The sequence below is a fragment of the Schistocerca serialis genome, chromosome 5, assembly GCF_023864345.2.
Source record: "Schistocerca serialis cubense isolate TAMUIC-IGC-003099 chromosome 5, iqSchSeri2.2, whole genome shotgun sequence".
In the NCBI taxonomy this organism is placed as follows: domain Eukaryota; kingdom Metazoa; phylum Arthropoda; class Insecta; order Orthoptera; family Acrididae; genus Schistocerca; species Schistocerca serialis.
The window spans coordinates 658,342,701-658,414,789 of record NC_064642.1 but is presented as its reverse complement, the minus strand read 5'-3'; positions in this window follow the sequence as shown (position 1 = coordinate 658,414,789).

The following is a 72,089-nucleotide window of genomic DNA, read 5'->3' as shown; positions in this document are numbered from 1 at the left end:
TTATTACATAATGAGATGTTAATGGTTGTGATGTCACTCCTCTACAGATGGAAAACAAGGAACACATATAGATCACTGTGCTGAACGAGTAGAGGTTCTCTAAAACCGTTATATAGCACTCAATGCTCGTAATCAAAATATTGCCACAGAAGGGTATGGTGTCTAAGCGATTAAATATTCACTATTTTCAGCTCAGCGACTAAATATTCACCATTTCCAGTCTGATTAATACTGTAGCATGCATGCAAGCTAACGCCAGCAGAAATTTGATACTTAGTTGTCAGAACACCAAATGAATTGTTTGGAAAGATTCGTGCGACGAGTGTAAATACTAGAACAAATATATAGAATCGTCCAAACGTAGTTCGGCATCCTCCTCTCTGACAGTTAATACAATGGACAATGCTGATCTTATAGCGGCAGCTATCCATCATCCAGGAAGTGACAGCCTGAATGGACATAGCAGGCGCGTTCGATCCTAATCTTGCTGATGGCTGTGGACGTTGCCCGGTGATAACCTGCTACCAGGCAAGCAGCATGGACACTGTACATACCTGACGGTGCTCCGTCTCCTATTAGACTTATTACTCTACAGGTAACATAGTCTCGAAAGACACTATTATCAGGAGTTAATATGGAATTAGGAAGATAGTTTATCAACGCACATATGCGGGAAGATTGTGATTCGCGTCTGTGGACATAAAGGATTTCGTTTTTGTAACTATTCAAAACCTATGCTACCTGTAAACGTTTTTGCCACTGTTATCAGATTATTGTTCAATGCACTGCCCGAAAAAATTTATTCATTCTATCCTTGGACCACAGACCTCAAACCCATCAACAAGAGCATTTAAGAATATTTTCAATGTGGCAAATACAGAAATGGTAGAGCAATTATTGTGACCATACCAGCTTCGTTTGGTAACCGCGTTGGTGTGGGATAATTATTTACATGTATTTTCTGCTACCAGTAACTTTTTTTTTTGTGTTTAATTTAAAATATTGGTTCGAGTTTCGAGCATGTTCTGCCACCTTCAGGTGTTACGCATGCAGAAAATTGTAACTCACAAATAAATTGTCTTAAACAAATTAACGGAGAACTTTTTGTTTACTCTAGACTGCGGGTGTGACTGTTGGGCTATTTGTAGGGAGGGAGGGAGGCAGCGGGCGGCCAGACACTGATGTCAGGTTTTGTCTTCTACACCTTTGAGGCTGTTTCTCGTTGTTTATTATGACCGACATAGCAGCCTTTGTGGGATGTAGATAGTTTTGCATCAATTACAATGTTGAGTAGGTCGTGTGATACAATTTTTTATATGACAGTTGTTCACTTACGATTTCGTCCTTGATACACTTGTGGAGCTGTTTTGCAACATTAAAGTACTGATTTACTTATTTGGTCAGTGTTCTTTTGATTATAATTCACTGCTAAAATTGTTTCTACATACCTGTGAACACTGTACATTTAATAAAACATATCGCCCGTCAGCATTCCTGGACGTTTGGCTCGATGGTGCCCTTCAATTTTTGCAAAAAGTCCACGTGAATGTCGAAGAATTTGAGGGACGGCATCATTCTGTTGCAGGATGACGTCTGCCGACATGTTGCCTACAGTCATTCAACTTCGATAGATTTCGGTCAAGTCGTTTCGCTGGAAAGCACTTACACATTCCCCATACAGTCCCGATCTCTCTCCTTGCGAATTCTACATTTTTTGGAGCCCGAAGAAAGACATTCATGGCTTCGGAGTTAGAGGTACACGCCTGGATACAAATACGGTTCTGATCGCAACCGCAAACATTTCTCCATGAAGGCACTGGCCGTCTTATCTTGCAGTGGGACAAATGTCTTAGCTGTTATGACCTTTAATTTTGAAATAATAAACAGTTTACTTACTTCTCCTCCCACCTGATGTGGTTTCATTTGACTACCCCTTACAAAATTCTTCTGTAAGTACCCGCTCATCTCATCTGAAAATGTCTGAAGTAGTGTTGGAGGTAACTGAGACCATGAATCCTGCACCGCTGTCCATAAATCCGTAAGAGAGGGTAGACATCCCCCATATGCTCTATAACGTTCATGTCTGGGAACTGTGGTGGCCAGCGGAAGTGTTTAAAAAAATGGTTTAAATGGCTCTGAGCACTATGGGACTTAACATCTGAGGTCATCAGTCCCATAGAACTTAGAACTACTTAAACCTAACTAACCTAAGGACATCACACGCGTCCATGCCCGAGGCAGGATTCGAACCTGCGAACGTAGCGGTCGCGCGGTTCCAGACTAAAGCGCCTAGAACCGCTTGGCCACACCGGCCGGCGGAAGTGTTTAAACTTAGAAGGCCACTCTGTAGCAATTCTGTACGTGTGGCTTGTCGCATTGTCCCACTCGAATTTCCCAAGTTTGAGAGAATGCACAATGAACGTGAATGGGAGCAGGTGATCAGACAGAATGCTTACGTACATATCAGCTGTCAGTGGTTACATATCACTCCAACTGCACACACCTCACCACATCACAACATTACAGAGCCTTGCTGTGGGGTCGAGGGTGCGAACCCGGGACTCCAGACGGCGGAGCTGAAGCCAGGACCCACCACGCCGCATTTTGTCAGGAGGCCGAGAAAGTTCAAGTGCGTCAAGGGGCAGTGCAGAGAGATACAGCGATATTCGGTAACTTTTGTTTATTACGATAATTTACAGTACTCGATGGGTGAAGCGTAGTGTCGGCATGCCATCTGCGTTCTGTGAGTCCAGCCAGCTCAGCAAACTCCTCGTATGCCGACTCCGCGGCTGCCATCATCAAGGTCACCCACCGATGGAAGTCGGCCGCGCTCTCCCGTTCACTGGCGCCGCTCCACTGCCCGCAATTCTGGAGACTGCTACAGTCTCTGGACCTCGCCGCCCTCTGCCCCGTTTGGCCTGCTGTGTCCGACCATGAGACAAAGGTGGGTGTACTGGTCACTCGTGGCTCTCAGGTCTCCGCTGCTGCCACGACAAGACCGGACTTGAACCCGCGCCCTCCTGGACACTATGCCACAACTAGCCGCAAGTGGTGCGTGCCGGATGGCAACACCCGCTGCCGTCTCTGGCGCTGTCGCAGCGCTGCTGCGCCTCCTGCAGCGTCTGCTTCGCCCGGACCTCGATAAGCCAGGTGGGAAGCGAACGTGCCCTGTAGACTCGAGTGGAACCGAGCCCCTCCTGGACACACAGCGGGCCGCTGTCACTGCCCTCCTTCAGGCAGACCGTGCGATCTCCAAGTTCCCGGGTGTGGTTCTGTCCTGCCTCGCTGCTATGTCGCCTGAGGTGGAATACAGCCCGAACAATTACACAGAAACAAAGTACAAGTTTATGCAGAATACTTATAACATTGCTGCCAGACTGGCCCCTATAAGCGTAGACCAGCACCCGACGCTCGACTGACTTGGCACACTCTTTCCCAAGCTAAAATTTCCCCTCTATTGGTTTCTCCCTCAATTCTAACGTAGTGTCAGAGAGTGACAAAAACTATGGCAGGGATAAATTCCCACACGTCAGCCACTTACAAATCGCCACTCTTGGCTCTTGCCTAGTGCCCCACCTCGTACATCGCAATAACTTAAAGCAAACGCTGCAGTTTTCTGCCTCGTTGTTGCTCCACTCAAAACAAATCGTGCATCCAATACCGCCATAACAGCTCCGTGCCCGCAAGTGCCATGTTTACCTTGCCTGTCCCGCTGGTTGTCGACTGTTACCACACTCTGCCAGCCCAAGCACGCCTTCATTGAATCCCTTTCCCTCGACTAGGACTGACACTACTGCAGCAGCCTCCACCAGCTTGAACAGTCGCTGCTGACATGCAGGATCCATGTATTCATGATGTTGTCTCCATACCCTTACACGCCCTTCCCCTCGATACAATCTGAAACGAGACTCATCCGAGCAGGCAACATGTTTCCAGTTATCGACAGTCCAATGTCGGTGCTGACGGGCTCAGACGAGGCATAAAGCTTTATGGCGTGCAATCACCAAGGGTACACGAGTGGGCCTTCGGCTCGGAAAGCTCATATCGATGGCGTTAACTGGAGTGGTTCGCACGCTGACACTTGTTGATGGTCCAGCATTGAAATCTGCAGTAGCAGTTCTGTCACGTTGAACGATTCTCTTCAGTCGTTGTTGGTCCCGTTCTTGCACAATCTTTTCCCAGCAGCAGCAATGTTGGAGATTTTATGTTTTACTGGATTTCTGAAATTCACGGTACACTCATTTAATGATCGTAAGGGAAAATCCCAACTTCATCGCTACCTCGGAGTTGCTGTGCCACATCACTCGTGTGCTGACTATAGCACCATCCTCAAACTCACTTAAAGCTTGATAAACTGCCATTGCAGTAGCAGCAACCGATCTAACAAATGCGCCAGACACTTGTTGCCTTATATAGGCATTTCTGACTCCAGTGCCATATTCTGCCTGTTTACATATTTCTGTATTTGAATACACATGCCTGTACTAGTTTCTTTGGCGCTTCAGTGTATGTTCCTTTGACTAAATAGTAGTGTGGAGGGAAAGCTATTATTTGGGACTGTCAAAGAAGAACAACTGTAATACAAGGAAATCTGTCACAGATATATACTGAATGTATCGACAAGAAACAATTAGAACTTTTCACCGTCATTTTATTTATTTATTCATTTATTTCAATCCAATCTATGAACATGGAAACATTTCCATGACGATTATTTAAAAGTGTATGCTTGACATGTAGGCCTATGTAGTGGCTGAATCGAGATACAAATCGTAATACGTTGTACAACAAATACAGCTCGACATAATTCAGATTAACCTGTGTAAATACATAGCCGAAAGACGTTATATTGGAATTTCTTAATGATTGACATATGTATGCAATTTTTCTCTTTGTTACGTGTGAAAACTGTAAGGTCGTGGCCAAATACTCATGAAACACACACAGCCAACTTTTGATCCTAGGGGAATTAGACAAGCTATCGTCAGTAAAGAGATTTATAATCAAGCGTGAAAAACGAGTGCAAAGCTCGTTACCTTCACTGATTCATAAGAGAATGAGCGTTCTCTTTGGCCATTGTGCATAATGATAAAAGCACTACAGTGTGAACAACCATCTCAGTTGGTTAACCTAACCACGGAAAAATTGTGACACTATTTAAAGAATCTTGAAGCCTAAGTCATCACAGAGGTTACCAGATAATTATTTGCTTTAGTTGACATAAAGCACAATAAAATGACTATATAACGGCGTTCTCTGAAACTCAAATCAAAGTACGAATTCATGCTAACGGCATCAGTCCTCATTGGTTTGATGCGACCCGCCAAAAATTCTTCTCCTTTGCTAACCTCTTCATCTCAGAACGGTTCTAGGAGCTTCAGTCTGGAACCACGCGACCGCTACGGTCGCAGGTTCGAATCCTGCCTCGTGCATGGATGTGCGTGATGTCCTTAGGTTAGTTAGGTTTAAGTAGTTCGAAGATCTAGGGGACTGATGACCTCAGATGTTAAGTCCCATAGTGCTCAAAGCCATTCAAAGCAACTGGATGTACTCAAGTTTCCGTCTTAATGTACAGCTGTACAACTCCATCTAGTGCCATAGAGACTACCCCCTCATGTGTTAAAAGCTCTCCTATCATCCTGTCCCTTTTTCTTGTCAGCACCTCCCATATATTCCTCTCCTCGACGAATCTGCGGAAAACCTTCTCATTCCTTACCTTATCAGTCCACCTAATTTTCAACATTCGCTGTAGCCCAGATTTCAAATGTTTCCTTTCTCTTCTGTTCACATTTTCCCACAGCTCATGTTTCACTACCATACAATGCTGCACTCCAAAACAAGACTTAAGATTGAATAAGGAAGAAGAGATTGACAATATTTCATCATTTCTAAAATCATTGAAGAAAATGACAACACAATTTTCTCTGGTGCGTAGAATGTACGAGTCTGGTGATATACCATATGACTTTAGCAAAACCGTTATACACAGGATTCCAAAGACTGCAAGAGCCGACAAATGAGAGAATTATCGCACAATCAGCTTAACAGCTCACGCATCCAGTTGATGACAGGAATAAGGTACAGACGAAAAAAATGGGGGATCTGTTAGGCGACGATCAGTTTGGATCTAGGAAAGGTAAAAGCACCAGAGAGGCAATAAATAGTGCAAGATGTTCGAAATTCTGAAAAAAAATGCGGGTAAAAATTTGGGAAAGACAGGTATTATACAATATGTTCAAGAGCTAAGAGGATGCAATAAGACAGGAAGATCAAGTATGAAGTGCTCGGATCGAAGGAATGTAAGACAGGGACGTAGTATTTCACCGCTGCTGTTCAATCTACACATCGAAGAAGCAATGATGGAAGTAAAAGAAAAATTCGAAAGTGGAATTAATATTCAAGTTGAAACGGCATCTACAATAAGATTCGCTGAAGGAATTGCTATCCTCAGTGAACCTGAAGAAGAATTACAGGATCTGCTGAATGGAATGAACAGTCTAATGAGTACGGAATATGGATTTAGAGTAAATCGAAGGAAGAAGAAAGCAATGAGAAGTAACAGAAATGAAAACAGAGTGAAACTTAAGTTCAGAGTTGATGATCAAGAAGCATATGAAATGAAGGAATTCTGCTATCTAGGCAACAAAATAACGCATGGTGGACGAAGCGATGTCGACGTAAAAAGCAAACTAGCACTGGCAAAAAGGGCATTCCTAGTCAAAAGAAGTCTGCTAGTATCAAAAACAGGCCTTAATTTTAGGAATAAATTTATGAGAATGTACGTTTGGAGCACAGCATTATATGGTAATGAAACATGGACTGTGGGAAAACCGAAAGAGAAGAGAAATGGAGTATTAGAGACGTGGTGTTACAGAAGATTGTTGAAAATTATACAGACTGATAATGTAAGGAATGAGGAGGATCTGTGCAGAATCGTAGAGGAAAGGAATATGCGAGAAATACTAACAAGGAGAAGTGACAGGATGGCAGGATGTTAAGACATTAGGGAGTGACTCCCATTATACAAGAGGAAGCTGTAGAGGGTAAAAACTGTAGAGGTAGACACAGATTGGAATGCATCCAGCAAATAATTGAGAAAGTAGGTTGCTGGTGCTACTCTGAGATGAAGAGGGTGGCACGAGAGGTATTCGTGACGGGCCGCATCAAACCAGTCAAAGACTGATGACTCAAACAGAAATCACGTCTATCACAGTAAAACAAGCTTGTCACCATTGGTAACGCCCATGTTAGCTTGAACTGTTTAGAGATCCATATCCTTGAACAGTATTCAGGTATGGGCTGTGTATATGTTCTATACGCATTCTGCAGTTTTCCAGTACGCTCCCAATGAATGGAAGCTTGTCATTTGCTTTACATGCACCTTTGTAGATGCGGTTGTTTCGAGTTACTTCGACACAGTATTCCCGCCAGACTTTGATACGAGATTATGGAATGTAGTTGTGACTCATTACTCCTGTAGCCACACGGTAACACGCTTTAATATTTAGTGAAAGCCACAACTTTTCGTTTCCTTGCTGTACGAGCTAGTTGACAGTTTTAGTACCAGATAGCCTGAACATTATCTGAGATCCAAATGGATAATAATACATTTTTACTCTTAGAAAAAGAAACTGTATCATCCGGGAAAAGGTTGGGCTTGCGACTAAGTCATTAATTTATAACACGAACTGTAACAATCATATTACTCTTCCCTTGGGCACACCCAGTATCACTTCAGTGTCTGTAGATGACTATCCATCCAAGAAAACAAGCTACGTACTGCGCAGTTCGATATTCTGTAAAGCATTTAATACAAAGCAGGTATCGATGTACCAATTAATCAGTATCAATTCCGTGGTGTACAATCATGGACTCGATTTTCGCTTCTCCATGGCATTCACTATGTCACGTGTGAAGGCAGTGAGCTGGATTTCACAGAATCGATGTTTTACTTGGTTGTGAAGGAGAAGGTTTCCTTGAAACAGATATGTCGGAATATGTTAAAAATTTCGCTGAAGAAACTTTCTCGCATTATAGATCGTACCATCAAATCTCGGTAGAAATTCAGGATATCGGTAACAGGCTGCCTCGAGATTTTGCGTAATGTCTTGGTAACCTGATGATGACATGCAGTCTCGGCGCCGAAATACCAGTATCTTGTTAGGCTGTTACCCACATTCAGAAGTTCGCGTGAAATTTCCGGGAATTTGGGGCGTATATCTAATAACAAATGTCGCACGGCGTTCAGGTCATTAGGACATGCTCTGTAGTAAGTTTAAAAATGTGGTAGAATATCGTCGTAAAGTAGTGTTTCAATTACAGAGATCACAAACTGGAATTAAGCTTTCTTTTGTAATTCGCTTTAAAACAAGTGCCCAGCCACCGTAAGTGATTTTAGAAATAATCAAAACTCAGCGAAATTCCCAAAATTTCAGTTGACGTGGCAGCAGAATTTTGACGTCAAAAGAGTCTAATTTCTCTCTGTACACTTAAAGGAACATCGAGTCATGTTCCATTATCCACGAATTGCATGGACTCGTCGATAAAGATACACGTGTCTCCCTTACAGGGCAAAATACGAGATTAATTGCTCCTTTTTATGTTCTGAGGAGCAGAGATGCATCTGACCTTCTCTAACGAAGGCCATTTGTCCGTTATTATCTGCGTGGATGCAGCCATTATTTGAGGCGCCCGGAGTTCTTGCAATGGAAAGCCGGTAAGCTGCGACAATGCTATCTGGGAGCTACGATCAGAACTAATAGCGAGAGAAACGAAGTAATTAGAAGAGAAAGCCTCGACCCGACAGGGTCGTCCTTCACCCTGCCTTCGACTAACGATGTGTTCGGTGTGAGAGACTTCGGCAAGCGGGCGAGCCACGTTGTAGGAAACCCCCTGAGGCAGCAGAAATGAAGACGTGCCGAGACGCAACGTGTATGCGAGACAAACAATACTCCACAGAGAGCATCTAATGACCCACGTAGGCACGTGTGTGTTAATTATTGAGAGCAACCCGAAGAAAGATGGAAGTGCCAAGGAGCAGCCGAAATAAGGCTAGCGACGAACTTATCGAAACTGGGGGACCATGTAGTTCACGAAGGGAAACATCTCTGTCACTTTGGATGAAAAACAAAACATTCGTACCGTTACACTTGCCGTATCATTATTGAGACCGTAAACATGAACCACATATTACCAGGTGGTTCTAACTAAACTGACGTTATTACTCTTAGGATTCTGAAACTTCTTAGGTTCAGTAATCGGTGCTTTCACAGAATATGCTGAAAAACTAGTAGTTCCACTCTCTGCCACAAGGTGGAAATAATGCGCTATAAACAGTCAGGATGCGAAGTGGTTTGTTTCGTCGTCAGTATGCTCTTCGTCGCATGACGATTACTGTTGATTTCTTTTGTGACGTTAAGAAGTTTTCCATACGAAACGGAATGGCTGTTGAGAAGAAACACAGTGTTCTTCTGGTAAAGTCGTTTTATCAGAAAGGCGTCAATTAAAGCGCTATACTGCAGGAATATCGTCTTCAGAAGCACCTGCCAAAGGCTCCGTGTCAATAAATGGGCTAACAGATACGATCAAGAAATTTGAAGAAACAGATGAATTAGGTGGTGCAGCAGGGAGCGGGAGGCGGCTCATTCCCATGGCAGTAGTTGAAGTTTCCTGTATCTATAGCCGGTCATGGAGTACCTGTCTCACATTCTACAGCCAACATTCGAGCTGTGTTGTGGGAATTGTGTATCTCCTGGTCAACAGCTGAAAAGGTTTCCGGCGCATTTTACACTTGTATCGCTACAAGATTGGGAATGTGCACCAGATGAAGGTTCAAGATAGGCTACATCACCGTGACTTTGTTCTTTGTATTTTGGCATGCTTCGAGATGCATTACATGTGCCTAGGGAAACTCTGGAGAGACGAGGCACATTTTACTCTGCACGGTTCAGTGAATGCACAGAACTGTTGCATGTAGGGTTCTACGACATGTTGCGCAGGAATACGCACTGCACTCTGCTTATGCAACCGTATAGTGTGCCTTCACAAGCTCCTTCATTGTTTGCCCGATTTTCTTTAAGGACATCAGCTTTGCAAGAACACAGATGTGTCCACACCACTCTTTCCATGCAATATGGGGCAACAAGACACACCGTTTGCCAGGTGAAAGATCTGCTTTGAGAAACCTTCATTGACGACCGCAGATCTCTAGGAAATTTCAAGACGTGTGGCCTTACAGATCCCCTGACCTAAATCCATGCGACTTCCGATTGGGATATATGAAAGACCAGTTCTATGACAGATGTATCCAGACACTTCGTGATCTGAGAGATGGCATACGCTGGCATATCGCTCCGATTAAAATCGAATATACTGCGAGCAACTGTCGACAATGTCGTGTTTCGAACGCAGCATGTTGCTGAGTCACGACATCATACTGAACATGTGACTTGTGAACACATTCTAACAAACGTGCCAGAACCACCGTTATCATGTATTTCATGGTTCCTCCACTTTTCCTGCACCAGCACCACATCACGACTGTTTACAGAGCCATATTTTCACTTGGTGGTAGGAAATACAACTATTAGTTAGTTGAGCAAATTCCATCAGCGACCTACTAGTGAACATACCTACGATGTTTCGTGGTCCTATGATGTATGCAGCCCGCACTACAGCACTCAGAAAACTGACTGTTTGTAACCAGCTGGTATATTTTAACTCCCGTCCCCCCACATGTCAGTGGCAATGTTCATAGAACTGTACGTTTCCTGGTTCGACAAACATTTAAGCACCCAGTCGCAACTCGAGTGGTCTCTTAATTCCACCGATGTCAGTCTCACAGATAAACGTCTATGACAGCTGCATTTGGAACAGCTGGTGAAACACTGAAATCAGCATTTGCGGAATATGGTTGCTCTGTAGGATCCAATCATCTAGGAGCGGCTTATGAGGGTTGTGGTTAATCTCTGTCTGCAAGTTGAGGGCATTATCCAAGGAGTAGGCAGTGTTACACCTTTTCTGTGTGATGTCTCCTTAGGGTCACTAGGCTTTTGCTAGTATGCTTATTTGTTGTAGCACTGATGGAAATATTTAGACCAATAGTAGCAACTGCAGTACAAGACAGAATGAAACTTCATAGCAATATGAAGTAATTGAATATGCATCAACTGGAGAAAATAGGAGGTATGTTTTAAGCAAAGGGAGGTATAAAGCCTAGACTAGGTTAGATACTGACCGTTCAAAGTACTTTAGGGAATAAAACTTGGAACAGGTTGCTTACTGACCATTCTTCCAGATCTGACAATGAAAAGGAATCACACCATATAACAGTGTCTAAGACGGCACCATATATGCCTTTCGAGCACAATCACAAGGTTTGCAGAAAGTGTTGTCAGCGCAACAACATACGACTTAGGGGTTAAATAGGTAGTATCTCTGCTACCAGTTTACATTTCCTTGTGTGTGTTGGTCTGCATTATCATCAGCACTTCACAATTCACATGAGATTGCTCTCTTAATGACAATATTTATGGCACCTGCAAGCACAGCGTCTTTGACACTTATACTCTTTGGCTTAGCATGGGTTATCCGGGTGCCCGGTGAGCCTTGAGTTCCAGCATTTTTTTTTTGTCAGGCTTTTTTTTTTATTTTATTTTTTATCTGCGGTATGATCGCGGCTCGGTTACAATGCTTGTAGCACCTACCATTTTGGAGTTACAACTTGATGTCGACAGAGCTAACATCTGGGAAAGGAGTAGAGGAAAATGGACAAGTGAAAGTGAACGTGAGTATTTGATCATCTACATTATTTAATATATAATGGTTTATTACAAGAGTGAATGGGAAAAACCTTTCACGATGTACTGAAATGTGTTTACATGACCACACCTCAACATATGAGTTTCGTGTGAGTACTCAAGGTCAGCGAAGACACTGGCATGCAGGCGGCCGCGGTAGCCAAGCGGTTCTAGGCGCTTCAGTCCGGAACCGCGCTGCTGCTACGGTCGCAGGTTCGAATCCTGCCTCGGGCATGGATGTGTGTGATGTCCTTACGTTAGTTAGGTTGAAGTAGTTCTAAGTTCTAGGGGACTGATGATCTCAGATGTTAAATCCCACAGTGTTCAGAGCCAACACTGGCATGCAGCATAATTTATAGACGACTTTGCATTATTTATAACTAAATTCGAACTGAGCCGACATGAACAAACAGTAGGATAGCTGGATTACATGAGGTTTTATTTTCGAATTGTCACTGAGAATGAGTACGTAATTAGACCTGTTCTATTATTTGAAGATGTAAAAACTCAGTCAATGTACATTGTTTTTTTTTTTATGACTGACTACCCTTGTCATCACTAGATACACACTTGAGTCATATTGATATGACGATGTCTAAAAATCCTGAATTATTATATTTTGCAGCACAGATGTGCAGGAGGAGAATCAGTGACGTTCTGGAAGGTTCCGCAAGGTATGTGGACCCATGCCGACCCAAGTGCCGTGACCAGCTGCGCTAGGTTTCTCGAGTGAGGATCCATGGTGGTCGATTCAGGTGGCCCCACAGATTTTCGACTGGTTTAAATCAGGTGTTTGGTACGCTTCGAACCACGCGCGTATACTGAGAGCTGTGTTTCACGTTGCGTCGTCTTGATGTTAGATGGCATCGTTGCTAGGAGAAAACGAACTGGTTAGGTTCTATTCCGTCTCCCTTACTCCTCCTCTCACTTTTTTACTACTGGAGTTAATTTTATTCGGCTTGTGGTTTTATTTATTTAGATATGATTATATATGTGTAGCAGCAAGTAAGTTAATACATGGTAACTAGTAACTTTGCTTTACGATATTAAAGTTTGGATTTGCAATCTTCAGACTGATATAAAACTGAAACTAAGAGCTGATGGCAGCACACAAAATTATTTGTAACAAGATGCTATGGTTTTGATTCAATGTTATTACACTGTCTTTACTTGGTAATTCTTTCTTCATAAAAGCAAGAAACTTTGAGCAATGTTGAGTAAATATTTCACTTTGGCTGTATGAGTCACACTAGCACACATATGTTAAGTTCAGACATGGAATGGGAGAGAGAGTAATCACTTTTATCTTAAATGTGGCACACTGTGGATCAAATTGTTGCTTTTCCACATCTGCTCTGGATAATCATGTAGGAAACATTCACTGGCTACTGTAACGTAATCAAGAAAGAAAGAAAACTGTATCTAAACTCACTACCTTGCATCGTATTCAGAAAAGTCAGTAATGAAACTTAAATGACCGTCACAGCACTGAATGTTGATTGCGTTGTGCAGTGGATTTTTGAATACTGTTAATTAGAACAGGCGGGCGGCTAGCCCGCGTTCTCTTAATCTGAGGGAAAAAATGTAAAATATTGCTTTAGTTTCACAGAGCAGACCTTGCCACAAAATGTCAAAATGATAAAGTCATAACACAGGTATTCGTTATATTTTTGTGATCGCATAGAACATGTCGCACAGTACCTTCCAAATCAAACTGAGAAATGCAGTGAATAATATGATATAGTCTGCCGGGACTGCTGGACGCTGTACGAAAATGTTAAATGTTATTATGTTACCTCGCTTTACCGGCGAGACAACTGCGATGCCTGAAATAAATATTTTTTAAATGTGCCGCGTTTGCGGCCGTTGCCCTCGCAGATTGGTACAGCGGCTTCCGCTAAATTAAATGCTGAAAATGTCTAAATTATTTACGGGACGAATCGCTGGCAACTTTACAAATTATTTTAAAAACTTATTTGCTCAAAGTCTATATATTCAAACAAAAATGCATTAATTTTACACACCTTTTTATAACAGCTCGCCTAATGGCGGATCTCAAGCTTCATGAACCAAAGACCCACGGCCAGCATATACATTTGCTTAACACGCAAGTGTTACTCGTAACGAAACCCAAAAAGAACAGAGAAATTATTACAATGCTTTTTACTATTTATACATGTACTGAATTGTCCTTTGTATCTGAGGCACTGATCATAATCACTAATTCATTTAACAAAAATACGATTGTCAAAGATAATAATACGTCATAGATTCAAAGTTAAAAAATGCATAAAACGTCAAATAATTATGAATGCTCTACATACACACATAATATATTCGTGAAAGTTTTACACAGTCTTGCTTTATTGCTTCACTTGGTCATGTTTATTTGTGTTTAAATTATTTCTCTTTCGTCGTGTGCGTCGCACTATATCTATACATGTTAACTTGTCTTACACACACGGAAAAAATTGTGTCACACCCTTTTTATGACGATTGGCCAGGAGACGCTACAGTTCCAAGGACAAATTCATACTTGTGTTAATCCACTGTGCCTTCCAGGATGATGTTATCACCGACGAAAATATTCCCCAGACCATAATACTCCGTCCTCTGTCCTGGACTCCGTGATTTACCTGAAAAGGCTTCCTGTCGCCACTCAGTGGACGTCCTGTTGTGGTATAGGCATTAAAATTCTAACCATCTTCGACGATGAACAGCAGGCGCACACACAGCAACGTTCGCTGAACAGTTGTTTGTGTGACGCTGGGCAATCAGTTGGTCAGGCCAGCAGTTGAGTGTCTGTTCGCCGTACACATCTCTGCAGCCGACGTTCACCACTGGCTTCTATGGCCTTTGGTGCACCATAGTTGCCTCAGAGCCAGTCTCGGAGAGCAACATCCACGGTATATTTCAACCACTGTAGCGTGTGAACTGTTTACCAACCTAACCGTATCGGAAATGCTATCACCCTTGGCACGAAAGCCAATGATCATGCCCTTTCAAAAAAATAGTTGTGTTTCCACATTACGACAACGACTACACTGTTTTGTGCATTCCCCTGACACACTTTATATATCATCCACTTTTAGTGTTACTACATGCCGTTTGTTGGTTATTATTGCACAGTGACGTCAAAGGTAATTGGTGGTCACATCACTGTGACTGGATTGTGCAATAATTTTGTGTAGGAGGCACGTCTGGGGAAGCAGGCATATAGTTACATTTGTAAGTAGCCTGTTTATGTGTTTGTATGTTGACAGCGCTATGCAGCGCGATAGACTGCATTAATAGCCGGCCGGGGTAGGCTCAAATGGTTCAAATGGCTCTGAGCACTATGGGACTCAACTGCTGTGGTCATCAGTCCCCTTGAACTTAGAACTAATTAAACCTAACTAACCTAAGGACATCACACACACCCATGCCCGAGGCAGGATTCTAACTTGCGAGCGTAGCAGCAGCGCGGCACCGGACTGGAGCGCCTAGAACCGCACGGCCACCGCGGCCGAACGACCGGGGTAGCCGAGCGGTTCTAGGCGCTACGGTCTGGAACCGCGCGACCGCTACGGTCGCAGGTTCGAACCCTGCCTCGTGCATGGATGTGTGTGATGTCGTTAGGTTAGTTAGGTTTAAGTAGTTCCAAGTTCTAGGGGACTGATGACCTCAGAAGTTCAGTCTCATAGTGCTCAGAGCCATTTGAACAATTTTGGAACTGAATTAATATCACTGACAGCGCTGTGAACCCTCTAAGAGACTCTGCGGCTGGTCGGACTCGCAGTTCAGAAGTTAACAGTTGGCAGTGATGGAGGTTAGATGCAGTGTTAGCGCGAGCGTATGGTCTGGACGTGTGTCCGTCATCGAGATTTAATGTTGGTTGGACATGCATTGTAAAATATGAGTAATGGAATTATTGGCGATTATATATTTTTGGGACTGGATGTCACATGATTAAGGTAAAATCTGCTAAATACATTGTTTGCTCGGCAATAAAATCTTTCCTTTGCTAACCAGATTCCTCTTAGTAGTTAGGGCCTATAGTAATTAGAATATTTCTATTTAGCTGGCTGTATACTTGCAGTATTTTCTGTAGTTCGTGTCATGAATATATTCTGTGGGGTAAGTGACTTAAGAAATGTATGCGTTATTGTTAGGATTTCTTCTAATTCAGGGCCATTCTTTTGTGTTAATTAATAGTCAGATTGCGTTATCCTTATACATTTTGGGTGATAAATGAATAGAATGAGTTTGAGCTGTATTTGTCAGGGAAAATTCTGTAGGTCAGTGTTGAAACGATAAAGACAAGCAAAGTGACAGTACATCAGCTTCACTCAGCAGTTTAAGTAAAAACGTAGAAGTTTCACCTTCTCAGTCATTTCTGTTCAAGCATAAACTTAAATAAATCAGTTTCACTTTCTTTAGCAGTTGTGATCTACTTATGAATCGTCCCTCTACCAAAGGACCAATATCATTTAAACTAAATGAACTGCAGTTTTTATAGATGACTTAATATGAAATAAACACACCCTGCAGGTAGAATTGCAATGTGTGAAAATAGAAAACCTGGATTCAGTATTGTATTTAGTCAGAGTCAGTAGGATATTTCGCATTATTTATTAATAATCAATTACAGTCAGATTTTTGCAGCATAAAGCTTGTATAAAATAAAAAGAATGGTTCTGCCGATCACTGTTAAAATGAACGCTGTCCCATGTCAAAGCACCCACCACATGCCTTCACCCCAGTCACAGCATAGACTAAGCGGCACTGCTGGCATGTTGCTGCACGCTGTTGCCACACAGCATCTCGCTGCTCACTTTCAGCACACTGCATCTCGCTACTCGCTGGCAGCCTTGTTACAATTATGCAGCTGGCACATCACTGTTCTCTGATCGCACAGGCCTCATATTTCCAGTCTCCATTTAATGTCATGTCAAATTAGTTCACCATAATTTATTTCTATGTCCAAATAGCATATTAAAGATGGCTCTTAGCACCATGGGACTTAACATCTGAGGTCATCAGTCCCCTAGAACTTAGAACTACGTAAACCTAACTAACCTAAGGACATCACACACATCAATGCCCGAGGCAGGATTCGAACCTGCGACCGTAGCGGTCGCTCGGTTCTAAACTGAAGCGCCTAGAACCGCTCGGCCACACTGGCCGGCTAGCATATCACATCTACTACATTTAGTGTCTCATATCCTTCTCTAATTCCTCCCTCAGCGTCGTCTGACTGAAATCGACTGTATTAAGATATCTTCGTCTTGTTTTTGTTTGGTGCCTTTCGATCTGTACATTGAGAATAGTGTGAAGAAAACCAACGAGCAGAGTTATTAAAGTTAGGGATCAACGGATTCCTTATGTCATTTTAAATCCTGTCAGAGACGGCAAGGACTTGGAAGAATTCTAGAAAGAACTGTACAGTGTCCTGGAAGGAGGTTATGAGATGAACACCAACAAAAGTAAAATCGTATGTCATTCAAGTGACAAGCAACAAACGATAACACGTCTCACTTACATAGGCTTACAAACAAAAATATATCTTCGGCATGAAATTGGCCCCAAAATCAAGAGATTTCTTAGTCCACGAACACAGAAAATTAAAATCGATGACTGTAACAATTATTCCATTGCCATATGGGCCATTCATTCGAGAAATGTTTGAGGGAGCCGGCATATTCATAGAATAAGACACGAACACAGAAAATTAAAATCGATGACTAACAATTATTCCATTGCCATATGGGCCATTCATTCGAGAAATGTTTGAGGGAGCCGGCATATTCATAGAATAAGACAGCGTTCAGTGTTGACATTACTGTTGAGGGACATGTCGTACAAGATAGTAAATACAATGTGAAAGTAGTGCACACGCAGTTGATGTGCTGGAAAAAACAATTTTTTTTAAATTTTCTAAGTATTATCATGAGTTCAATAATTTTTCTATTTGTTCGTTAAAATTATAACTATACCTATTTTTGCACCGTGTATCATTCGTAACTGGCAAACTACGGTGGGCGCGGGCATTCACGTACATATATATGTCTTCCGATGGTTTGAAATGTTAACAGCCATGCTTTTGTCAACTTTCTCATTTTTACGTTTTCGTAGTTTTTCAGTTATGTACACTCTAGAGATTGTTAAGAGCTAACATCAACTGAAAGGGAATTCTCCATTTATTTTCATAGATATGAAGACGGCTGTTAATCAGCCGAAAACGGTACTCAAAAAATTGTAATTTTATTTTTTGGTAGCTGAGTATCCGGCATTGATCAGGTACGTATTTGTTCCAGTTCTAGTAGTCCACCTCCTTCTCCGTCCGCCCCCGGAAGCTGAGTGGTCAGCGCAACAGAATGTCAATTCTTAGGGCCCCGGTTCGATTCCCGGCTGGGTCGGAGATTTTCTCCGCTCAGGGACTGGGTGTTGTGTTGTCCTCATCATCATCATCTCATCCCCATCGACGCCCAAGTCATCGAAGTGGCGTCACGTCGAAAGACTTGCACCCGGCGAACGGTCTACCCGACGGAAGGCCCTAGTCACACGACATTTATATTTAACTCCGCCGCTTCATTCTGTCTGTCTCCTGTGCTCCTTCTCTGTCCGTCCCCTCCTCTCCTTTCACTCAGTGCACCTCCTCCACCCTCCAGTCACTCTCCATCTCCTCTCGCTCATCTTTCTGTCGATCTTCTATTCACTCCTTTCTTTGTCCATTTCTTCCTCCCATTTTTCTGTTCATTTCTTTCCTTTATATGTCTATCTTCTCATTCCCCTTATCATCGCCATTTCCTCCTCTTCCCCTTCTCTGTCCATCTGCTTCGCCCGCTCTCTCTGTCGCACAATGACATAATTTTGTATTTACATTCAGAACATTTTTACAACTAACGCACTATAGGTATAAGCCCGTCCTGGTGATAGCAGCGTCATCTGACCAGGAATGACTGTTAGTCAGACACAAGCATGGTGCATCTATCATAGAGCGTGCTGTCGGTGTGTAGAATGGGGAAGGCACGCAATCTATCTGAGTTTGACCGAGGGCAGATTGAGATGCCCTAAAGTCTTGGAACAAGCTTTTCAAAAACTGCACTTCTTGTCGGGTGTCGGAGGACTGCTGTGGTTGGTGTCTTCAACACGTGCGCAGAAACCAACGTGAACCTCTGTCCGGATGTCGTGGAGTTGGGTTGCCTCCCCTCATTACAGATGTTGACCGTCGTAGGCTGGGGAGACTTGTAAAACAGGACAGGTCACGGACTGTGGCGGAACTAACATCAGACTTTAATGCTGAGCAAAGTACTGTGCAAATGTGTCTGAGTACACACCACTGAATACTACTAACGATGGACATCAGCAGCCGAAGTGAACACACGACATCGGCAACTACGACTGATGTGGACACGTGACAATCGACGCTGGGCGTTCGCGCAGTGTCAGAGCGTTGCATGATCTGATGAATCCCGATATCTTCTTCATCCTGTTGATGGGAAGGCGCGAATCCGTTGTCTTCCAGGAGAAAACGGGTCCTTGACATCCTTACTGCGAGACGGAGAAAGGCTGGCGGCGGCTGCATTATGGTCTGGGCATTCATGGGTCCAGTGGAGTTCGTGCAAGGCATTATGACGGTCAAGGAGTATCGTACACTGGTTGCAGACACTCTTTCATGACGGTCGTGTTTCCCAATGTCAGTGGCATTATTCAACAAGTTAATGGGCCATGTCACCATGTCAGGAGTGTGATGGAGTGGTTCGAGGAACACAGTGGCGAGATCCAATTGATGTGCTGGCTTCCTGAGTTCGCCAGATCTAAACCCAGTCGAACACATCTGGGATTTACAAGAATTACACTACTGGACATTAAAATTGCTACACCACGGAGATGACGTGCTACACACGCGAAATTTAACCGACAGGATGAAGATGCTGTGATATGCAAATGATTAGCTTTTGGGAGCATTCACACAGGGTTGGCGCCGGTGGAACCCCTACAACGTGCTGACATTGAGGAAAGTTTCCAACCGATTTCTGTTACAACAACAGCACTTGACCGGCGTTGCCTGGTGAAACGTTGTTGTGATGCCTCGTGTAAGGAGGAGAAATGCGTACCATCACGTTTCCGTCTTTGATAAAGGTCGGATTGTAGCCTATCGCAATTGTGGTTTATCGTATCGCGACATTACTGCTCGCGTTGGTCGAGATCCAATGACTGTTAGCGGAATATGGAATCGTTGGGTTCAGGAGGGTAATACGGAACGCCGTGCTGGATCCCAACGGCGTCGTAGCATTAGCAGTCGTGATGACACGCATCTTATACGCATGGCTGTGACGGATCGTGCAGCCACGTCTCGATCCCTGAGTCAACAGATGCGGACGTTTGCAAGACAACAACCATCTGCACGAACAATTCGACGACGTTTGCATCAGCATGGACTATCAGCTCGGAGACCATGGTTGCAAATACCCTTGACGCTGCATCACAGATAGGTGCGCCTGCGATGGTGTACTCAACGACGAACCTGCGTGCTCGAATGGCAAAACGTCATTTTTTCTGATGAATCCAGGTTCTGTTTACAGCATCATGATGGTCGCATCCATGTTAGGCGACATCGCGGTGAGCGCACATGGAAAGCGTGTATTCGTCACCGCAATACTGGCGTATCACCCGGCGTGATGGTATGGGGTGCCACCGGTTATACGTCTCGGTCACCCCTTGTTCGCATTGACGGTACTATGGACAGTGGACGTTACATTGCAAATGTGTTACAACCCGTGGCTCTACCCTTCATACGATCCCTGCGAAACCCTACATTTCAGCAGGATAGTACACGACCGCATGTTGCAGGTCCTGTACGGGCCTTTCTAGATACAGAAAATGTTCGACTGCTGCCCTAGCCAGCATATTCTCCAGATCTCTCACCAACTGAAAACGGCTGGTCAATGGTGGTGGAGCAAGTGGCTCGTCACAATACGCCAGTCACTACTCTTGATGAACTGTGGTATCTTGTTGAAGTTGTATGGGCAGCTGTACGTGTACACGCCATCCAAGCTGTGTTGGACTTAATGCCCAGGAATATCAAGGCCGTTATTTCGGCGAGAGGTGGATGTTCTGGGTACTGATTTCTCAGGATCTATGCACCCAAATTGAGTGAAAATGTAATCACATGTCAGATCTATACAATATATTTGTACAATGAATACCCGTGTATCATCTGCATTTATTCTTGGTGCAGCAATTTTAATGGCCAGTAGTGGAGGTGACCTGTGTGTGCAGATGTGGCCCCAACTCCCTACAGCGACCTACGATGGCCTCACTGCTTCCATGGCAAGAAGCGTCGCTGCTGTTATCCGTGCCAAAGATAGACATACCGTTTCTAAGGCAGGTTGTGATAACGTTCTGACTGCTTACTGATGTGAAAACTGTATGAAAATGTGTCACTAATTCAATTACTAGTAAAGAAGTAATACATAAAACGTCATGCATTATGCGAAAATGAAAAATAAAGATATAGTAAGTGATAAACTTGTTTTCTTTCATCATTTTCTTGGTTCAAATAGCTCTGAGCACTATGGGACTCAACTGCTGTGGTCATCAGTCCCCTAGAACTTAGAACTACTTAAACCTACCTAACCTAAGGCCATCACACACATCCACGCCCGAGGCAGGATTCGAACCTGCGACCGTAGCAGCAGCGCGGCTCCGGACTGGAGCGCCTAGAACCGCACGGCCACCGCGGCCGGCATCATTTTCTTGGGGCTGTCATCAAGAATATGTTTCGTAAAGGTTTGAAAGTATGTGTGAAGTTTGTTGCAGGTCACTAATTACTTTTGTTCTCAAATACTGTATGAATAAAATCGTGGTGTACAGTTATTTTCCACCCTCACCCCCTTTGATATGTAGGTGGTTTTTATCACCACGGTGACTCCAGACAGACAGAAGGCGGTAGTACCGCGTAAACCAAGTGCAGAACTTAGTGCACTGATGGAGCTGTCATTTGAACTCAGGGGATCCCCGTGAAAAGGTTTCAGACGTGACTGTGGCCTCACGGCAGGAATTAGCAGACTCTGAACGCGGAACGGTAGTTGGAGCTAGATGGATGGAAGATTCTATTTCGAAAATTGTTAGTGAATTCAATATATCAAGATCCACAGCGTCAAGAGTGTGCTGAAAATACAAATTTCGGGCATTACCTGTCACCACGGACTACGCAGTGGCCCACGGCCTTCACTTAACGACTTAGAGCAGCGGCTTTTGTGTAGATTTGTCAGTCCTATAAGACAAGCATCAGTGTGTGAAATAACGATAGAAATCAATGTAGGTGTACTACGAATGTATCCGTTGGGACAGTACGGCGAAAATTGGCCTTAATGGGCTGTGGCAGATGGCCGACTTGACTGTCTTTGCTATCAGCAAGACGTCACCTTCAGAGCATGTCATGGGCTCGTGACCATATCGATTGGACCCTAGACGACTGGAAAACCGTGCCCTGGTCAGATGAGTCTCAATTTCATTTGGTAAGAGCTGATGGTAGTGTTCGAGTGGAGCGCAGACCCCAACGAAGCGATGCACCCAGGTGTCAACATGGCACTGTGCAAGTGATGGTGGCTTCATAATGGTGTGGGCTGTGTTTACATGGAACGAACTGGTTCCTCTGGTCCTACGGGACCATTTGCGGCCATTCATGGAATTCATGTTCCCAAACAAAGAATTTTTATGGGTGACAACGTTCCATGTCACTCGGCTACAATTGTCCACGGTTAATTTGAAGTATATTCTGGATAATTAGAGCAAATGATTTAGTCACCCAGATAGCCCGACATGAATCCTATTGAACGTTTATGTGGCACAATGGAGAGGTCAGTTCGTGCAGAAAATCCTGCGTCGGTAACACTTTCGCAATTATGAACGCATTTAGAAGGTGTGTGGCTCAGTATTCCTGCAGCACACTTTGGTTCAAATGGTTCAAATGGCTCTGAGCACTATGGAACTTAACATCTGAGGTCATCAGTCCCATAGAACTTACAACTACTTAAACCTTACTAACCTAAGGACATCACACACATCCATGTCCGAGGCAGGATTCGAACCTGCGACCGTAGCGGTCGCGCGGGTCCAGACTGAAGCGCCCAGAACCGTTCTGTCACAAAGGCCGGCGCAGCACACTTTCAACTAGTTGTTGAGTCCACGCCTGGTCGAGTTGTGAAAGGTGGTTCGCCACGGTATTAGACTTTTGTCACCTCAGTGTACATGCATATATTTTTATAATATGTATGGATATCCTGTTTTCGTGATACGGTGCCCAAAGCTGCAGTCATGTTACCTATGAAAACCCCACGAAAATACGTCTAGTAGATTTGGAGATAAGTGTTATCAAACAGAGACACAAACAATAAAATTTTTGTAAAACTTTAAATTATGATATTTTTTTACGATCTGTTTATGATGAAACAAACCCTATACGTTGCCCCGTGTTTCGCTGAAGTTGCCACTGAAAGCCCCATAGAAATCCGCCTGGTAGTTTTTGAGACTGTTGACCACTTATAGTGCCTAGGAAGTGCTTTTAGTAATAACAACAGAACAGATATAGAAATAGATGCCCGTTTAGTAACAGCAGACAAGACACTTTTTAGTTTCATCAAAATTCTAAGAAAAAGATCACTTAGCAGGAATTTCTAAATATGCTTATATCAATCGACCATCACACCTGTGATGTTATATGGATGTGAAACACTAATATTTAGAAAGAAAGATGAAGAACAACTGTTAATATTCGAAAGAAAAGTACTAACGAAAATTTTTGGACCTGTATACGACGAAAATAACATGGACTGGAGAATAAGAAGAAATGAAGAATTAAGATGGCTGTACAAACACCGTAACATCGTCGAAGTGCTCAAGAGGAGAAGGTTGAATTGGGCAGGCCATGTAGCAAGAATGACAGAGAATAGACTACCTAGAATGGCATTCAGCAGAACAATAGATGGAATTAGAGGAAGACCCAGAATCAGATGGCGGGATAACATTCGGGAGGACACAATTAGGATGAACAGCAACAGCAACTGGACAAACAGCGCATTGGGCAGACACAAGTGGAAGAGGCTCACAGAGCAGGCGTATGGTCGATTAGGTCCCTGCCACGTGTAAGGGAAAGAAAGTTTTTGAGGTTAACTTTTATAAGACAACAAATAGACACCACGGTTTTAAAGTTCTGTCATTAGCGTAGGCAGCAATGAAGACTATTACAGTGTTTAACATATAATAAAGATCGCTGCATGTCCTTCATCACTCTTTGTGAGGTCTTACATGTAATTATCTTTGTTGTTAAAAAATATACTCGCTGAAGGTCTCAGCTTAACGAGGAAAGTATGAAATAATAAAATACACTCAGGATTTCTGTCTGGATAGAGGTAAGACATTTCGAAGAGTGCAGCTCTCGTGATCTTCATTGGATAATCATGAGAGTGATATCGAAACACCATTCCCTTTCAACGGCGGCCGGAAATCCACAAACTTCTTTATTGATAAGAATTGTTTTCGTATAACCAGTTTTTCTGCGAAAACCGTGGGCTCCGTGAGAGACAAAATTATCTACAGGTGATTGACTTCTCGTATCAAATGTTTTAGGGTAAGCAGATTAATTTAATAGATTTATAACACTACTTTTGCTTTAGTTTCACGCTGATACATACGATAACGGTATGATTTGTCATTTGAGAGCCGCGTCAACTGAAGTGGCTTAAAGCCGTAGAAACTTTAAAGAATGGGAGCCACATGTGTTTCAGATTGGCACCAGAGAAAGCAACCAGAGGAAATGACGATGGACCGGACCAATGTGAAGGGCTGGGAGACCAGCCAAAATGCCTAAAGCTTCCCAGAAGAACGGGGACCAAGAGATCTCACTAAGAGGATCTTGAGGTGAAGTTTAGGGGAACGCAGCGGCAGCGCCTTTCGTACGAAACAGTTCCAACATTGACTTGCTGTCGTCCCGGGAAATCTGATCTTAGAGGCGGGGTCTCGAATATCAACAGAGTACATGTGGAATGTGTTTTCCGTGTTTGAGTACTGTTCCATAATGTAAAGTGGGAGAGGCACCTGTGAAGAGGTGTGAGATTTCGTGTACGGAGCGACGCAGCTGGAGAATGCCAGGTGCACGTCACAGTCACAAGTGAACAACTAGAAGAGTATGACGTCATACACAGCTAGGTGTTTCCGACAGATGAGCAGTTAAGATGACGTCATATCGGTGGATGTAGGAGCGATCACTCAAAATTATAACATACTTATTACACTAAGAGAACTCCTTCCTCGTCGAAATTACGAATCAATGGTAAACACTGTTTTGAAGCTAGGAATGACACAAATATTTCCAGGTCAAAAACTAATTTTTGCTATGTTTTATTAACAAGATTCTAAGTAACTGAAAACCGTAACATTATTAATCTCCGTAATAGCATGTACTATGATGTTGTTTCATGTGTTAATTTACTGTGGAGCACTGTGGGTTGACTGAGGTTCTCAGAAGGATAATCCATACGAAAACAAAAATAATAGTGCGCATACGGAATTGCTTTTCTGTTTACCTAGTAATAGCAGAAAGCACAGAGTACAAACTGAGCAGCAATTGCAGCTATACAAAAACTGTAATATGTTGACCTGCAATATTCGAAATTCTAATTTCATTTCTCTTGCGAAAAATAATTAGTCACACAGTTCTTTTCCTCTAATCAAAACCACTCATTAATAATTACCAACGCAATTTAGTTCAGCAGTGGAAAGACTATTAAAAATCTCCACAATCTCATATATCATACGTATTTTAGCGATCAGACATTTAATAGTCGATTAAATATTCAGCTTCAGGCAAATGTTTTGTTTACCCTATACAGTTTAGTAGATACAGAGGAGTGGAAAGAGTGGTTGTAATTGCTGTGCAAACGCCCTTTTTGTGGACCATAAATTAAGAAGTTAAGATTCAATTCCAAACGCTACGGGAGCCCAGATGCATATTTCTAGAAAGACTTTGTCAAATTGAGGTCCATGTTCCTTAGTAGATTTCGTTCAAAGCGAACTGCTCTCATATGTGTTCCTCTCGTCGTTAGTTATACACGATTTTCCTTACAAAGCAGCAACTTTCAGTTCATCTACAACATCATCCTCAGCTTTGATATTTTTATCGTGAATCTTTTTTCCGCTGCTCGTCAGTACTTCCTTACTTTTCGGTTTACTATCAGTTAGAACTCTTTAACCAGTAGACAGATAATTCAGTAAATCCTGAAGCTCTTTCACAGAATATTGGAATGTCACCATCGAATATTAATAGCGATATCGTTTCATCGTAAATAATAATAATAACATAAATTATGAACCCTGTAACATTGCTGGCTCTGGGAGCCATGATATTTAATCCCACGATTCACTCCATACTTGCGAGAGAATGCATTAGCTGACATACGATATAACAAATTGGAGTGAGCAGCAGACCACAGAAGGTCAAAGAGAAAAATTCGGTGAGAAATTGCGCCATCTTTTTAGTCCTTTAATGCGATTAGTTGCTGCGACAACAAATGGAAAGTTATTCTAGAGTGCAAAATCTCACACTGTCATTTACTAACCTTTATACAGGGTGTTACAAAAAGGTACGGCCAAACGTTCAGGAAACAGTCTTCACACACAAAGAAAGAAAATATGTTATGTGGACATGTGTCCGGAAGCGCTTACTTTCCATGTTAGAGCTCATTTTGTTACTTCTCTTCAAATCACATTGATCATGGAATGGAAACACACAGCAACAGAATGTATCAGCGTGACTTCAAACACTTTGTTACAGGAAATGTTCAAAATGTTCTCCGTTAGCGAGGATACACGTATCCACCCTCCGTCGCATGGAATCCCTGATGCGCTGATGCAGCCCTGGAGAATGGCGTATTGTATCGCAGCCGCTAACAATACGAGCACGAAGTCTCTCTACATTTGGTACCGGGGTTGCGTAGACAAGAGCTTTCAATGCACATATAAATGAAAGGACCCGTGGTCTAGGGGTGGCGTCTTTGATTCATAATTGAAACGTCTTCGGTCCCGACTTCGATCCCCGTCACTGCCTAAATCTTGATAAATAATCAGCATTGGCGGCCGAAGACTTCCGGCATAAGAAGTCAGCCTCATTCTGCCAACGGCCTTGTCAAAGAGGGCGGAGGAGCGGATAGAGGTTCAGGGCATTCTCTTGTCCTAGGGGTGGGAAATTGCCCCTAAAGGCGGAAGAATCAGCAATGATCAACGACATGAGGATGCAGAAGTCAATGGAAACCACAGCATTAAAGACACGTAACGTGTATCCACATGACATGTGGCCTGTAATTGAAGAAGTGTCATGATGATCTCTCCATTGGCAAAAGATTCCGGAATAGTCCCCCATTCGGATCTCCGGGAGGGGACTGCCAAGGGGGAGGTTACCATGAGAAAAAGATTGAATAATCAACGAAAGGATAACGTTCTACGAGTCGGGGCGTGGAATGTCAGAAGCTTCAACGCGGTAGGGAAACTAGAAAATCTGAAAAGGGAAATGCAAAGGCTCAATCTAGATATAGTGGGGGTCAGTAAAGTGAAGTGGAAGGAAGACAAGGATTTCTGCTCAGTTGAGTATCGGGTAATATCAACAGCAGCAGAAAATGGTATAACAGGTGTAGGATTCGTTATGAATAGGAAGGTAGGGCATAGAGTGTGTTACTGTGAACAGTTCAGTGACCGGTTTGTTCTAATCAGAATCGACAGCAGACCAACACCAACAACGATAGTTTAGGTATACATGCCGACGTCGCAAGGGTAATGCAGTATGTAAAGGGGGACGAAAATCTAATAGTCATGGGCGACTGGAATGCAGTTGTAGGGGAAGGAGTAGAAGGGACGAGGAATGAAAGAGGAGAAAGACTAATTGAGTTCTGTAACAAGTTTCAGCTAGTAATAGCGAAAACCCTAATCAAGAATCACAAGAGGAGGAGGTATACTTGGAAACGGCCGGGAGATACGGGAAGATTTCAATTAGATTACATCATGGTCAGACAGAGATTCCGAAAGCAGATACTGGATTGTAAGGCGTACCCAGGAGCAGATATAGACTCAGACCACATTATAGTAGTGATGAAGAGTAGGCTGAAGTTCAAGACATTAGTCAGGAAGAATCAATACGCAAAGAAGTGGGATACGGAAGTACTAAGGAATGACGAGATACGTTTGAAGTTCTCTAACGGTATAGAAACAGCATAAGGAATAGCGCAGTAGGCAGTACCGTTGAAGAGGAATGGACATCTCTAAAAAGGGCCATTACAGAAGTTGGGAAGGAAAACATAGGTACAAAGAAGGTAGCTGCGAAGAAACCATTGGTAACAGAAGAAATACTTCAGTTGATTGATGAAAGGAGGATGTTCCGGGAAAATCAGGAATACACAAATACAAGTCGCTGAGGAATGAAATAAATAGGAAGTGCAGGGAAGCTAAGACGAAATGGCTGCGGGAAAAATGTGAAGACATCGAAAAAGATATGATCGTCGGAAGGACAGACTCAGCATACAGGAAAGTCAAAACAACCTTTGGTGACATTAAAAGCAACGGTGGTAACATTAAGAGTGCAACGGGAATTCCAAATGGTTCAAATGGCTCTGAGCACTATGGGACTTAACATCTATGGTCATCAGTCCCCTAGAACTTAAAACTACTTAAACCTAACTAACCTAAGGACATTACACAACACCCAGTAACGGGAATTCCACTGTTAAATGCAGAGGAGAGACCAGATAGGTGGAAAGAATACATTGAAAGCCTCTATGAGGGTGAAGATTTCTCTGATGTGATAGAAGAAGAAACAGGAGTCGATTTAGAAGAGATAGGGGATCCAGTATTAGAATCGGAATTTAAAAGATCTTTGGAGCCCTTACGGTCAAATAAGGCAGAAGGGATAGATAACATTCCATCAGAATTTCTAAAATCATTGGGGGAAGTGGCAACAAAACGACTATTCACGTTGGTGTGTAGAATATATGAGTCTGGCAACATACCATCTGACTTTCGGAAAAGCATCATCCACACAATTCCGAAGACGGCAAGAGCTGACAAGTGCGAGAATTATCGCACAATCAGCTTAACAGCTCTTGCATCGAAGCTGCTTACAAGAATAATATACAGAGGAATGGAAAAGAAAATTGAGAACGCGCTAGGTGACGATCAGCTTGGCTTTAGGAAAAGTAAAGGGACGAGAGAGGCAATTCTGACGTTACGGCTAATAATGGAAGCAAGGTTAATGAAAAATCAAGACACTTTCATAGGATTTGTCGACTTGGAAAAAGCGTTCGACAATATAAAATGGTGCAAGCTGTTCGAGATTCTGAAAAAAGTAGGGGTAAGCTATAAGGAGAGACGGGTCATATACAATATGTACAACAACCAAGAGGGAATAATAAGAGTGGACGATCAAGAACGAAGTGCTCGTATTAAGAAGGGTGTAAGACAAGGCTGTAGCCTTTCGCCCTTACTGTTCAATCTGTACATCAAGGAAGCAATGATGGAAATAAAAGAAAAGTTCAGGAGTGGAATTAAAATACAAGGTGAAAGGATATCAATGATACGATTCGCTGATGACATTGCTATCCTGAGTGAAAGTGAAAAAGAATTAAACGATCTGCTGAACGGAATGAACAGTCTAATGAGTACACAGTATGGTTTGAGAGTAAATCGGAGACAGACGATGGTACTGAGAAGTAGTAGAAATGAGAACAGCGAGAAACTTAACATCAGGATTGATGGTCACGAAGTCAATGAAGTTAAGGAATTCTGCAACCTAGGCAGTAAAATAACCAATGAAGGACAGAGCAAATAGGACATCAAAAGCAGACTCGCTATGGCAAAAAAGGCATTTCTGGCCAAGAGAAGTCTACTAATATCAAATACCGGCCTTAATTTGAGGAAGAAATTTCTGAGGATGTACGTCTGGAGTACAGCATTATATGGTAGTGAAACATGGACTGTGGGAAAACCGGAACAGAAGAGAATCGAAGTATTTGAGATGTGGTGCTATAGACGAATGTTGAAAATTAGGTGGACTGATAAGGTAAGGAATGAGGAGGTTCTACGCAGAATCGGAGTGGAATGGAATATGTGGAAAACGCTGATAAGGAGAAGGGACAGGATGATAGGACATCTGCTAAGACACGAGAGAATGACTTCCATGGTACTAGAGGGAGCTGTAGAGGGCAAAAACTGTAGAGGAAGACAGAGATTGGAATACGTCAAGCAAATAATTTAGGACGTAGGTTGCAAGTGCTACTCTGAGATGAAGAGGTTAGCACAGGAAAGGAATTCGTGGCGGGCCGCATCAAACCAGTCAGTAGACTGATGAAAAAAAAAAAAAAAAAAATGAAAGTCAAGAGGGTTGAGGTCAGGAGAGCGTGGAGGCCATGGAATTGGTCCGCCTCTACCAATCCATCGGTCACCAAATCTGTTGTTGAGAAGCGTACGAACACTTCGACTGAAATGTGCAGGAGCTCCATCGTGCATGAACCACATGTTGTGTCGTACTTGTAAAGGCACATGTTCTAGCAGCACAGGTAGAGTATCCCGTATGAAATCATGATAACGTGCTCCATTGAGCGTAGGTGGAAGAACATGGGGCCCAATCAAGACATCACCCAAAATGCCTGCCCAAACGTTCACAGAAAATCTGTGTTGATGACGTGATTGCACGATTGCGTGCGGATTCTCGTCAGCCCACACATGTTGATTGTGAAAATTTACAATTTGATCACGTTGGAATGAAGCCTCATCCGTAAAGAGAACATTTGCACTGAAATGAGGATTGACACATTGCTGGATGAACCATTCGCAGAAGTGTACCCGTGGAGGCCAATCAGCTGCTGATGGTACCTGCACACGCCGTACATGATACGGAAACAACTGGTTCTCCCGTAGCACTCTCCATACAGTGACGTGGTCAACGTTACCTTGTACAGCAGCAACTTCTCTGACGCTGACATTAGGGTTATCGTCAACTGCACGAAGAATTGCCTCGTCCATTGCAGGTGTCCTCGTCGTTCTAGCTCTTCCCCAGTCGCGAGTCATAGGCTGGAATGTTCCGTGCTCCCTAAGACGCCGATCAATTGCTTCGAACGTCTTCCTGTCGGGACGCCTTCGTTCTGGAAATCTGTCTCGATACAAACGTACCGCACCACGGCTATTGCCCCGTGCTAATCCATACATCAAATGGGCACCTGCCAACTCCGCATTTGTAAACATTGCACTGACTGCAAAGGCACGTTCCTGATGAACACTAACCTGTTGATGCTACGTGCTTGGTGCTAGTACTGTAGAGTAATGAGTCGCATGTCAACACAAGCACCGAAGTCAACATTACCTTCCACCAGTTGGGCCAACTGGCGGTGAATCGAGGATGTAAAGAACATACTGACGAAACTAAAATGAGTTCTAACATGGAAATTAAGCGCATCCGGACACATGTCCGCATAACATCTTTCCATTATATGTGTGTGAGGAATGTTTCCTGAAAGTTTGGCCGTACGTTTTTGTAACACCCTGTATATAAACGGAAATGTCCTGACTGACTGACTGACTCATCATCACGCAGCCCAAACAGTCACGGTCTTTTTTTATTTTTCCGTTATCAGTCTTCTGACAGGCATGACTCGGCCTGCCACGAATTCCTCTCCTGAGCCAAACGTTTTATTTCAGAGTATCCTACAGCCTTAATCATTTGTTCGAAGTCTGTCTTCCTCTATATTTCTTATCCTCTACATTTCCCTCTAATACCATGGAAATTATTCCTTGATACATTAACAGATGCCCTATCATCCTGACCTTCTTCTCAGGTTTTCCCATTTATTATTTTACTTGCAGCCGGCCGGGGTCGCCGAGCGGTTCTACGCGCTACAGTCTGCAACCGCGTGACCACTACGGTCGCAGGTTCGAATCCTGCCTTGGGCATGGATGTGTGTGATGTCCTTAGGTTAGTTAGGTTTAAGAAGTTCTAAGTTCTATGGGACTGATGACCTCAGAAGTTAAGTCCCATAGCGCTCAGAGCCATTTTGAGCTTTCCTCGCTGGTTCTGTGGACACACTCCTCATTCCTTCCTCTTATCAGCCCACCAGATTTTCAACATTCTTCTGTAGCATCACATCTCAAATACTCTGATTCTCTTCTTTTCCACTTTTCCAAAGTCCATGATTCGCTACCATACAATGCCGTGCTCCAAACGTACTTTCTCGGAAATTTCTTTTCAAATTAAGGCATATGTTTGACACTAGTAGATTTCTCTTGGCCAGGAATTCCCTTTTTGTCTGTGACAGTCTGCTTTTTATGCCGTCCTTGCTCCCTCCGAAGTGGGCTATTGTGCTGCCTAGACATAAGAATTCCCTATCTTCTTCTACTTCGTATTCACCAAATGGTTCAAATGTCTCTGAGCATCATGGGACTTAACTGCTGTGGTCATCAGTCCCCTAGAACTTAGAACTACTAAAACCTAACTAACCTAAGGACATCACACATATCCATGCCCGAGGTAGGATTCGAACCTGCGACCGTAGGCGTCACGCGGCTCCAGACTGTAGCGCCTAGGACCGCACGGCCACTTCGGCCTGCCGTATTCACCAAATCTGATGTTAGGCTACTCGGTATTCTCATTCCTGCTACTTCTCATTTCTTTTCTCTTTCTTCGATTTACTCTCAATCCATAATCTGTACTGATTAGACTGTCCACTCTGTTCAGCAGATCCTGTAATTCTTCTTTACTTTCACTTAGAATACCAATGTCGTCAGAGAACCTTATCATCAACATCCTTTCTGCTTGAATTTCAAACCCACTAGGCAACCTTCCTTTTATTTCCATCATCGTTTCTTCAGTGAGCAGAGTGAATATTAAAGGCGAAAGACTACATCTCACACTCTTTATAATTCGAGCAGTTCGTTCTCAGTCATCCAACCCTGATGTTTCCGCTTTCTACAGTGTATTACCCGTCTTTACCTATAGCTTACCCTTATTTTTCAGAATTTCGTACATCTTGTGCCATTGTGCACTGTGGAACGCTTTTTCCAGATCGACATATCCTATAAACATATCTTGAAATTTTTTGTAAATTTGTGGTAAGGTCTTATGGGTCCGTAAGCTTACACACTACGTAATCTTACTTAAACTTACGCTAAGGACAACACACACACCCATGCCTGAAGGAGGACTCGAACCCTTTGGGGTGGCGGTGGGGGGATGGTTGGTGGGGAGGGGGGGGGGGGGGGAGCCGCGCGGACCGTCAAAACCGTCAAAAGACGCCTCAGACTGCTCGGCTACCCTGCGCGGCGAACATGTCTTGATATTTCTTACTTCTTGCTTTCATTTTCAGCCGCAACTCCAAAACTACCGCTATAGTGCCTCTAACTGTCGAAAAACCAAACTGTTCGTCATCCAACAGATCCTCATTTTTGTTTTCCATTTTTCATATAGGTACTACTCTTGTTAGCAACTTTGATGTACCCGTATGAGCTGTTAAGCTGATTGTGCGGTACGTCTCGTCGGCTCTTGTTATCTTCGGAATTTTGTGGATGATGTTTTTCCGAAAGTTTTATAGTATATTTCCTGTCTCATGATTTCTACACACCGACGTGAATAATCGCTTTGTTGCCACTTTCCCAAGTGGTTGTAGAGATTCTGATGGAATGTTATCTGTCCCTTTTGCTTTACTTTTCAGTCTTCCTAAGCTCTTTTAAATTCTGATTCGAATACCGGATTTCTTCCGTATCGACTCCTGTTATGAGACATGTCCTTCCCCTCACATGAATCTTCATGTGCTTTCCGCATTTAACACTGGAATTTCCTTTGAACTTTTAATGTTAACGTCCTTGCTGTTAGTTCCACAAAAGGTTGTTTTGACTTTTATGTGTGCTGAGTCAGTCCTTCCGACAATCATTTCTTTTGAATTTCTATACAGGACAGAAACTTAAAATTTGGAGAGGGTGTTTATCATACTGTAGGCATCGTTTAAGAAGGGATTTTTCGAAATTCCTCCCACCAGTAGGAGAATTTGGGGATGAAAGGTTTTTTGAAATTATGTCGGTATTAAATTAACGCATACCCTAGCACTACGAAAACTGCTATTTGGATTCATCAGTCAGAAATATAAAAACCATGTGTTTTTCTGCATTTATGGAAATTCACTCCATAATGGGGGTGAAATGGCGGATGAAAGCTTGTATGAAAATATTTCATTATGAATGCATTAGAGAGTTATGGCAGTAAAAATTTGTGTTTTGCTTCTCGGATGAAAATAAAAAAATAAAGGTTTCATTGTTTTTGGAAAGGGGATGAAATATTTTGTTCCATTAAAACATTTTCAAAATGTATGAAAACTAATATTTGAGCTCTCGGTTACAAATAAAGAAAATTGTGTTCGAGGATAAAAGTTTCTATGGAAATATTGTCACAAGAACTCGAAAGGCACTCTTAACAAAATCCTCCGACTCCAGGTAATAGAATCGCATTTTCGTCAGAAGCACATTCTGCTAAGACTCTTCTGTGGCCTTAAATAGCGAGAAAAGTTTAGAAGGTGTCGCAGTTTGTGAATTATATCAAAAGGAGTTATTATACAGTCACCTTTTCCTTGTATTCTGTTTAAATATCTCCCGTTCTAGTATGTTCAGTTTCATTACCAGGGACGTTAACTTGTAGAATTTACTACCGGCTACATGTTTTGGACTTTGTAAATCGCAGTGATGGAGCAACCTAATAAGAACAATCGATTTAGTCTCTTGTTGGAAAAACAGTCAAGTCATTCTTTTCTAGTGTTACGTATCGGCTGAATTACGAATTCATTCCTTCGGCTAAAAGCAGTCCGAGGACAGCCGAATGAAGGCAATCGATTCAGTGATTGTCGTTTTTATGTAACGACTGAATTACTATTTAAATAAGTTCTTCGACTGAAACGAGACTATGCGAACAACAGATTTAGAACAATGGACAAAATCTGTTCTAATTTTGCATACTCACTGATTTACTGGTTCTTTCTTTTCAACTGAAACTTGTCTACAGTCCTACAATCGAATTTGATAGCCAATATGAATTAGATTTTTAGACTCACAGAAAATTAAACAACGACAGCAAATATTTTTCAAGAAAAAAATGTTTTGGCAAGTGGTTGTATTCGCCGTACATTGTGGCCGAGCGGTTCAAGGCGCTTCAGTCTGGAACTGCGCGACCGCTACGGTCGCAGGTTCGAATCCTGCCTCGGGTATGGATGTGTGTGATGTCCTTAGGATATTTAGGTTAAAGTAGTCCTAGGGGACTGATGACCTCAGATGTTAAGTCCCATAGTACTCAGAGCCATTTGAACAATTTTTTTTGTGGTTGTATTCGCTTTAAAAGGAAGTGCTTTAAGTTGTGAAACAGTTTGCTCTCCCCTACTTAAATACCATTGAGCAGGTATGGGATGTGTTGGAGAGACGTACTGAAGCATCGCGACATTTATCAGTGGCCATCCAGCACTACTCAAATGAGCCGGTGGGGCAATGGAACGCCTTATCACAAAATTTCCTTACCAACTTGATCACTATGGGAGCACGTCACAGAACATGTGTTACTGTCAATGGTGGTCACACGCCCTGTTGTGAACCATGTGCCGCCATTTCTAACGGACGGCGGCTTCAGTGCAATTACTGACATTGAACAAAAATGTCATTTCTGATTATCTCGTTGTGTATTGCTTTCAGTTATCTTCTGTACTGTACTGTACTATACTGTAGCAGTTCTTCCTATGTATGATCGAAGTTTCATCGAGCAGTGTTACTTGGCAATGACGTTTCATGCGAAAGTTATAGTCACTCCTTAAGATTCGCACTCCAAAGTATTTTATTCCAGTGGGGTTACATAAGAACAGTTCACGTCAGAGTATTTTATTTCGGTGATGTTACATAAGAACAGTCCCCGTCGGGGTATTTTATTCCTGGGACATTACATAAGAACAGTTCACGTGTATTGACACTGGTTTACTGTTTTATAGAAAAAGTTATTTTTCTCAAACATAAAGTATCGAACTCTAATTATATTTGCAGGAGAGCATAGGTAGTGATTTAGTACTCTAGAATATCAAGCATTGGGAAAAATTTACGACATGCATTTCCGTTACTTCCCGGTAGTATCTGACAATGCTGTTTCCGTGCGCTTGCAGCCAGCTGTAAGTTTCCCCAGGACTAATGTATTCACTTGGGTTGCTCAGAATATTCGGCACGCATCTAGCAGTTGGAAACTTCAAGCTGGATTACATAAACGGGCAATTTGCATAGCGGCCGTCAACCACAGCGCATCAGGACCGGCTGTTGCCTGATTCGGCCATGTGAATTCCACACAAGTGTGATTGCCAGCTCATTAATGTGATCGGAATACCAGTTGTGTCCTCTAGTATGCTGAATGATGTTACTGGGAAGTGCTGTCTGTTCAAAAAACATTTCCTCCGGTGATTGCTCTCATTTGCATCGGATCAGTGGTCTCGTAGCAACGAAGAGCGTGTATTACAACGATGTCTCGTTGGAATTCATTGGCTATTTAGAAAACAGATAGAAAGCCGTATTTTATTTTTCTGTTTCATGTACTGCGACTGAGCGTAAGGCATAGTTCAACTGTTCCCCTCGATTGTTTCTAAGGGAACCATCGCCTTTGGCATTACTGACGTATCTTTCAGCACCATTTTATTAGATTTTTATCGCACTTTAACTGTCCCTGTATGTAATACATTTCTGTCAGGTTCCTTGTAAACTTCACTGTTGATACAAAAATCTAATCTAAAATCTAGTTCTACATAATTACTCTGCGATTCACAATAAGGTGCATGGCGGAGTACTTCAATATTTCTGTGCGAGCTCTGATTTCTCTTATTTCATTGTGATCGTTTCTCCCTATGTAGGTGGACGTCAACAAAATATTTTCGGAGTTGGAGGAGGAAGCTGGTGATTGAAATTGCCTTAAAAGATTTCGCCGCTATCAAAAACTCTGTTGTTTTAATAACTCCCGAAAGGCAAGAAAGAAAACGAGCATTTAAATCTGTCTTTGCGATCTCTGATTTCTCTTATTTTATTATGATCGTTTCTCCCTACGTGCTTGGGCGCCAACAAAATAATTTCGGAGTTGGAGAAGTAAGTTCTTGATTGAAATTTCATTGATCTCGTCACTACAAAAAACTCTGTTGTTTTAATAATTACCACCCCAATCCACGTATCATGTCCCTGGCACTCTCTCCTCTATTGCGTGATAATACAAAAAGAGCTGCCCATCTTTTAACTTTTACATACGTCTGTCCCATCTGAAGCACATCCCACACCGAACAGCAATACTCCAGAAGAATGTGGACACGCGTACTGTTAGTCTCTTGGCAGACCTATTACTGTTTCTAAATCTTCAACCAATAACTAGCAATTTTTAGTTTACTTTCCTCACGACATTATCTACGTGATGCTTCCAATTTAAGTTTTATAATTGTAGTACCTAAGAATTTAGTTGAGTTACAGCCTTTAGATGTGTGTGATTCATCGTGTGACGGAAATGTAGTGGATTTCTTTTAGTACTCATGTAGATGACTTCACATTTTTCATTATTTAGAGTGAAACCCCTTTCAAAGTATATGAAGAATAGACATTGATGTACATGAAATCCGTAACCCCTCTCCGACTGCTCAGCTGAGTGGTAACATGCTTGCTTACCATGCAATGGGGACCGGCTTCGATTCCCAGCTGGGTTGGAAATTTTCTCCGCCCGTGGACTGGTTGTTGTGTTTTATTCATCATCATCACCGGAAATAAGGCTTGCAACTCGGTGGCCGAACTCCGCCGGATGGGGTCTCCTGGCCATCAATGCCAAATGCTCATTTTACATAATCCCATCTCTGCAAATCTGCCTACAGTTATGCTCATTCTGGTATTTTGTTCAGTCCATTAACGTAGTACATATATCAGCCTTCAGTTAAGAAATAACTTGTGTTTTTCAACTGACATGTCTGTTGAGCATACTGTTAAAACAAAACCGTTTAACATAAAATATGCCTTTGGTCATACTTGTTGTCTGTACATAGTTTCGTATAATTGCCTTGTGTGTACATTCCGCTCCAAGTATCTGAAACCTTCGCTATTGGGTACAATGGAACTGCCGGATAACCCTCCGCATGCACAGACAGGTACTGTTCAGTGCAAATACATCTGACTGCCTTCAGTTTGTCACAGGTCATATGTCCGTTGTGAGCACAGTACAAGTTCTTTGTGTTCTTCCGTGCTTGTATTAACAGCAGAAAGCGACGTCAGATTGAAATTATGACGAATATTAGTACTTCAAAACTGAAAGGCAGAATGTATAGCTAGTCCGGGGATATTGTACATAATGTTTTAATGTTTATGAAAAGTGGTGATAAGCGTTTCATGTAGCTCTGTCCAGAAAATTAAAAGGGAAGGCAGACTGTCAGAATCTGGCGGAGGAAGGAAATTTCTAGCTACAGGTAAAAACGTAAACCCAAAATAACTATAGACACTGATAGTTTTGATGAGGCTGTTGTTAGGAGAATTGTTTTCAACTTTTATCTAGCTGAAAAACGAATGCCTACAGTGAAAGGAATGAAAAAGAATTTGAAAGAATTGAAAGTCCTGATTGAAGATAACAATACAAGCGTAAGTCGATTATTAAAGAAATTAAGATACCGCCGGAAAAAAAACAAAATGAAGCAGGCTTATATTGTTAGAGAGAAGCGCCAATCGAGAAGTAGGAATTCATATCTCAAGCAACTAAAAAAAATTAGGAAGGAAAACAGGGACTTTGTTTACACTGATAAAATTTTCATTTTATCGCCACATATAAGAGGGTACTCATGCATTCGTAATACAACTCAGTCTCCTCAAACCGATATCAAAGGATCAAATCCTAGTAAAAATTATGCAGGTGGTGAATTGGGCTTTCTTCCTACTGCACTTCTCATGTGTAAGAGAAATCGAGCAAGGTGAGATTACCACAACCACACTAACCAAAAAATTAGGAAAAGTGGCAGACAGAAAAGGTGATTCCCAATTTAAAACCTAATTCTATACTAATTCTCGACTGTGCTCCATATCACAACGTTATGATAAACAAAGCTCCAACGTCTAATTCCGCTGAAGACAATTTCAAAATGTGCTTGACAAACGAACGCATCCCATTCTCGGATGACATGCTGAAAACTATTCAGCGTAAGCTTGTTCGAAGAACTGAGTCAAGGACGGTCGAGTATTCCGTCGTTAAGATTCTATAAACTGCTGTTCCCGTTGCTTTATGCCTTCCTTCTTATAACATGAAATTAGATCCAATAGGGAATATTTGGTCTATTGTCAGGACTGGATAGCTTCTAGAAACGTTCTCTGGAACATAACATTTGTTAAAAATTTGCGGGAGGACAAATTTCATTCTCTGACTACAGAAGATTGGATTCCGTTTTGCGAACACGTTAAAAATATTGAGCTAGAATACGTGCAGCAAGATATCTCTTTCGAAGATGAAGTGCATAAAATAATAATACGTTTATGTGGCGTGGATAATGACGGCCAAAGTTATTATGGTTATTCTGACTCTGAAGATGATGCAGGACTGGAAGGAATTATTGAGCTGCATGATAGTGACTGAAGGTGAGTACTGGCAGCGAATCTTTTCTGTTCGCGCGCGTACACTTGTGCCGAGCTCTGTGGCAATTCTATCCGTGACGTCACCCCTGCTTTCAAATGTCTGGCGCAGAGCGTAAGGAGAGCTTCTTGAATTCTTAGTTAATAACGGCGATATTTTCATTGATGAATGATGTAGTTTGCAAAATTGATACGTTACATTTGAGTATAAAAGGTAACTTCCTTACTCACTGGCCTGTACTGCAGCTTCAAAGCGTCAAGTTTCGACAGCAAGATGGAAGCGAGGTTGGGGCTCCAATTTAATGTGTAACAGGGAAATGATTCAACTCAGTCAGCTTAATAACTGGTGACATCGGAATTGACACGTTTTGGAGTACCAAGAAATCGTCTTCAGAAACACTCCCTCCCAGTAATTAGATTAACTCATCGAACAAAAGATACATAACGGTTCATAAACCCCAAAAAACGTCTGGCACAGTTTTCTTGTTTTCTATTTTGGTAGTGCACTTGTACGCTACAACATCCGTCGGGTCTATAAGGTGTGTTTAACTGCGGAGCGAACTTGGTCTGCAGCAGGTGTTGTCCTAATTGTCATGACTTCCTGCACCGTGTCATCTTGCGCGTCCAACGAACAAATGAGAAGAGAGGCAAGTTACTTCTTCGAAAGATGCCTGGAGTTAGTATAAGCCATAACGTTACCTTCAGTTCGAATCAAGGGCCCCACAACCATGATAGGTATTTTACAATACAAATGTCTTCACAACATAGACTAAAAGCTTATGACTGTTATATGCAGCAATGTGGCACGTGAAAAAAAAAATAACGGTTGCCAAAGCTTACTCTCTCTTAATGGTTTTAATCTGCTTGACTTGATGCAAAAGCTCCACAAAAACAAGTAGAAGACACGTCCTCGATTGCTCTAGACATGTCGACTCATTATCCAACGTGGAAGACACATCGTCGATTGCTCTTGATATATCGACTCATTATCCAAGAGAACACTCGCCTAAGTTCCGCAAAACTCCATAAACCATCCTTTGAGCTATTTAAGCACATGAGTCCACCAGACCTTACCAATTTTATTCATAGGCGTCGAAAGGTTGCTGCTTGTCCTGAACAAAGCATTTCGCAAAAATATTTAAGTATCCTTGATATAGCAGAATGGCTGTTTATAATCTCCGAGATAGTATTTAAGGATTGTAGGGACATAATGCGAAGTACGCAAATCCGTGAACAAAGTGAACTTTCGTGTATACTGGTTAAGAAATGACACCTCTTGATAGAGAAAAGTCCTTGTGTAAAGTAACATCGCATTAAATTCTCTTTACCTGCGGCCACATATCCTATTCAGTATTTTAGAAATAACGAGAAGTTACACCCATGGCTTATTAATAAACATATTTGTTTACGATAGCGATTTCGTATGTGTGCCTTCTCAAGTGACAGCTCGCCTTGAAATCCGTAAATGGACGTATATTCCTATTTAGGGAACATTGCCTTCGCTGTAGGAATATCAAGAGCTCAGATGGAGAGATGAACATGGGATGGGAGATGACACTGCGAGAATAATTTGATAGGGCAGCTATTCTCGCAGATCCAAGTCGATACAAGACCCCAAGAGTAGACGACATTCCGTCACAACTACCGATAGCCTCGTGATGGGTAGCCGTTTGGTGCGAAAGATGTATGAGGCAGGCAAAATACCCTCAGACTTCAGGAAGAATATGCAATTCCAACTCCAAAGAAAGCAGGTACTGACAGGTTGGAATATTAGCGCATTCTCAGTTTAATAACTCATGGCTGCAAAACATTAATACGACTGGAAAGACTGGTAGAAGCCGACCTCTGGGAAGATAACTTTGGATTCCTGAGAACCGTTGGAAAATGCGAGGCAATACTGACCATAAGGCCTACCTTAGAAAATAGGTTAAGGAAAGCCAAACCTACGTTTATAGCATTTGTAAACACATGATAAAGCTTTTGATAGTGTTGACTGGAGTACTTCCCCTAAATTCCGAAGGTCGCAGGGGTAAAGACAAGGAGCAAAAGGCTATTTACAATTTGTACAGAAGTCAGATGGCTGTTATAAGAGTAGAGAAGAATGAAAAGGAACCTGTTGTTGAGAAGGAAATTGCAGCCTATCCCAAATATTATTCAGTCTGCACACTCAGCAAGCAGTAAAGAAAACCAAGAAAAATTTGGAGTAGGACTTAATGTTCAGAGACAAGACTTAAAAGCTTTGAGATTTGTCGATGACATTGTAATTCTGTCAGACACAGCAGAGGACTTGGAAGAGCAGTTGAATGGGACAATGTCTTGAATGGAGGACGTAAGAAGGATATGAGATGAACATCAACAAAAGCAGAAAAAGGACAATGGAATGTAATAGAATTAAATCAGATGATGCTGAGGGAATCTAATTAGGAAATGAGTCACCTAAGGTAGAAGATGAGTTTGGTTGTTTGGGCAGGAAAATAACTGATGATGGACGAAGTAGAGAGGGCATCAAGTGTAGACCTGCAGTGGAAAGAAAAGCATTACTGAAGAAGCGAAATTCGTGAATATTGAATACAGATTTAAATGTAAGGAAGTTTTTTCTAAAAGGTTTTGTATGGAGTGTGACCACGTATGGAAGTGGAACATGGACGAGAAACAGTTGAGACACGAAGACAATAAAAGCTTTTGAGACGTAGTGCTACAGAAGAATGATGAAAATTAGATGAGTAGATCACTAACTAGTGAAAAGATACTGAATAGAATTGGGAAGATAAGAAATTTGTGGCTCAACTGAGTAGAAGAAAGCTCGGTCGGTAGGACACATTCTGAGTCATCAAAGGACCACCTATTAAGTATTAGATGGAAGCTTGTGGAGGGGGGCGGAAGGGGGAGTACAAATCGCAGAGGGATACCAATAGATGAATGCAGTTACGAGATTCGAAATCATATACGAGTAGGCTGCAGTAGTTATTCCGGAGATGAAGAGGCTGGCACAAGTAGTTTGGATAGCTACATCAAACCAATCTTCGGACTGAAGAGCACAACAAAATAAAAAGAGCTCTTGTATATGATCTTCCGGTGTCCGTACCCGGGTGGTATTACACTATCAAATTTCTTTGAAAAAGAAGAAGTTTTAAAATAAACTGATCTTGTGCTTGCCAAAGTACCTTCTGCTGCGTTACGTCAAGTATCTTTCGTTTCGCGAATTTCTTTACGGACTTTGTAAAAGTAACCCTTTCCTGAGGCACACCTTCTGTTCAAGCCATATTTTGTTTCCTTACTTCCAAATTTGTCAATTTCGTATCGCGTCTTCATATAGCTTCTAGCATTCAGTGAGTAAAGCGGACTGTAGAACGCATATAGTCGGGAATAAGATTTCAGTTCCCACGCTTAATCTGAAGGAGATGGTGCACCATATGGCGTTGCCAGTGGACGGTGATGTGAGGCGCTGCGGCGAGATGTAAGAACGCCCGTTACGTCAGCAGCGAGTTACTTAGGGAAAGCACAGTTATTCTGCCGCGAAGCAAGTATTCTTGCTTAATAGGTATTTTAAAATAAAAGTCACTTTTTCCAATACAGAGATTAGGAGAAGCCTACAGGACAAAATTAGTGCCTTGCACCAACATTACAGTCACAGAAATCGAGCATTTTAATAAATAAATGAATTACGTTTAAGCTAATGAAAATGTGCGAACGACTACGAAATATCACGAGTGTATGTACGAAGTGCAGCTGCACACCTTAGTTGACAGTGCCCAGTCGCCAATAGGATGCCTTTCAGTTCACTTCTGTAGTAAGACCGTGCTCTCAGGACACTGTTGGTTTTCAGTTAATCATTGCAATGTCGACGTTATCGGTTTATGGTGTTTACCAATTAAATAGATTATAATGGCATTCCTTTTGAACGTTATTCCGATTAATACAGCTTCCCGCTTCATCACTTAGAATCACAGGAAGTAGAATTGCACTTTACGGAGGTCTCGATGGCGCTGACACTGCTTCTGCGAGAGACATTAACTTCGAGAGCTTCTCGGAAAAACAGGTAGAGATAGTCCAAGGACAGATTATATTAATGTCCAGAAAACTCCAATGGAAAAGCGTGGGCAGTCATATATACGCCTCTTATACCACCCTCTACAGACAAACAAGCTAAACTGAGACATTTATCGATGTTTATACATGTGGAAGGTTCTTGCAACTTATGACTCATGTTGATGCAATCTAAACTACGCAAGAGTTTACATTCCTGAATATAGGTTGCGATTTATTTCTATAAAACACCTTTCGGCCTTGTCCTTGCTTCTATGCCTTGGGTGTATCTACCTCGTTCTGAGTGACACTTTCTTTTTTACGGGCATATCTTAATCTAAAGCTAGAATACGTTCTATTACATTAGGCACAAAACTCAGTTCCTATTCACTTTTCAGCTACCACTGCTGCATCATCAGTGAATCGTACCGTGCTTGTTTTCTGTCACCGAGAAACAGCAACAGCTCTTTTATTCCTTTTTTCAATGAACAAATAAACATCAGTGGTGGCAATGAATTTTCCTATTTCCTGGTTGTGACTTCTTACACAAATTCCAGTGCAGACTATTCTAATTCGCTGCGAAGAAAAAGTGGATTTCACACTCACTGCCTAAGAAAAGGAAAAACATTTTATTTCATCCCAGATTATAAAACACCTTTCCATATTTATAGCTCCACAATAAGCTCCGAAATGCAACATCCTTTGCATTTTGGATGTGCTTCTCCATTCGTAGACATAACACCCAATCGTTTCGCATTGTGTTTATACATGCCAGCGGCTTGCAGTAAACGGAAGACGGTCGCTTTCTTTGATCACAAATAAGGCGAGGAGCTAGCTAGATATGTTCAAATACATTCAACGGACAGCAACATTTGATAAAGTTCCCTTATACGCCATGTCCAATATATTTGACAAGCTAACTTTTGGAAAGATATTTGATACTGTAATATCGGCCTGCTTTAAGACGTTCGGTTACTGCCTGACTGTTCGCTGGAGCGGTACATATCTGCAAACAGGGAAGGGCGAGTATCTTTTGTGGAAACGGCACGACTTTGACCAATGCCGGCCAAGCGTAGTGCATGCGCCTAATGCAGTTTTAAGTACAAATCACTCTCTTCATGTGCAGCGCACGAAGCAGAATGATTCAGACTCTTGTGTACCTATCGTAGGCGCAGTCGACCAGCAACCTTCTGCATAATAGACTGGAACTATCTCCTAGAGCTCAGGCTGTATTCACATTATTATATGGCGAGAGTATGGAGCTATGTGAAATCGTGTTCTTTTCGTGTTGCATTGTCCAGTCGGGCTTGCCTTTGTTCTCGCTTTTAATCGCACCAGAACATGTGCTGATCGGTATCCTTTTTTGAGTTAACCTTACGTAAATCCAAGTGACTACAGATTCTCTCACTCTCGACGTTATTTTTGAAAATTTTGTACATTTCTATTATATATGCTTGTGGTACGATAATAGTGCTGTAATTTTAGTAGGGGATGTTAAACGTTCTAATCCGGTGTTCGTCTTTATCCATCACAGTTGGACATGTATATCTGGTTTATGTATACGCTATACTGGGTGCGTCATATATTTGGCCTTCCCAAAATTCGTTATCTTAACCTTCACTTTGTTACCAATTCCACCATGTGCACCAACCACCATGCGTGAATATTACAGACTAATTTCGTACAAGAAGTATCCTATTCACTTATACTGCAATTTTCTCAGGGGCTACGATACATGCGATAACAACGTTTGCTCCTATCTTCCGTAATAACTTTTTAGCTACTCAGGTAATGCATTGCAAATTCAGTTCGTTGGGGCTTACGGCGACAGAGAAGGCATCATCACAAACTATTGCTTATTAGGTAGTGTAGGCAACAAATGACAATTCCATTCGTATTGTACAAATTGAGTTCATAAGACCCAATTTTAATACGCTTTGACGCGGTATAGTATGAAGTGTGCAGTCAGTGTTCCAGTTCAAAATATAACTGTGTTACTTCTGAGTCACCGACCTCCTCCGTTATGTTTTTACTGAGTTTTGCCCTGCCCGAAACTTAATTTTTGAAATCTGTTGCTCTCTGAATGCCTCATATTCATTGTCTGGGGATTTATTTGCAGAGCAGACACTGTGTTTGCAATCTTATATGAACGCTGAGCTACAGTTTCCCAAGGAGTGGTACGCTAACAACTTTAATTGTGAAATGTCACACCTAGAACATGCACAGTGATAAATAAGAGTGCAGTAATGACACGAATTTGAAAAGATTAACTATATGGAGTACCACGTCCTTTTATGCAGATTATGATGAATCTTGTTTCCAAATGCACTTGGACTCAAATACGGAAGTATGATTTTACGTGGGCGATAAACTCTTAACAGGAAGAATAAGCAATAAGATATTGCTGCATAGCCCTACAAAAGCCGAATTAGCGATCATAAGTAAACAAAAGAAATGATATAGCGTTATTACTGCTCAGTGCGTTAACGTTCAACAGCAAACTGACCCTAGGTGTGTAGTCCGTAATTTAAAGGAAGCTTGCTTAGAAGTTCCATGGCAGCTAGAGACTGATTTATGAATCTCAAAGAAGTAAAGCACACGAGTCTGGTACGTCCCGACATTGTAGTTCACACAAAGACTCAACATTCCGCCTCTGATGCGTTTATAAGTAGAGTAAAAATCCAGAGCCTGGAAACATGTGCGCCACTGAAATGACATTCCCTTCCATTTCTGAGGAGACGTATGCCTCTCGTTAATCTTGCTGACGTGGCTCTTCCGACCGTAATTCGTTTCTAACACTGGCCACTGACGCCGCCTCCAATTGTGGAAGTAAGATTCATGGTTACGGCCAGTACATTACTATGTGAATAAAACGAGACCGTAGAACGACAGCTTCTTCTACAGTACATCGTGCAGCACTCTGTTGGCTTTGTGTAAACAATTCATTAAGAGGTTACCCACGTCCGCTAGCGAAGGACTCGCCTGCGTTTATGTTCCGTCTGCCTCAAATACGCTCCGGTACACATTTCTGTATGCAGAAAAGTTCAGCTTCTAATTAACAGCTCCAGATGTCGATGCTATTATGAGTACAATTTTATTTTCAGCATCGTAGCTGTGACGAACGGCTGCACTTTGTCGTTCACCTCTGCTTCTTCATCCCCGATGTTGTTTAGACATTCTATACCAACTTTCTCTTTCAACGTTCTCCTCGCTGTGAGAGTCCTGAGTTCGAGGCACTTTCCTCAGTAACTGCCCTTTTTTTACAGTATTACGGTTTTCCAAGCAACTCTTTCCTGGCTGTTTCATTCCACGGCATCATCACTTCGTAATTTACAAGTCCACTTAGTTCTTTCTTCTTTAGCATCACAGTTCAAATGTTTGCAATCTATTCGTCTCGTGGTCAGTGTGTAAATATATACAAAACTGTATTCCTTACTTATGATCGCTAATTCGGATTTTGTAGGATTATGCAGCAATATCTTATTGCATATTCTTCCTGTAAATAGTTTATCGCCCACGTAAAATCATTCTTACGTATTTGAGGCCAAGTGCATTTGAAAACAAAATTCATCATTATCTGTATGAAAGAACGTGGCACTCGATATAATTAGTCTTTTCAAATTCGTGTTAGTACTGTACTCTTGTTTTCATTACCAATGTGTGAACGTATGATACCAACAGCATTTGAAATAGGAAGTCTGAATTGTGCTATGTGATTTTACTTCCTAGATGACAGAATCCTAGCACTTCTTTTACTATCTTCCTAAATATTAGCGATACATAGTTGTTGTTCTTGTTTTTGCTGAAGTTCATAAGGACCTAACCGAAATTAATGGCAAACACGCTGCGCGTTCTATTTGACTTTCATTCTAAACTTGTCTGCTTTTTCTCTGGGGTTCTATGTCCTTTGTAATTACAAACTTGTTTAATAGGATATTTTCATTTCCTTCATATGGTTTCATTTTCCTTCATTCATTACTTCTTCATCACATAACTTGACACAACTATTTAAAAGAAGAGCGGCGACATTTGATAAGATGTTTCTTAATATGTTGGCGTCACTCTTCGTTTTCCAGAATAACAGTCTCCGTTTGAGTCGGATAAACAGTTTTCTACATGTGTGCTATACCCTGTTCCTCCTCAAGATTCCGATAATTATATTCTATTTCACATAATCGATGATTCTCCTCTCATCCACAAAGGCAGTGAAAGCACGCCGTCTTTCCTATATTTTCCTTTATGTTATAAGTCAATAATGTCTTCTTTAGTACCCTTAGCTGTTCGTGTAGAACGTTTTCAATTTTCCTTTGTGTTCTACTGTGTGCTGTTTTTCTCAATAGCTTCTTTCAGTGAAAAGTGACGCTGATCTATCGATAAATTACCGAGCGCAATTTTACATTGTTGAGGGCGACAATTCATTGTTCACCTGATGGCTATTCCCAAGTGACACACATTGAACACAATGCCAAACTTTCTGTAACTTCCGTTGATTTGACACTCTCAGAAGCTTTCTTGTATCGATTATTGTCTCCTACGAGAGCTGTCCCTTTAATATTGTATTAAAGAGTAGCGTAGCGGAAGGGCTGTTCTGTTTCATACTACCTTCACATTTATTCCTGTCATTTATGTATCTTGTCTTCTGCACTTCCAAAATACACACTTAGAAACTTCACGATAGCACTTCGCAAGTAAGAGGTGAAGTTCTCTCTTGTGTGACATTTAGTTTCATACTTATACGGGAAAACAAATTGTTGTGAAGTACCTCGCAGTTCCTAAGGACGAATAATTTTAGTGGCACTCCTTGCATATACAACTGAACGAAGGGAACCAGGTGTTTGTCACCACATTATAAAAGCCACATACCACCACATTCTATAACTAATTTTTATACAAATTATAATTTTTCCCATGTCCCTCGATATAATTATATGTTCTATAAATATGACTTTTATTTAACTGAAAAGCATTGTCGTTACCGTTACTGTTGATAAATTTATATAACAAAGCCGATATCGCGGAGAACAATACGCGAGCGACTGTGTTAAAAGTTATGGTGGTTAGTCTGTATTCAGTTTTGTGTCACTTTTGTGCTATAAATTAGTTCGGATATAAGCACCTAAGAATTAAGATTTTTTTTCATTTACTGATTTATTTTCAAGTACCATTTGTAATGGAGTGGCCAGATCTTCGGATTTCGGAATGGCAGATTAAGCGATAAGAAGCAACAGTGCGAAGACTAAGACAGTTACTTCATTGCTCAAAGTGTTATACGATTTTCGTAACCTGCTGAAGTTCATGAATTCAGTACTGCATGATATACAAGTAAATGAACATTTTAACATCTGATCCACCTATACAATGGTTCAGCAAATCCATTCTTCCCGAGTTTCATCGTGTAATACGAGGATAGTGAAGTTGTTTTCCTTTACTCTGGCCTTACAAAATTAGAATTTAATATCGTGATATCTCGTTGCTGCGACGGATACTCGATCCTGAAAAAGGTTTGTTAACTCTGATACTTATAGCGTCGCACTCCAGTGAGGTTCTATAACCTCCACTTTAAAATATTCTGATTGATAGTCCTGCATATGAGGAGCGTCAAACGGTTGGAACATGATGTGTATGGAATGCGATTGGTCAATAGTTTTGGTATAGAAAATCGCAGACTGAACATTCATCCTTAGTTTCTGCTCATGAATTCGACATACCTCTTGTCACTGGGGACTTCAACTGTACGCCGTACGCAAGTTCACCAGGTAGCTGAGGTGAACAAAAGTTGTGACGCAAGAAATGGCAACGCATTTTTATGTAATCGCTATTGCTGCTGATATTAAAACGTCTCGTCATATGTTAACATGGGAACTGCCTTCCCACAGTGATAACAACAGTTCCCGACAGATCACCGAAGTTAAACACTTTCGGGGTTGGCTGTCCACTGGGTGGGTGACCGTCCATGTCTGCCGAGAGCTGTTGGCAACGAGGACGCACTCAGCCATTCTGGGGCGAATTGAGCAGCTACTTAATTGGGAAATAGCTGGTAACAGCCGGAAGAGCGGTGTGCCTCTCTATATACGCATCCAATTAAGCATATAGTCAGAGAATGACACGGCGGTCGGTCGGTACCGTTGGGCATTCCGAGGCCTGTTCTAACGGAGTTTTGTTTTTATTTGGCAACATAGTATGAACAAATAGGAGTAACTATGCACAAAGGAATAATTGTTTCCGTGAACAGAATTTGTGAATTCGATTTCTTGAACATCACACGAAGTCATCATACAATTATTACTTTCAGCTGACATCGATTGTCGATCATTTCTCAGTAAGCCAGTACAGACAGTGTAGTCTAAACATGTAAAAAAAATGCTTTTGATATCCAAAGTCAACTAGGCTGAACTTTCCTCTCCACAGTTATAGCAAGAAGACAGCGTGATAGCACTGGATGAAGTATCGATACACGGCATGGGAACGTCTCCTGTGTCCCGGAAGTTGCAGGTAGGCCGACTGTATTTTGTCACCTTGTGAACTGTGTACTACAATCGAAGTGCCGGCCGTTGGTGGCCGAGCGGTTCTAGGCGCTACAGTCTGGATCCGCGTGACCGCTACGGTCGCAGGTGCGAATCCTGCCTCGGGCATGGATATGTGCGATGTCCTTAGGTTAGCTAGGTTTAAGTAGTTCGAAGTTCTAGGGGACTGATGACCTCAGTAGTTGAGTCCCATAGTGTTCAGAGCCATTTGAACAACCGAAATTTTCATTTAGAAAACTTCATTTTTATATATCGTGTTATGTCTATAATTCCCGTTGCTTCCAAAACCAATTTTCCACTTTGCAGAGGAGAGTATGCTGGTCAGGAATTTATTGTCAGGGTAAAAGTGGATGCAGGACGAAGACAAGAACGCAGGACATGGTCCACACACACAGACACGACACGAACACAGGTGTGTGTGTGTGTGTGTGTGTGTGTGTGTAACGAAGTCAAAGCGTTGAGAAGGTTCTCGTTACACAGTTATGTTTAGATGTGTGTGTGTGTGTGTGTGTGTGTGTGTGTGTGTGTGTGTGCGTGTGTGTAACGAAGTCAAAGCGATGAGAACACACACACACACACACACACACACACACAGTTTGTTTAGATGGATTTTTTTTTTTATATCCTTGTGTTTCGAATATAATGTGTGAGAGAAATTGTTGTGATTAAAAGTGAAGAGAATTACAGTAATACATGATGACTCCTAATTATCATTACTTTGTTTAATGAATTGTGTACAAGAATCAATAGATGCCTACATAACTTGGTGACATCACAGTAGAATAACTAATATCTCCCAGGAGTTCCGAGAATAATTTACTGCAAAAAAAAAAAAAAAAAAAGAATCAAAAGGCTCTGAGCACTATGGGACGTAACTTCTGAGGTCATCACTCCCTTAGAACTTAAAACTACTTAAACCTAACTAACCTAAGGACATCACACACATTCATGCCCGAGGCAGGATTCGAACCTGCGACCGTAGCGGTCGAGCGGTTCCAGACTGTAGCGCCTAGAACCGCTCGGCCACTCCGGCCAGCTTAATTTACTGCAGATAATTACAAAACCAATTCGGAACAATCGAAATAAATATGTGGACTGTCATCATTAATTATTAATAACTCTGCTTTCAATAATTTGGAGCGTGAGAAAGTATGACGCCAGTAGCTGTTTGCAAATGAAATGAAAATACTGCAGTAAACACATGCAAAAAGAGAGAGAATGGTTTTTTACTTCGGACTGTTACCAATATTTAGGAGTGCTTATGAGAAAATATTTTAACCTACTGCTAAATATTAGTCTATGACTTTACAGAGCATTTCCATCCCGACAATGAATTAAATATTTCTGAACATACTTAAGCCTTACACTGTGGAACAAGATGTTCCCGTGTTGTGAAAACTCAAGTTGTGTCGTGAGATACAATGAAAAGGAGGAAGAAGAACGATGAAACACCATTGCGAGAGAATAGACATAATTTTCTCATAGGATGCTGTTGTATACGGAGAAGTGGCGAAGCTAGAAAATTGTAGCGAAATGGAGAAAGACTTGCACATGATCGACGATTGGGGCACGTAGTGGCAATTGACACTCAACGTAAATAAATGCAACGTACTGCGAGTAGGTATACAGAGAGATTCGCTACTGTATTATTACACGACTGCAGAGCAATCACAGGAAGTAGTTACTTTCATAAAATGCACAAGGAGCTATTTGAAGTGGAACAACCAGATAAAATTAATCGCGAATAAGGCAAATGCCAGAATCACTGGAAGAATCCTCAGGAAACAGTGTCCGTTAGTGATTGAAGTTGCTTACAAAACTCTCGTTCGACAAGTACTTCAATACTGCACGTGAGTATGGATTCGTACCAGACATGATTGATAGAGGAAATAGAGGAGAGGCAAAGGAGAGCAACACGTGTCATTGCAGGTTCATTCAGTAAGCACGAAAGCATCACAGATGTTCAGTTCCAGTAGCAGGTGCTGGAAGAGAGTCTACTGTCAAAATTTCGAGAGCGCCCCTTCCTTGAAGAGTCAGCCAATATATTGCATCAGCCTACGTATAGCTCGTGGAAAGGTCATGAAGATAAGATTACAGAAGTACGAGCCCACACGGAGGTTTACCAGCAATCGCACTTCCCGCGAACCATACGCGACAGGAATAGGAAAAGGGTGAATTTAGAATCCATGGTTATTAGCAATTTACTTGAAAAATCAGTACTGGTTTGGAATTGTTAAAAGAAATGTTTTAAATTATGACAAAGGTATGTGTGGTATCAACGTTCGATACCGCGCTTGTTAGCTGTTTCAGATATCGACCGCTGTTCGTAATAAATATCGCTGGATCCGCGAGTCGCGACTAGCACCCCTCCGCGGCTTGTGACAAGTATTCAGCGAGCTCTCGTCCACTCTTGCTCGGGACGTCAACCAGGAATGTAGCACAGGCTTCAGCTGATAGGAAGCAACCTCCAACAAGGCGCTTAGTCAAGTATGGTGTAAGTAATGCCTCTCTAGATATATGTTTGTAATCATATGTATGCAGATATGAAGAAGCCTGTAACACAAGGTAAGTACAATATATATTATTTTTTACCAACGGCTACTAAGTATTTCAGTCGTTGCAGATACAGACTATGCAGGAAGCTCCTTACGGATTCCACTGCCAAACCTACAATAGATGTTTCTATTTAGCATTGGCCACCTGTCATCATAACAACTGACGACGAGAATCATAACAGTATACCTTCTTTAATTACTAACAATTTGATTAATGTACTACGTCAGACTGAAATTCTACTCTTTTCGTCAACGGTGTCCGAACAGATGCGTGAGATGTAATATGTTTTGATGGTCTGTTTCCTCAACCCACAATTTCATCTTCATTTACAGAATGAGATTTCCACTCTGCAGCGGAGTATGCGCTGATATGAAACTTCCTGGCAGGTTAAAACTGTTTTTGGAAGGTAGGAGACGAGGTACTGGCAGAATTGAAGCTGTGATGAGGGGCTGTGAGTCGTGCTTGGGTAGCTCAGTGGTAGAGCACTTGCCCGCGAAACGCAAAGGTCCCGTGTTCCAGTCTCGGTTCGGCACACAGTTTTAATCTACCAGGAAGTTTCATCTTCATCTGCTTGTCTATCAGTCAACTTTTCTTTATGCATGTTCCCATACTATTCTGTCCTTTTCCTTCTTCGAATCATTAATCACCGTTTGAAAGATAAATCTGTTCCGTCGTCATCCAGTTTTATCCCGTGTCCTTCCACCTCTCTTGTTACAGCATTGATTCTCCTGACCTGCAATACGTAGCGGAACATTTCCTACACACTGTGTTAGTCGTCTCTCTTGTTTGTCTGTACAGATACTAGTACCTTCTCCTTTTACGTATACACTTATTTCTCTTTACTTCTTATAACATTCGTGATATTAGTCTCTCCAGTTACTACGTTCAGTGTTCCATAACCTGAATTCAAGAGTCTTCTCATCTTGAGATTCCAACAACGTTGTCAGCTTCCTATAAAAATTTATGTGTATGTGTGAGTACTGGATATTCTGTTTTCAAAAACTTCCTTATCGTGTAACGTGTGCTTCAGGTATCGTGTTCGACTGCAAAACAGTACTGACTGTTTTGGTTGGTCCTGTGTTGGGCACGTGAACAATGTCGTGAAACAAAACTGTAAACTTAATGAAATGCGGAATTTGAAATAGTGAAAATGAATCTGATTAACATCCAAAAGAACTAACTGTGTGCTCACTGTAAGCTACATAACTGAAATTCAATACTAAAGTACGCTACGAAAGTTGCGTGATATGAAGTGCAATGTTTGACATGGAATAACCGCTAAAATAAATTCCTGCTCTACTCAGAAAAAATAATTGCATGAAATTACCTATACTATTCACCGAAAATTAATCTGCTTCCTTAGCACGACGCCTGGTAATTATGACTATGTACTGTCCTGAAATAAAATTTTGTCACCTCATGCTGAACATGTTATTTTGTGTCTGAAGTGTGTCTCGAAAGCAAATACTAATCGAAAGATGCAGCAGCAGCCAAAGAATCAAAAAAATTAATATCAAATCGCGTACCATTGTAACCCAATTCTTTTGGTTTCACTGGAATTATTTCAGCGTTAGTTTAATATAACGGGTGCAATGTTCTTGTATGGCTCATTCTACACCATGTACGTTGGGACATGGCTTCTGAAACACGCCCCAGAAGGCATGGGCATTTCCAGTTTTATGATTTTACTATTAATCCTACACCCTTTTACATTTAAGTTCTTGATGTGTGCATGGACTAGAAAGAATATTTCATTGTATCTTCCATTTTCGTTAAAGATTTAATAATTATGATAATTAGAGAGGACGCTGATGCGTTCTACGTTGGCAGTAAGTATAGCTGCATAGGCCCCTGTAAGCTAGGGGGTGTCTTGTACAGATTGTCAGCATATGGACAGATGCAGACAACGTCACAGAGTTTCGCACTCAAGTCGGCACGTAATCGCGACTTATTTAGTTTCATAGTCGGAAAAATGTCTTTGACCCAAATATGTCGATCGAAATATTGCATCACTGTAGCAACATCTGTACGGAGACTTGAAAAATCTACATGAGAAAAGTAATGTAGATATCCTGGAAAGTTCTAACGTAAAGAGATTTGTAATTAAGACTGGAATTACCTTGAAGGTCAGTCAGTTACATCTGCACATGTACAGGGGCACTCTCAATTGAAATGGCAAACGGTCTCGGAAACAAATGTTAGGTTGACAATGGCCTCAAAATATTTGTGAAACCATGGATGTAATTTTTGCAAGGTCACAAAATTCTTCAAACCTCATGCTTTCTTTAACGACAGTGAGATTAGGTAATTGGACTGTCTTTGTCAGAATGCGTCCCTTCTACAACGGGATTTTCTTTTTCAGTGCTTCCGCATCTAATAAGAAGGTACGTTGCAATGTCGTAGTGTGGGCAGTGTACGGTCAAGTCTGTCTAAAATGCGAAATCTGCAATCCGTTCTGGACGTTGTAATTTTCGTTCTGGCATTTCTTTTTCCTTCGTAAATTAAACAATGTGTTGTTGTTGTGGTCTTCAGTCCTGAGACTGGTTTGATGCAGCTCTCCATGCTGCTCTATCCTGTGCAAGCTTCTTCATCTCCAAGTACCTACTGAAACCTAAATCCTTCTGAATCTGCTTGGTGTACTCATCTCTTGGTCTCCCTCTACGATTTTTACCCTCTACGCTGCCCTCCAATACTAAATTGGTGATCCCTTGATACCTCAGAGCATGTCCTACCAACCGATCCCTTCTTCTAGTCAAGTTAGTGAAATTTAAATAGGAAAATCCTTCCTGGTATGACCCTTGACTTAAGCCTTCGTCCATTTCTATTGAAAACTATTGCAACTGACAATGGAATAATGGGTGCGACTTCAGAAATTATACTATTCGTACCACCAATTTTTCCAAGTGCTCCGTGCCTGCAGATTTAGGACGAAATGCTTCCTGATGTACGGATCAATGAATGCCGTCTATCAATCACTGTAATTTTTTACTCTCACATTGTCATCTAAAAGCTTAAATTCTTTCTGCATAGTACTATAACGTAATTCCGTAGCTAATAAACATTGCCCAATGCTTATGCGAATTGAGAATTCTTCTCTTTCTCTTATGTAATTCCCATTCATTTTAAAAGATTGTGACGACTGATCGCTGGACTGTGTAACGCCCCAACGATCACCGTAAAGTCAATTAAGAAAGAACATGAAGGAGGGAAAGTTATCTCGGCAGTTACGACATCTTTTCCGGTGAGCTAACACGAAAGAGTTTTGTCAACAACTACATTGTACACCACTGAGCATATTTGTTAGCGAAAGAGAAAGAAGAAACCTATTTCAGCAGTGGACAAATATCCATGTGTCAAATGTGAAATTGATATCTCAAAAACTAAGTCCAGAGTAATGTCATCAGAGAACTTTTATGTGGAAGAGTTGTAAGCGCAACGAAGAAATTCATTGCGCATACAATGCTCTTCCACAGAAGTCACTTGCTAGAACTCATCCAGTGCAGACGTACGAGAGCAGTTCTGATCTGAATTACTGAGATTGCGAATCGTGGCGAGAGGTTTTTCGAGTTTAGAAGTGTTAGCTGCGTGACGGGATTCACGGCTTAGGAAACTGATTTTATGAACTGAGCTACGAACAGATAGATTCATTTAACCGTGCACTACGGGTTAATTGAAATCTAATAACGGAATTAGTGAACATTTGACTTGACTTTAAATTCGATGGACCTTAAGGGGAAGTGAACATTCTATGAAAGAATACACGCAATTAGTCTTTAGTAGGACCCAAGTACACATCATGAAGATAAAACAATTACGCTAAAGTGTTGAGTCGTGATAATTGCCAAGAAACTACAACTCAATCTGACTGACTGAACTAAACTATTCCGTGTGCGTGTGGTGCGGGAGTTATAAGTATTTAGTGACTAAATAACAATAAACTGTTCGTTACCAGTTAAATACCCGGTGCGGACTACATCATTAAATAGTTTGATAAATGACTAAACCAACGACTACTTATGAAAGACTATTTCATTGAAGTGCAAATATTCACGTCAGTAGTTGAGAAGTGAACTTTAAAATATTTTCGTATTACGACGCAATCTTACAAAGACTGAATCAGAGTATCTCTCGATCTCGCTGCATACCAGCACAACAATTCCATAGCGACGAGACAACAGCGTAAGAAAAAAACTAACTAAAATATTTCCTCGCAATCAGTGGTGTGTGCTATGCGAACGAGAGAGGAATTAATAACTTCTGCAAATCCGGGCAATTAACAATACAATAATATTAGTAATAAAAAGCATCAATTATACGAGTTCGCGTAAGTGGAAACGCTAGGGACTTGTAATTGAGATACAACGACTACGCGAGGAACGGCACTTCGGAAGTTTTTCAGGTTTTTTCTCCCGTTAATCTACGGGGACTGACGTTATATCGCATCGTGTCTCTACTCTGCCGCGAGAGCTGTGGCAGTAGCAGCTCTACGACGTCGACTACATCAGCACGGGGTTGGAGTCCGGAGGCACGCGCCACAACTGCCACAGTTTGTGCAGACAGTCTCTGGACCCATCAAAGTCCTTCATACCACGAACGAACAGGTTGGTTGGTTGATGTGGTGGGAGGGGACCAAACAGTGAGGTCATCGGTTCCATCGAATTAGGGAAGGAAATCGGTCGTGCCCTTTTTAAGGAGCCATCTGATCATTTACCTCGAGCGATTTAGAGAAATCACGGCAAACCTAAATCAGGATGGCCGGATGTGGGTTTGAACCGCCGTCCCTCCGAATGCTAGTCCAGTGTGCTACCACTACGCTATCTCTCTCAGAATTCAATCACGTTGTACTTCGTTTCGCTGTAGCTACATGTAAAATAAATGGTGCAGCACAAATTGTGAAAATCCTGTGTGCTTGCCTGTACGAATAATAAGTCATTTTCTAGTTTCTAGGGGAATTCGACGGTAACTTTATTTGCACGTCCACTGGCGTTGGTTGTCGACTGATGTTTGCGTTCCGTGACCGCGCCGCTCGCGGGCGTAACGGCGAGAATCGATAGGGCGTTACAAGCGAGTGGAGTAGATCCGCGCTGTGACGGACAGTGATATATTGTAGGATAGCGGTAGATTACCGCCGCAGCGGTTCATTTTTCAATGTGAGTGGGAGCTCGCGGAGTAGCGGCAGTTGCGCGCCCGCTACGCGACTCGCCGCGCGGAAGGTTCACATTCTGCCGTGTCCCTCCCAGTCTGCCGCCGCCGTGCGATCGGCTTAACGGGATTACACCGCCACTCCAGCTTGCGCGCTGTTGCCTGACAGTAGTTTATTCTGTCGTCAAACTCACAGTTTGTATCGTATACGCTGAGAGGTTTTACGAGTTTCATATTCCAGGCGGAACATCCTGCGTTGAGCGACGTGGCGCACCGGAAAGGCACAGGACTCGCATTCAGGCAGAGGGACATCCTAATACTCGTCTGGATTTAGGTTTTCACTGATTTCCCTAAATCTGTTAAAGCAAATACCGGAATGTTTCTTATGAAAATCACACCGCTGATCTACATCGGCAATGCAAGGATGTAGTCCATCTCTCATGACGACTTCCCCGAAGGGACGTTAACTGTTTGTATTCTTCCTTCTGTAATCAGGAGTAATCGCCCACCACAGTCGTATTTCTTTAAAATATCGAACTCCCGTCGAAAAATACAGCTCCCTTTTAAGAAAAACTAGTTTCCACGCATCTCAATACTCATGACGTATCTCCTGAACTATCAGTCGTACAATGATACGATTTTTTTAGGAACATTCAATAGTATCTGAGCATACTCTGTGAAAAACTTACTATGATGAGAGTTAGCAGTAAAGAAATAATAAGATGAAAGTTATGCATGGAGCTGAAGATATACGGCGTTAACATCGAAAATCAAGCAGCCTATAGCCGTTTTCCTTTCCATCATTTTGTTGAGGATGTCATAGAATGAGAAAATTTTCGAAATGGTTTAAAATTTCGTTTACATTTTGTTGAGGGTCATTAAATCCTTCCATTCTCATACAATGGATGAACGTAAGGATAATTTGCTTTTCAAGAGTTTCCCTGCCTCAAGCCATGTGTGCAGTTTCCAACTTTAATACTCGAAATACTCGACTTACGGTCTTAAACCTTTCGTGTAAAATTATATCTCTTAATGAGTAGATTACGGCAGCATTTAAAATTTTTAAACTAGGTCAACTATTACATGAAATACAAAAAATCAAATTTTTGTTGGTCCTGGAAGTCGTTACACAGACTAGCAGCAAATGAATTGCGGTTCCTCGGTCGGTTGGTTGATCTGGGGAGGAGACCACACAATGAGGTCATCGGCCACAGCGGATCGGAGAAGGAATGGGAAGGAAATCAACTGTGTCCTTTCAAAGGAACTATCCTAGCATTTGCCTGAAACGATTGAGGGCAATCACCCGTGACTCGGTTTTAAAATGTCTCTAAGTACTATGTGACTTAATATCTGAGGTCATCAATCCCCTAGACTTAGAACTACTTAAACCTAATTAACCTATGGACCTCACAGATATCCATGCCCGAGGCAGGATTCGAACTTGCGACCGTAGCAGCAGCGCGGTTCCGGACTGAAGCGCCCAAAACCGCTCGGCCACAGTGGCCGACTACCTCTGTTTTCACTACTTACCAATATGGCTATGTGAAACGTAAGCAACAAGCTTTTTACACGATTTGTTGAGGCCATTCCAAAATATTCGTAAAAATGTGTAGACAGGGTGGATCACACCATGATTATTTTCTAAAAATAAACACATCAATAAAAGTTTTGCATAATCTTGGTTTCGAGAGTTCCACAGTCTATGCAAAAAAATTGGAATAGAGATCAACATAAACATTATTTCCTCCTTTTTTATTGCTGATGAAAACCGCACATTGCATATTGTACCACCATACAGCGAGACCTTCAGAGGTGGTGGGCCAGACTGTACACACCGGTATCTCTAATACCCAGCAACACTTCCTCTTGCATTGATGCATGCCTTTATTCGTCGTGGCATACTATCTACAAATTCATTAAGGCACTGTTGGTCCAGATTGTCTTTCTCAACGGTCATTCGGTGTAGATGATTCAGAGTGGTTGGTCGGTCACAACGTCCATAAACAGCCTTATTCAATCTATACCAGGCATGTTCAAATGTTCAAAAATGTTCAATTGTGTGTGAAATCTTATGAGACCTAACTGCTAAAGTCATCAGTCCCTAAGCTTACACACTACTTAACCTAAACTATCCTAAGGACAAACACACACACCACTCGAACCTCCGCTGGGACCCCAGGCATGTTCCATAGGGTGAACATCCTAGCCACTCTAGTCGAGCGATGTCGTTATCCTAATGGAAGTCATTAACAAGATGTGCACGATGGTGGCGCGAATTGTCGTCCATCAAGACGAATGCCTCCCCAATATTCTGCCGATATGGTTGCACTATCGGTTTATCGGTTGGAGGTGGCATTCACGTCTCGTACAGCCGTTACAGCGCCTTTCATGACCACTAGCGGGGTACGTTTGCGCCACATAATGCCCTTCCCAAAACAGCACTGAGCCTCCACCATGCTGCACTCGCTGGACAGTGTGTCTATTCTAGGCGATCAGTCCGGAACCGCGGGACTGCTACGGTCGCAGGTTCGAGTCCTACCTCGGGCATGGATGTGTGTGATGTCCTTAGGTTAGTTAGGTTTAAGTAGTTCTAAGTTCTAGGGGACTGATGACCGCAGATGTTAAGTCCCATAGTGCTCAGAGCCATTTGAACCATTTTTATGACAGTGTGTCTAAGGCGTTAAGCCGGCTTTCCTCCAAACACGTCTCCGACGTTTTCCAGTTGAAGGCGTATGCGGCACTCATCGGTGAAGAGAACGTGGTACCAATTCTCAGCGGTCTATTCGGAATGTTGTTGGGCGCATTTGTACCGCGTTGCATGGTATCGTGGTTGCAAAGATGGACCTGGCCATGGACGTCGGGAGTGAAGTTGCGCATCATGCATCCTATTGCACACAGTTTGACTCGTAACAAGACGTCCTGTGGCTGCACGAAAACCATTATTCAACATTGTGGCGTTGTTGTCACGGATCTTCCGAGCCATAATCCGTAGATAGCGGTCATCCACTGCAGTAATAGCCCTTGGGCTTCCTGGGCGCGGCATGTCATCGATAGCCCTTCCTGGCACAAAGTAACAGTGCGGACGCGATCGAACCGCGATATTGACCGTCTAGGCATGGTTGACCCGCAAATACAACACGATTCGTGTACCCCCTTCCTGGTGGAATGACTGGGAGTAATCGGCTGTCGGGCCCACTCCATCTAATAAGCGCTGCTCATGTATGGTTGTTTACATCTTTGGGTGGGTTTAGTGACATCTCTGAACAGTCAAAGGGACTGAGTCTGTGATAGAATATCCACAGTGAATGTCTGTCTTCAGGAGTCCTGGGAACCGGGATGATGCAAAACTATTTCTGATGTGTGTAGTTATGAATATTTTGCAAAAATAGTGCATAGTATGTTAGAGCTATGTTGCCCTTGTGCAGCATAGAAATCATTGCTACCTTTACTATAGATGTAACAGTTTAACTAAACGTATTACAATGGGAAAAATGGTCTATAACACAGACCAGACATTCCAAGTACCATCTTTCCACGGAATTCACTAATAGTGCGCTCTATAGAAGTAACTTTTATGTTCTCGTTACGCATTGACTGATTATAGCTGTTAATAGTGGGAGATCTGGTGCAGAAGGTAAGACAGTGGATACTTTTTCGGCAGAAAAGAAGTTCAAATCTCCACGACAGAGGAAGTCGTTCTACAGATGCACCTGTCATTTATAGTAACCAATAACTCTGCAAAAATAGCAAGTTCGAATTGAAGTTGATCAAAGAACGCAACGAAAGTCCAAGTATCGAGAGTGATACCTTTAGACACGAAGGTATTACGGTTAGCTTCCCTTTTGTGGGGTATAAGCAAAAACCAAACAGCTAATTGAGATAATTTAGATTTCTTATTGTAAGGCTAGTCGTTTGGAAAAATATGTTATTTAATTTAAATATATATTGCTTGGTACATTTCTTTTACTGTCTTGCATTTGCCTAACAAATAAATATGCTTATACTAACATTATTTTTGAAAACTAAAATACCTATTGTACCGTGAGCGGACTCTAATCTCAACTTCTTCTTTTTTTTTTTTTTTTTTTACAAAAAGTATAGTTGCCCATAATAATGGTAATATATCGTGTTGAATACCTCAGTGATTTCAGTTCTCTTCATCTTTTTATCTCATCAGTTCCTTAGGTCGTAAATTTATTGTAAGATATCGAAAGTTAAAACAAAACTCCCTCTGCACAGGTCCCGAAAGGCCCAACAGTACCGGTCGACTGCCATGTCATTCTCAACCGACTTGCGACATCGGATGTAGATATCTAGGTGCGTGGTCTCAGCACACAGCTCTTCTGCCCGTTGTCTATTTTCGTGACCTGGAGCTCTACTCAGTCAACTAGCTCCTTAATTGGCATCACGAGGCTGTGTGCACGCCACTAGTTCTACAGCGTGTCGCAGCCCGGACGGTCATCCATCAAAGTGCGTACCACGCCTGACAGTGTTTAACCACGGTGTATGCACCGCGGAACGGCCGTCGATCTGTAGATTTAAGTAATAAACCTTAAGGGGAGGTTTATTACCTTTTGGTTCAAACAATCTTTTTAAACTGCATTTTTGGATCCCTAAAAGTGTTTAGAATCGACCCCTGAAACGGTTCTTCCGAATACGGAACGGACATGTTTGTTATTCGCGGTTGAACAAAAAAATGCACCTGCCTGAAATCGGCCTTTTTCACGTACCAGATTTTTCTTTCGCAGGACGAGTAACTGTACCGGTGCTTTGGAGGAAATACATAAAATTCAAATGAATGTTTGAATGCGTGTGTTTGGAAGTTAGCCCCCAAGCATTTGCATTATGGAGCGAAGACTGTGGAGACAGCGACTTCCCTGGCATGGAGCAGCTTCAACGAAGGGTATTCAGTAATTCTGAAGACCATGACAACGATGGACGTCACACTGGTACTCTCTTCGACGCAGTTCGCCAAGCATTCGGACTACCGCCGAATTCAAGCGGCCTAAAACTGCTTGTCACTGGCCGTCCGAGCAGCTCTGGAGCAGCGCAGGATGGCACAGATCGAGCAGAACGCCTTCTATGAGGAAGAGGAAGGACTAGTTTATGGACCCGGAATAGCAGATTGAAGGTAAGTTACATAATATTGCATTTATATGTAGTAAAAAATTCAAACGCGTTTTTCTCGAAATAACTTTTTTATCGCGCGGTATAGTAACTTCAAATATACTGAACCTATTGGCATGATCCTTTGTTTCCCACGAAGCTAAATAAATCGTCTAGGATCTGGACTACTTTTATTCCGATCCATCAACTATGAATATTTTTACTTGGCCGGCGAAGTCGAAATATCGATGAAAAAACCCTATTTTTTTTCAAATGGGCGCTATTTTGCTTCCTACGGTCCAAATAACCTAAGCGAGTCAACTCAGTTTTGATTTCAGACGAGCCGGCTGACCTGCGACATACTGCGCGTGGAGGTCTACATCGAAATTTTGTTTTGTTCCGACGGCACTTTCGCCTTAAATCTTCGACATTTACGGTCGAAAAAATTCCAATTTGTAGATAAAATACCAATAAACACTTTGACGAAATTTGACATTGATATCTATAACACATCGCGAGAAAAAATTCTCAAAGTACATGCTTTTTTCGGGCCAAAGATAGTAAACCTCCCCTTAAATGCTTTCGTTAGAAAATTGCCGTAGCTGCTGTTCTGGTGGGTTAGTTGCCACAAAACTTCCCTTGGTAATGCCTGCGCTAAGTGTTCAGTCTAGTGCTCTACAGCCCCTAAACACGGAATTATGGGCAAAGTGTTGGAAGTATCTGTCGAGATATGGCCAAAGATTCCCAGTGTTGGGGAGAAAGGCCGGACAGTGTCTACCTCTATCCTTGATAATAAATACTGCTTTCTCCGTGGCACACTTGCTTCCTCTTTCTCCCGCCAGTAGCGCTTCAGTTTTAAATCACGTAACCTGAGCGGTGAAACGAAATTATTATCGGCTGTCTTCGAAACTTTCCATGCATTCTTTCAGGCAAATAGATTTGTCTGGTGTGTACAGTAATGCAGGAGTCGGCAAATTAGACAGCCACGAATTTCATCGCAGCACAAAGGAGCTGTATGACACACGCGAAGGGTGGTAGGCGTCATTCTACACCTGACAGATTATGTCTGTTCAGATTTCGCTCTCGTTGCTCAAGAGTGGCGCAACTAGCGCCACTGTGTGAATTCATACCGGGTTTGTTTTCAGTACACACTCTAACGGTTGTGAGCGTTAATTATCCCTGAGACTGGACGTGGTGAGTTTATGTTAGTCAATAATGCCCGTAAGGCGACGAAAAGGCAATTATCAACACTGCACTGGGCTTGAACGAGGTCTTGTAATTGAGGTTCAAGAAGCTGGATGTTCCATCTGTGATACTGCAGAAGAAATTGGCAGGAATGTGGTAGCTGTACATGATTGCTGGCAGCGGTGTTCACGAGAATGTACGGTCGTAAGAAGACCGGGTTCCTGACGGCCACGTGGCACTGCCGAGAGGGAAGACCATCATGGCCGGCGTATGGCTCTTGCGCAGCATACTGCATCTACCACAGCAATTTGAGCAGCAGTTGGCACCACAGTGACACAGCCAACTGTTACAAATCGGCTACTTCAAGAACAGCTCCAAGTCAGACACCGTGCATTCCATTGACCTCACACCACCGTCATTTTCGACGTCAGTGATGCCAAGCGAGAGCTCTCTGAAGGGCAGGGTGGAGGACTGTTCCGTTTTCCGATGAAAGCTGGTTCTGTCTCGGTGCCAATGATGGCCGTGTGTTGGTTAGATGGGAGCCAGGTGAGGACCTGCAACCAACATGTCTGCGTGTTAGACACACTGGACCTACACCAGGAGCTATGGTTGGGGTGTGATTTCTCTTGGTTATCCCAAGCATCCTGGCCGCAAATTTGTTGTCAGTCTGATGATTCGCCCTACTGTGCTGCCATTCATGAACAGCATTCCAGCAGTTGTTTTCCAAAACGACGATACTCGCCCCATAGCGCTATTGTAACCCAAAACACTCTACAGAGTGCCGGTATGTTGCCTTGGCCTGCTGGATCACCAGATCTGCCTCCAGTCGAGCACTTACTTGAGGTCATCGGACAACAACTTCAGCGACATCTACAAACAACATTAACCGTCCGTGTATCGCCTGACCAAGTGCAGCAGATATGAAAGTCTAACCCACGAACTGATAACTGTCACCTGTACAAGACGGTACACGCACGTTTGCACGCCTACACTCAGCATTAGGGCGGTTACATCGGATATTAATGCACGAGCGTGTCACATTTGCAAGTGCTTCTCCGGCGTTTGTTTTAACCTGTGATCTTGCGATGTTAATCACTTACATATGTTACCTATAAAAGTCGTTATACATCGTCAGAGAGCAGAATGGGGCGCTCCGCGGAAATCACGGACTTCGATCGTGGTCAGTTGATTGGTATCACTTGTGTCATACGCCTATACGTGAGATTTCCACACTCCTAAACATCCCTAGGTCCACTGTTCCCGATGTGATAGTGAAGTGGAAACATGAAGGGACACGTACTGCACAAAAGCGTTCAAGCCGGCCTCGTCTGTTGACTGACAGAGACCGCCAACAGTTGAAGAGGGTCTTAATTTGAAATAGGGAGACTTGTATCCAGACCATCAAACAGGAATTCCAAACTGCATCAGGATCCACTGCAAGTACCATGACAGTTAGGTGGGAGGTGAGAAAACTTGGATTGCATGGTCGAGCGGCTGCTCACAAGCCACACATCATGCCTGTAAATGGCGAACGATGCCTCGCTTGGTATAAGGAGAGTAAACATTGGACGACTGAACAGTGCAAAAAACTATGTGCGGAGTGACGAATCGCGGTACACAATGTGGCGATCCAATGGCAGGGTGCGGGTATGGCAAATGCCCGGTGAACGTCTTCGGGCAGCGTGCGTAGTGCCAACTGTAAAATTTGGAGGCGGTGGTGTTATGGTGTGCTCGTGTTTTTCATGTTTTGCGTGGAACTATCACAGCACAGGCCTACATTGACGTTTTAAGCACCTTCTTCCTTCCCACTGTTGAAGAGCAATTTGGGGATGACGAGTGCATCTTTCACCACGATCGAACACCTATTCATAATGCACGGGTTGTGGCGGAGTGGTTACACGACAATAACATCCCTGTAATGGACTGGCCTGCGTAGAGTCCTGACCTGAATCCTATAGAACACCTTTGGCACGTTTTGGAACGCCGACTTCGTGCCAGGCATCACCGAATGACATCGATACCTCTCCTCAGTGCAGTACTCCGTGAAGAATGGGCTGCCATTACCCAAGAAACCTTCCAGTACTTGATTGAACTTATGCCTGCGAGAGTGGAAGCTGTCGTCAAGGCTAAGTGCGTGCCATCACCACACTGAATTCCAGCATTATCGATGGAGATAGCCACGAATTTGTAATCATTTTCAGTCAAATGTCCGGATACTTTTGATCGCATAGTGTATGTGAGACTGCGTTATTAGCAACGGACTGAGTTTGAAAGGCTGTATCCAGTTGGCCTGCTGATCGAATCGTAAGATGGATCTGCTGGGAATTCGATGTCAGTGTAGGCCGATTTTAGATCGAATGGGAACATGAGGGCAAGGCATATTGGTCGTCAAGGTTCCAGTAGGTGTCGTCTGTCGATCACAAAGGATGGCCATATTGTGCATCATGGACATCGTAACGCCTTCACGTCTGTGCCCGTTATCTAAGAATAAATGATGGGCTTCCTGAAACATTGTGTTATCCTGCTCCGATGGTCCAAAACTAGTAGGAGATGCATTTGGGATCTACAGTCCAATGCATAGGCTGCCGTTAACACCACAACTCAATAGGCTGTACTGGTATTACTACTGGGAAGCACGGATTGCTGATCAATGGCTTCGCTTTGTGCTTAGCTGTGAATCACGTTTGTTTACTACTCCCGTAGACCAACATAGACGAATGTGGTGGTGACCTGGGGAGTGGTCCGATACTTTCAAGGGTTTAGAGTGACACCGTAGTTCTGCTCCTGGCGTCACGGTGCAGGGAGCAATCATGTATGACTTCACGTCATGGCTGTTAGCGATTGAGGGAACCTTGACGGCACAATGGTATAACACTGGTATCCTGTGTCCTTGTGTGCTATCTCGCACCCTACAGTTTCGCTGTGCCTTTTTTAACAGGACAATGCTCGTTCACATATGACATATGTCTCTGTGTACAGTCTGCTTGTTGTTGAGGTGTAAGTGTGGCTAGCGAGAATTCCAGAAGTGTCTTCGACGTAACATGCATGGGAGCAGCCCGGACACCAACTCCATCCCAGTGCCAGTACCCATGAGATCAACGTCCAGTCACAACAGTTGTGGCCTATCTTGCCGTGGGATAGAAAACAACGGTTACGTAACATCCTTCACAATCAGTGCATGCATTCAGGCCAGATGAAATGCTACATCATACTGATAAGTGGGCTTATATTGTCGAGCAATTTGTAAATTTGATTCGATTGTGTAACCTCGGAAGTAACGCCTTTTATCCTTTCAGTCTGTGAAGTTTCATTTCGTTTCCTCCTCCCCTTCTGAGTGCTTCATCTCTTTGTCAAGTACTGCGGTACACAAAGGTACGACAATCTATGATACAACATTCTCTGTGGTATCGTCGTATTAGTATAACATTTGCAGCAGTGAGCCAAAAATGTGTTTTGTATTGGTTCTAAGTTCCTGCAAGCTTCAGAATATGTGGCTTTATATTGAAGAACGGTAACTTGCCACCTGTCCTTTTATACATTGCTTTACCCATCCTGTAAGGGACTGTAGGTGTTTCGCATCAATGAAACTCATAGGTCTATCATTGTACAGCTGAACGACAAGAAATTACTAACATAAACATTTTTTGATATGTCGAAATTTCGTACTGAATTCTTCTGGAAAAGCATTGCAAACTTGAGATACCAAGAGACTTCCCTATGAGACATGTGCTTTAGAAGTACATCAGACTGATTGTATTGGTCTTACCAGTTCGTGCACCATTTACTTTTACGACTATACTCAAAACCAGTTTTCGATGTTCTGGTAAAATAATGGAAATTATTTATATCAAGTATCAAATTCAGGGGTGAAAGTTCTGGTAGCAAATCGACTACTCAATAAATAACGCACAGACGAAGCGTATTTTCTCGTTCCCTTGGTGACGGTATTCCTACAGAAAAGCAATAGCAGGACATTCCCATCCACTTCCGCTAGTAGTGTTTAGTCAATTTCGCGACAATTCTTCGGCTAGTGTAAACACTTCCAGTCCTAAAAAAATGGCTCTGAGCACTATGGGACTCAACTGCTGAGGTCATTAGTCCCCTAGAACTTAGAACTAGTGAAACCTAACTAACCTAAGGACATCATAAACATCCATGCCCGAGGCAGGATTCGAACCTGCGACCGTAGCGGTCTTGCGGTTCCAGACTGTAGCGCCTTTAACCGCACGGCCACTTCGGCCGGCCTTCCAGTCCTAAAATGTATTAGAATGCAACAGTAGCCGGCAGTGTTTTCTAAGATGGGGCTACAATTTATGTATCTATCAATGTTAGCAGACTTCATTGCAATATGCAATTTCAATGGTCCGTGTACCTTTTCAGGATTGACAATGTAGCCCTCCCTCCCACACTACTGCATCGCCCTCTCTCTCTCTCTCCCTCTCTCTCTCTCTCTCTCTCTCTCCCTGTCCTTGCACGAAACGCTTTCTAACGTAATGTGGTCTTTTGTTATGACAGAATAAAACTTGCTGCAGAACTCAACCAGAACAACTGAGACATACGAAACACTGACATGAAAGTAGTTGAAAATACCGTTCTCTGCAAAACTCAAGGACGGTATGGAGAAAATAACATTAAATATTAACTACTTGGTGGATATGAATGAAAGGACGGGATCGTGTTGCCGGATGTCTTCCAGTGGTGCTGAGGAAGAAGTTAGACTTCGCATGATGACATGTCACCGTGACAACAGTGCCAAATGACGCTGGCCTCGCAACACGCAACACCATGTCAGTTAGGAACAGTAAACAGAGTGTATCGATGAATGAGCTTTGGCGGTGCACTGTAGTGATGTCCTTCAATACAACATGTCCCGGAGACAAAATTTGAATTCACATGGGGAATAACTACCAGGAAACTGGAAGAAGGACGGATAGTGACGAGTTTTGTCGGGGAGTATGGTACAGAACGCAGTACTTTTTTTTTTACATGCATGATAAGTGTTCCGAGCTACAGTCATTGATACCCGAAGTTGGTCAACCGTTGTGAACTACAACAGTGTATGGCCGTAACATTGTGCAGCAAACTAGAACGGACCACGTTGAACAGCGGATGCAAATTCAACCATAAAAACTGGACTGTTGGGTACACAATATCACTCTCCACAGTGGTAAGACGGCTGTATGTAGGTGACCTCTTTACCTGACGAGCAATACGGTATGCCACATCTCCCACAGATGCACGAAGCTGTAGGGGTCCAAATTGTGGTACATGCCACTATGCCGTAAAAGCCATAGTGAGAGGAATGTTAGAGGTAATATTTAAAACTATAATGAGAAAAAGAAATAACTGGAAAATAGCAAAACTAAATGGTCCCGAAATTGTGAAAACCCACCAAATAAATATTAAATACGTGCTGACTGCCAGCGAGGAAACAATGACGAGTCAAGACAGAGGGAAAATGATCCAGAAAGTGATGAAAGAGGCCAGATAAGAAACAAGTGACATAAGAAGAAAGGGAAGAAACAAATGGTTTGATGGTGAACGTAGGCTAGCAATAGATCATAAAAGTACAGCAAGAATAAGAATCCTACAGAGAAATACAGGAAGAAGGGGCGTGGAAATGTATAAACAATTACGGTGTAATTGACACAGGATACAAAAAAAAAAAGAAAAAGGAGTGACAAAACTTCGAGAGTTAGAACTAAAATCACAGAATAAGACAGCAAAATTCTACCACACAACAGGAAATATAATAAAAGATTTCAACCCACGCAAAATGCATGTAAAAATTAAAATTGTAAGATGGTCCCTGAAGAGGGGCAGCAGCCTTTCCAGTAGCTGCAGGGGCATCAGTATCGATGCTTGACTTATCTGGCCCTATAACATTAACCAAAACGGCTTTGCTGCCCTGGTACTGCGAACGTCTGAAAGCAAGGGGAAACTACAGCCGTAATTTTTCACAAGGGCATGCAGCTCTACTGTATGGTTATATGATGATGGCGTCATCTTGGGTAAAATATTCCGGAAGAAAAATAGTCCCCCATTCGGATCTCGGGGCGGGGACAACCCAAGAGGACGTCATTATCAGAAGAAAGAAAGCTGGCTTTCGACGAATCGGAGCGTCGAATGTCAGATCCTTTAATCGGGCAGGTAGGTTAGAAAATTTAAAATGGGAAATGGATAGATTAAAGTTAGCTATATTGAGAATTAGTGAAGTTCGGTGGGAGGAGGAACAAGTCTTCCGGTCAGGTGAATACAGGGTTGTAAATACAAAATCAAATAAGGCTAAAGCAGGAGCAGGTTTAATAATGAATAAAAAATTGGGAGCGCGGATAAGCTACTACGAACAGCATAGTGAAGCCCACGCCTACCACAGTAGCACAAGTTCACGTGCGAACTAGCTCCGCAGGTGATAAAGAGATTGAAGAAATTTATGACACAATAAAAGAAATAATTCAGATAGTTAGGAGAGACGAAAATTGAATAGTCATGGGTGACTCGAAATTGATTGTTGAAAAAGGAAGAGAAGGAAAAAAAGTAGGTGAAAATGGACTGGGGGTAAGGAATCAAAGAGGAAGCCGCCTGGTACAATTAATTGATAAAAGGAGAAAATATAAAACTACAGTAAATGACGCAGGCGAAAAGGAGTACAAATGTCTCAAAAATGAGATAAACAGGAAGAGCAAAATGGCTAAGTGGGGATGGCTAGAGGACAAATGTCAGGATGTAGAAGATGAATCACAAGGGGTAATATAGATACAGCCTACAGAAAAATTAAAGAGTCCTTTGGAGAAAAGAGAACCACCTGTGCTGAGGTGAAAACCAGTTCTAAGCAAAGAAGGTAAAGCAGAAAGGTGGAAGGAGTATATAGAGGATCTATACAAGGGCGATAGCAATATTATGGAAATGGAAGTGGACGTAGTTTAAGATGAAATGGGAGATATGACATTGCGTGAAGAATTTGCCAGAGTACTGAAAGACGTAAGTCGAAACAAGAACTACTGAAAGCCTTGGGATAGCCAACCATGACAAAACTCTACCATCTGGTAGCAAGATGCATGAGACAGGTGAAACACCCCCAAACTCCCAGAAGAATAGAGTAATTCCAATCCCAAAGAACGCAGGCGTTGCTAGGTGTGAAAGTTACCGACTATCAGTTCAAATACTAACGCGAATTCTTTCCAGACGAATGGAAAAACTGGTAGGAGCCGACCTTCGGGGAGATCAGTATGGGTTCCGCAGAAATGTTAGAACACGTAATACAGTACTGACCTTACTACGTGTCTTGGAAGATAGATTAAGGAAAGCAAACCTATATTTCTATCATTTGTGGACTTAGAGAAAACTTTTGACAATGTTGACTGGTGTAATCTCTTCCTAATTCTGAAGGTGGCAGGGGTAAAATACAGGGTTATTACAAATGATTGAAGCGATTTCACAGCTCTACAATAACTTTATTATTCGAGATATTTTCACAATGCTTTGCACACACGTACAAAAACTCAAAAAGGTTTTTTAGGCATTCACAAATGTTCGATACGTGCCCCTTTAGTGATTCGGCAGACATCAAGCCGATAATCAAGTTCCTCCCACACTCGGCGCAGCATGTCCCCATCAATGAGTTCGAAAGCATCGTTGATGCGAGCTCGCAGTTCTGGCACGTTTCTTGGTAGAGGAGGTATAAACACTGAATCTTTCACATAACCCTACAGAAAGAAATCGCATGGGGTTAAGTCGGGAGAGCGTGGAGGCCATGACATGAATTGCTGATCATGATCTCCACCTCGACCGATCCATCGGTTTTCCAATCTCCTGTTTAAGAAATGCCGAACATCATGATGGAAGTGCGGTGGAGCACCATCCTGTTGAAAGATGAAGTCGGCGCTGTCAGTCTCCAGTTGTGGCATGAGCCAGTTTTCCAGCATGTCCAGATACACGTGTCCTGTAACGTTTCTTTCGCAGAAGAAAAAGGGGCCGTAAAATTTAAACCGTGAGATTGCACAAAACACGTTAACTTTGGTGAATTGCGAATTTGCTGCACGAATGCGTGAGGATTCTCTACCGCCCAGATTCGTACATTGTGTCTGTTCACTTC